The sequence below is a fragment of the Glycine max genome, chromosome 17, assembly GCF_000004515.6.
Source record: "Glycine max cultivar Williams 82 chromosome 17, Glycine_max_v4.0, whole genome shotgun sequence".
Lineage (NCBI taxonomy): Eukaryota > Viridiplantae > Streptophyta > Magnoliopsida > Fabales > Fabaceae > Glycine > Glycine max.
The window spans coordinates 31,143,379-31,215,467 of record NC_038253.2 but is presented as its reverse complement, the minus strand read 5'-3'; the positions used below and the strand labels follow the sequence as shown (position 1 = coordinate 31,215,467).

General features: G+C 34.6%; 2 protein-coding genes across 2 annotated transcripts; one reads left to right on the top strand and one right to left on the bottom strand.

Moving 5' to 3' along the window:
- Positions 1-36,095: 36,095 nt before the first annotated feature.
- Positions 36,096-48,937, bottom strand: LOC100801084 (pentatricopeptide repeat-containing protein At5g10690). The gene is made up of 12 exons (XM_041011415.1): positions 48,734-48,937; positions 45,818-46,000; positions 41,728-41,860; positions 41,175-41,272; positions 40,884-41,045; positions 40,729-40,797; positions 40,292-40,427; positions 39,131-39,363; positions 38,881-38,958; positions 38,417-38,485; positions 37,946-38,122; positions 36,096-36,505 (listed from the first exon to the last, which is right to left on the bottom strand). Exons 1-12 carry the CDS (start codon positions 48,935-48,937, stop codon positions 36,251-36,253), a joined length of 1,797 nt encoding a protein of 598 aa, XP_040867349.1. The 3' UTR covers positions 36,096-36,250.
- A 2,923-nt stretch (positions 48,938-51,860) lies between these two features.
- LOC100800541 (uncharacterized) lies at positions 51,861-52,140 on the top strand. The gene has a single exon (XM_014769703.2). The coding sequence runs from the start codon at positions 51,940-51,942 to the stop codon at positions 52,138-52,140; it is 201 nt and encodes a 66-aa protein (XP_014625189.1). The 5' UTR covers positions 51,861-51,939.
- Positions 52,141-72,089: the final 19,949 nt, after the last annotated feature.

Genomic DNA, 72,089 nt, shown 5'->3' with positions numbered 1-72,089 from the left:
TATAAATAAATAAAATATATAAAAATATCGGTAACCAAATTCAAATGGGTAAAAGGTTCACATTCACTTTTCTAACCTATAATAAAACTTGTTCAAATAATTAATAAATCATTTTGGCTCAAAACAAGGTTGCCAAAATTTACAAAAATATTTTGTTAAATCAGTGAGATAAAATAAAATAGACTAACATCATGCAATTAATATAAAAACTTATGCTCCACTGTCACATCCTATCAGAGCATTGTGTCCCAACGTCCTTTAGCACAAGGTTCCTTATAGCACTTCACCTAGCCATCTGCTCCCCCGAACACAAAGTTTAACATCATCACAGGATCCAAACACAAACAACACACAGGGAGTGAGTTATCACATTCCTAACTAATAGAGAAAAATAAGACAACATATAGGTATAAATATTATATAACAAAATACAATTTACTTGAGCATAACTCATGTTATTTCACTACATGTCTCATTCGTTTTCACAACATTTGCATACTCAATAGTCAAAACACAATATCATCAAATCAATCAATACAGAACAATACACAAGCGTTATGCAACAGATACACTAAGACTCAATCCTATATGCAATGTGGTACCATGTCAATGAAAAACCTCGTCGGACGCCTAGGAGTACATGACAAAACAAACCACACACTAGCAAGTCAAGTCACTCTCACTAGGTAATATCATAGGGAGACCAGCTAGGGTCATAGTGTTTTGCAAGAATGCTCCAACCATATGGGATCAACATAGGCTTAAAGGAGCACTCAAACCGGGTGACCCCCAAGGCCTACACTCCGAAGAGTTCGTCAGGGCCTCTCCCTCCTAATTCAGGTCCAACCCAGAAAATATTTTAGCACACAGACTCTATCTATGAATTGTACAAAACACACGACTCCTCAATCGTTCTCAAATATTTTTAACTCATCGCCCTTTAAGGGTCTTAGCGTTAACTCGTCGCCCTTAAAGGGTCTTAACATTAACTCGTCGTCCTTAAAGTAACTTAGCATTAACTCGTCGCCCTTAAAGGGTCTTATAGTCGTGTGATTGTACAATCCACAGTTTACTACTCAATGCACACAACATCTCAATCAAGTGCATATTCAATTTATCACATACACTCGATTTCAATCACAATGTTATAATCTCAAAATAACATGTTATCACACCTTATGAATTATACACACTTTACCTATGAACTATGCAATACACACAACTACTCAATTATTTTCAAACTCATTTTAACTCGTCGCGCAAAACTCGTCGCCCTTAAAGGGTCTTACAATTGTATGATTGCATAATTCATAGCTCACAACATAATACACATCTCAATATACATGTATTCCATCATTCATCACATGTTCAATTCACCACATACTCACAATTTGAATCATCATTTCATATCCTCAATATAACAATTTATACAAAAGACTATCACAACCTATGGACTAAAACCCCTCAAATAATATTACACAATTATATCAAAATCATAGGTCAAAATATACAAATATCAAGAGCACAATTTATCAAGAAATTCTCATCAGAACATCAATATTTTATTTATAATCATAAAGGAAAAATTGCAATTTAATAAATATCCCAAAATAAAATCCCAATTTAATCCTTCCCTACACATGTTCTCGTTAACCCCCAATTGTGAATAACTCATCCCTTACCTCTAAGCGGACTCACGTGTCTTCCGACAACAATAGCGGCATCTTTAGCGGTTCCCTGAGATTCCTCAAGTTTTTCCTCCGACTGCTTTGATAGAGTTCCCAAATGTCAACGAGACGGAGAATGGATTGAAGCCTCCATATGTACTGTCTTCGTGCAATTCGTTTTTCTTTCTCCTTGAATATTATCTCGCAAATCCAAACGTAGAAGGTGTGCGGAGCTGAATCGCGAACCACATATCAAAATTTCATGAAAATCCAACGGTTAACGAAACCGGTATTGTAGTTTTACTGAAACCATTCTGGGTTTCTGTGGGAAAAGAGAAAACTACGGTGCGAAGGGTATTCCTCTTATCTCTGACATGTTTTTGCAATTCCCAACGGTGAGAATGCTAGGAATTGGGTTGCAAACTTGGTGCTTAAATTTCACGACGATCAAATGGTTAATGAGCTTGAGATCGTTATTTTTCCGAGACAGGTTTTGTGGGTTGCGGGAAAAAGAAAGGGTTTTGAGAGGAGAAAGGGAAAAACGAAAATGAGGGAAAGGAGAGGCACTGTGATGTGCCATCATTTTCTTCTATTTCTTAAACCCTTTATGCACCATTTTAATTACTGATTAGTCTTAATTGTCAAATTAAGTAGGCAATTTTATTAATTTGATGTTTTTAATCTAATTTCAGGAATTAATGAAACATTGGGCTTAATCCGGATTTTGGTTGTGGACTTGAAGAGGGCAAATTAAGCAGCGCTTACTTTAGTTAATTTCTAATTAGGAGATTGCAATTTTATTTTATGTGGTTCAGTGTTTATTTCGTTTTGGGCCAGGACAATGTAATAGGACCCAGTTACTTTGAGTGACTCTTTTTAAATAGCAGCCTTGGGATTCGTGCAAGGCAATTCTGTTAGGCTATTAAGTATTCAGAGCATTTTTTAGGGTTTTACGTTTTTCTTTTCTAATGCTATTGTTCACGTAATGCAATTTTCCATTTTCTGCTTCTAATTACAATTTCGTTCTTGTTTCTTCTTCTGCTTTCATTTACGTTTCTGTTTCATTTACGTTTCTGCTTCATTTACATTTCTGCTTTTAGTTTCATTTACATTTTCTGTTTTATTTGAATCTATGGAAGGCTAAATATTCTGGTGTTGTTTCCTTTTGAGGACGAAGCTCAACTCTCTTCGAGGTTTTGTTTATAATGTGGCTTCCTGGCAATTTTTCCCTTCACCAGTTAACCCACATTCGTTAATATTAATCTGTGCATGCTTCGTGTTTGATTAATTGCCTCTGAGCCTAACTTGCGTTCATGCTTAATGGACGAAGGGTTAACTGGTGTATGTGTTTCCTAATCACGTATTGACAACCCTAAGTTGATTTTCGCCTAGTAAATTGAAATAGGGTTGGATTAAGTGGTTAACTGTTAGGGACGAATTCTCCATAACCCAGGACAAGAGAATGACTTCTGAATCAGAGGAAACAACCCGTTTTTAATATTATTAGTTTCGTATTCCAATTTACTTGTTATGTTCTTTAAATCACAAAACAAACAACCCTCCCCCCGATCGTTACTGTTACTGCAAGTATATTATGAACATTTGGTTTATCATTGCTCGTTGGGAAACGACCTAGGATCACTTCCTAGTTACTGCATTTTCATGTTTATTTGATTCGGGTACGACCTCGATCAAATTTGGCGCCGTTGCCGGGGAGCAGTGTCCAAAGGTTCATAATAACTAGTGTTGTGTTAGTGTTTAATTCTTTCGTGTTTTATGTTTAATTGTTAGTGTTGTGTTAGTGTTTGTGTTAGTGTTGTTTAGTGTGCTGTTATTTTGTTTAGTGTGTTTTCTGTTTTAGTTTTTCTATTAAGCGCTTCCCCTGTTTCAGTTTTGGGTGTTTTGCTGTGAATATTGTTTTGCGACAGATTTATGGACCACTTTTGCTTGCGACAAAACAGAGTAGTAGTAGAAATCCCTTAGCGACCACCCTTGCTGAATTATTTGGGATTTTTTGTTTTAGTAGCTAGAGTTGTTATTTTTGGCTGAATTTTTTTGTGGTAACTTCTTTTAGTCTATATTTTGTGGGAAAAATAGCTAGAGCCTTTAGTTTGGTTAGATTTAAAAGTTCCAAAAAAGTAGCAAATTTTGTTTTTGTCAAAACTTCAAACGACCATAACTTTTGCATAACTTTTGCTCTGGTTATCAGAATCGCAATTATTATATATGTATTTGGGGTCCAAAAAAAGTGATTCTGTCAAAAGTTTTTTATTTTTCAAGTTTTATTCACTTATTTTTTTGCAACCTACCATTTTTAGCTTCCATAGTTAGACTTTGAATTTTGGTTTGAAATTTTTTGTGCTATCTTATAATCATTTTATAAGGTTGCTCACAAAATTTCAAGTCATTTGGATATCATTTGAGGGTAGCTGTAGTTCAAACCTACACCTTTATTTACATGATAAGGCAACTAGTTGTGCATGCTGAATGTAGTGTATGACTTGAGGCAATCCATCTGACTTACAACCCTTTGATCCCGAGATAGATAGGACATTTCATAGATTAGTTAGGCATCATTTTATACCTTTTGATCATCCTGAGCATTCCATTACTGGTGAATCTGTGCATTCTGTTATTGGTGATTTTGAACATCCTGATTTTGAGCATTATAATTTTGAGCATTCTGATTTTGAACATTCCGAGAGCATGGCACAACCTCCACCCCCTGAGAGGACTCTAAGGGAAATGGCTGCACCTGATTTCACCTACGAAAGCTTGTGCATCCAATACCCTGATAAGGATGTCCCATATGTTCTTAAAATTGGACTGATCCATTTGCTTCCAAAGTTTCATGGCCTTGCAGGTGAAGACCCGCACAAACATCTGAAAGAATTTCATATTGTCTGCTCCACCATGAAACCCCCAGATGTCCAAGAGGATCACATATTTCTGAAGGCTTTTCCTCATTCTTTAGAGGGAGTGGCAAAAGACTGGCTGTATTACCTTGCTCCAAGGTCCATCACGAGTTGGGATGACCTTAAGAGAGTATTCTTAGAGAAATTTTTTCCTGCTTCCAGGACCACGACCATTAGGAAGGATATCTTAGGTATTAGACAACTCAGTGGATAGAGCCTATATGAATACTGGTTGAGATTTAAAAAACTATGTGCCAGTTGCCCTCACCATCAGATTTCGGAGCAGCTTCTTCTCCAATATTTTTATGAAGGACTCAATAATATGGAGAGAAGAATGATAGATGCTGCCAGTGGTGAAGCCCTTGGAGACATGACTCCTGCTAAAGCCATAAATTTAATTGAGAAGATGGCTTCCAACTCCCAGCAGTTTAGCGCCATAAATGATGCTATAGTCATTAGAGGAGTGCATGAGGTAGCTACAAACTTATCTGCATCATCTGAAACTAAGAAGCTTGAAGGCAAACTAGATACATTGGTTAACTTGGTAACCCAACTGGCCTTGAATCAGAAATCTGTACCTGTCGCAAGAGTCTGTGGTTTATGCTCCTCTGCTGACCACCATACAAACCTTTGCCCTTCTATGCAGCAACCTGGAGCAATTGAGTAGCCTGAAGCTTATGCTGCAAACATTTACAATAGACCTCCTCAACCTCAGCAGCAAAATAAACCACAACAGACCAATTATGACTTCTCCAGCAATAGATACAATCTTGGATGGAGGAATCACCCTAATCTCATATGGTCTAGCCCTCAACAACAACAACAACAACCTGCTCCTTCCTTCCAAAATGCTGCTGGCCCAAGTAGACCATACATTCCTCCACCAATCCAACAACAACAACAGCCCCAGAAATAGCAAACAGTTGAGGCTCCTTCACAACCTTCCCTCGAAGAACTTGTGAGGCAAATGACTATGCAAAACATGCAGTTTCAACAAGAGACCAGAGCCTCCATTCAGAGCTTAACTAATCAGATGGGACAATTGGCTACACAATTAAATCAACAACAGTCCCAGAATTCAGACAAGCTATCTTCTCAATTTGTCCAAAATCGCAAAAATGTCAGTGCCATTTCATTGTGGTCGGGAAAGCAGTGTCAAGGACCTCAACCCGCAACACCTTTCTCATCTGCAAATGAACCTGCCCAACTTCACTCTACTCCAGAAAAAGGTGATGACAAAAATTTACCTAACAATTTCTGTACAGGTGAATCTTCCACTGGTAATTCTGATTTGCAGAAGCAGCACATCCCTCTTCCATTCCCTCCAAGAGAAGTTCCCAACAAAAAAATGGAAGAGGCAGAGAAAGAGATCTTGGAAACATTTAGAAAAGTAGAAGTAAACATACCTCTGCTGGATGCAATAAAGCAAATTCCAAGATATGCTAAATTCTTGAAGGAGTTGTGCACTAATAAGCGGAAGCTTAAAGGAAGTGAACGAATTAGCATGGGCAGAAATGTCTCCGCATTGATTGGTAAATCTATCCCCCAAATTCCTGAAAAATGTAAAGATCCAGGTACATTCAGCATACCTTGTATTATAGGGAATAGTAAGTTTGACAATGCCATGCTAGATTTAGGAGCTTCTGTTAGTGTTATGCCTCTGACTATTTTTAATTCTCTATCTCTAGGTCCCTTGCAGTCAACTGATGTGGTAATTCATTTAGCTAATAGAAGTGTTGCCTATCCTGTTGGTTTCATAGAAGATGTCTTAGTTAGAGTTGGTGAACCGATTTTCCTTGTTGATTTTTATATTTTGAATATGAAGGATGAATTTTCTCAAGGATCAGTTCCTATCATTCTTGGCAGACCCTTTATGAAAACTACTAGAACTAAGATAGATGTATATGCAGGCACACTATCCATGGAGTTTGGTGATATAACTGTTCATTTTAATATTCTGGATGCTATGAAACACCCATCTGAAGATCTTTCTGTATTTCATGCTGAAATAATTGACCATGTTGTTGATGAATACATGACTGATCTTTATTTTAACATGCATGCCTCTCACTCTTCATGCATTGAGTCTGAAATTGTACTTGATCATATGTCTGAATTTGATGTTGAGAGTGAATTTGAAATTGATATTGATTGCATGTCTGGTGGTGGTGGTGTTTTACCTCGAGATTGATTTTATAGAGTCAGATAGGACTAACCATGTTTAAAAAAGTACACATACCTCTGACTTTCTTTATGAGGTACAGGCTGAGAAACCATCTCCTTCTACCACTATCCAGCCGGCCACACCAAAATTGAAGCCTCTGCCATCAAATTTAAAATATGCTTACTTGGATGATAGCAAAAGTTTTCCAGTGATTATATCTGCCTCCCTTGCTGATGAGCAAGAGAAGTTGTTGTCTGTTCTCAAGAAGCATAAGAAGGCTATAGGCTGGACCCTGGCGGACATTCCTGGTATTAGCCCATCCACATGTATGCGTCGAATAAATTTAGAGGATGGAGCTAAACCAGTAAGACAGCCACAGAGAAGACTCAACCCGGTGATTCTTGATGTAGTAAAGAAGGAGATAACCAAGCTTTTGCAAGCTGGAATCATTTATCCTATCTCCTATAGCCAATGCGTGAGTCCCGTCTGTTAGACAAGTGGCCTCAGATATCTTAAGAAGGGGGGGTTGAATTAAGATATTCCAAACTACTTCCCCAATTAGAAATCTATTTCACTTTTTATTCAAGTTATAAATTCCCTTAATAATGAACTTCTTAAATATTGATTCAAATAAAACAATTTGAATATGAATATAAAGAAATAATAAACAAAGGAGATTAAGGGAAGAGAAAGTGCAAACTCAGATTTATACTGGTTCGGCCACACCCTTGTGCCTACGTCCAGTCCCCAAGCAACCCGCTTGAGAGTTCCACTATCTTGTAAATTCCTTTTACAAGTTCTAAACACACAAGGACAATCCTTCCTTTGTGTTTAGAATTCCTTTACAACAAGAGACCCACGGTCTCTTAATCCCTTAGAGAATGAGAAGAAGAAGAAGAATGAATCTCTCTAGAAAGAGATAGATTTTACAGATTGAGCACTCAAATAATTCCTTAATGAATTGCAATTGAATTGGCCAAGGAATTCTTAAGAGGATAAAAATGATTTTTCTCTTTGAGAGGATAAACACTTTTTTTTCTGAAAAACTCTGAGCAAATTCGTGTTATAAGTTACATATATATAGACCATTTGTGGTCATGAAAAAGCCCTTTGAGAAGTTGTGACTCTTAGAAAGATTTTTCTGAAAATGTTGTCTAGTAATCGGTTACAGGAATTGTGTAATCGATTACAGCTTTTAAAATTTGATTTAAAATGTTTATTAACTGCTGGTAATCGATTACCAAAATTGTGTAATCGATTACACAGTCTAAAATTTAAATTCAAATTTTAGTAGCTGTTGTAAAACGTATTTGGCCACTGGTAATCGATTACATCCTCTGGTATTCGATTACCAGAGAGTAAATCCTTTGAAAAACACTGTTTAATTAAATTACTTGGCCAAACCTTTTGCTAATTCAATTAGGAATTCCCTTCCTAATATACTAGTGATCATCTTGATGTTGTGACTTGTAATCTTGAAGTATTGTCTTGAATCTAATCTTGAAAAGCCCATTTGCATCAATTGCATCATATCATCATGATCATCATCAAAACACCAAAGGCAATTGCATCTACACCGTCCAGGTAGTCTCGAAGAAAACCGGCCTCACAATGATAAAAAATGAGAAGGAGGAGTTGATTCCTACTCGGCTGCATAACAGTTGGAGAGTCTGCATCGACTATAAGAGGCTGAACCAGGTTACCAAAAAGGACCATTTCCCCCTGCCATTCATTGACCAGATGCTTGAACGCCTGACAGGTAAATCTCACTACTGTTTCCTTGATGGTTTTTCTGGTTATATGCAAATTACTATTGGTCCTGAGGATCAGGAAAAGACCACATTCACCTGCCCCTTCGGCACTTTTGCCTATAGGAGGATACCTTTCGGCCTGTGCAATGCCCCTGGTACCTTCCAGCGGTGCATGATTAGTATTTTTAGTGATTTCTTAGAAAATTGCATAGAGGTGTTTATGGATGATTTCACTGTATATGGATCCTCTTTTGATAGTTGTTTGGATAGTTTGGAAAAAGTTTTGAATAGATGCATCGAAACTAATCTTGTTCTAAATTTTGAAAAATTTCATTTTATGGTTGAGCAAGGTATAGTTTTAGGCCACATTATTTCCAATAAGGGTATTGAAGTAGATCCTGCAAAATTTTTTGTTATTTCACAATTGCCTTACCCCTCTAGTGTGCGAGAGGTGCGATCTTTTCTTGGTCATGCAGGATTCTACAGGCGCTTTATAAGATATTTTAGCAAAGTAGCCCTTCCACTGTCCAACTTGTTGCAAAAAGAGGTGGAGTTTGACTTTAATGACAAATGCAAAGAGGCTTTTGATTGCCTCAAAAGAGCGCTGACTACCACCCCCATCATCTAGACACCCGACTGGACAGCCCCTTTTGAGCTTATGTGTGATGCATTAAATTATGCATTGGGGGCTGTCCTTGCTCAGAAAATTGATAAATTGCCCAGGGTGATATATTATGCTTCTAGGACTTTAGATGCTGCGCAAGCGAATTACACTACTACTGAGAAAGAGCTTCTAGCCATAGTTTTTGCTCTTGAAAAATTTCGATCTTATTTGCTTGGTACCCGCATTATTGTTTATACTGACCATACAACTCTAAAGTACTTGTTGAAGAAGGCTGATTCTAAGCCTAGGTTGATCCGATGGATGCTCTGGCTCCAAGAGTTTGACTTGGAGATCCGTGATAGGAGCGGAGCACAAAATTTAGTTGCTAATCATTTGAGTCGGATTGAACGTGTATCTGATGCGGATTCACCCATTTGGGATGATTTTCCGGATGATCATTTGTATATACTGTATAGTATTTCTGACTCTCTTTCTACTCCCTGGTTTGCTAACATTGTCAATTATTTAGTTGCTTCTGTTTTTCCTCCCTTAGCATCTAAGGCCCAAAAAGATAAAATTAAAAGTGATGCTAAGCATTTTATTTGGGATGACCCCTACTTGTGGAAATTGTGCAGTGATCAGGTCATTAGACGATGCATTCTAGATCATGAGACTAACTCAATCCTGCAGTTCTGTCATTCTTCCACACCGGGAGGTCATCTGGGTGTTCAAAGGACAGCTCACAAAGTGCTTGATTGTGGCTTTTATTGGCCCACCATCTTTAAAGATGCGTGGAAGATCTGCAGCACTTGTGAGCAGTGTCAGAGAGCAGGAAATACACTTACATGGCGACAACAAATGCCTCAGCAACCTATGCTATTCTGTGAGGTGTTTGATGTCTGGGGTATAGATAGGCCCTTTTCCTGTCTCTTTTGGTTATGTTTACATTCTCCTTGCAGTTGACTATGTTTCAAAATGGGTGGAAGCCAAGCCCACTAGAACTAATGATGCTAAGGTTGTTGCAGATTTTGTCAGATCTAATCTGTTTTGCAGGTTTGGAGTACCTAAAGCAATTGTTAGTGATCAAGGAACCCATTTTTGCAACAGAACAATGCATGCCTTGCTTAAAAAGTACGGGGTTGTACCCAGGGTATCCACACCATACCACCCCCAAACCAATGGACAGGCAGAAATTTCTAACAGGGAGATCAAGAGAATTTTAGAGAAGATTGTGCAGCCAAGTAGGAAAGATTGGAGTACCAGGCTTGATGATGCTCTTTGGGCACATCGGACTGCCTACAAAGCACCCATAGGAATGTCTCCTTATCGGGTTGTCTTTGGAAAGACATGTCATCTTCCAGTGGAGATTGAGCACAAAGCATACTGGGCAGTGAAGACTTGCAACTTCTCTATGGATCAAGCTGGTGAGGAAAGAAAGTTGCAACTGAGTGAGTTAGATGAAATCCGCCTAGAAGCCTACGAGAATGCCAAGTTCTACAAAGAAAAGACCAAGAAGTTCCATGATAGCATGATAGTTAAGAAGGACTTCATGGTTGGGCAAAAAGTGTTATTGTATAATTCTAGGCTTGGACTCATGAGTGGTAAGTTGAGGTCTAAGTGGATTGGTCCTTTTGTTGTTAGTAATGTTTTTCTTTATGGTACAGTTGAGATCAAAAGCGACTCCATAAACAAGAGCTTCAAGGTCAACGAATATCGACTTAATCCATTCCTCACAAACCCTTCTTTAGTGGACGTAGTGGTGGAAGAGACTTCCTTAATCCACCCTACTCTTCCTCCACCATGACTTAGGGAGTTCTTCTTTTTCCATCTCCTTCTTTGCTTTTATTACACTTGTCCGATTGTATTTGATGGTTTAATTGCTGTTAATCATTTAATTGTGTCACATTGAGGACAATGTGTTGTTTAAGTATGGGGGGAGTGTTCTTTGGTTTTGCTAGCTCTGCTGGTTTTGTTAATTTGTTAATGTTGTTAGTTTTGTTGGGTTTCTAGTTTAATATTTTAGGTCAATTCTGTGTGCATGTACAAATTTGCATGTTTTTTTTTCTTTGAATTAGAGGATATGTTCAAGAAATGGGTAATTGTTTTTTTAAAAAAAATCTTGACATTTTGCGATTTGAAATCCTTGCTTTTCCTCTACATGTCATGATAGTTTTGAAAGCTCAATTTGAAAGTGATGAGTTTACCTTTGTAAGAATTTGAGCCATCCATCATCATAATCATTTGGTGTGTTTTGCCCCATTGATTGCTTGCACAATAGCCTTGGCTTGATTCTTGTTGATGCTTCCTAATTCACATGCATATTTGGAAATGATTTAGGCAATTTTGTTCTTATAAGCTCCTAGCCAAATGGACTTACCTTGAATTAATTCCTTTGATAGCCCTTTTGAGCCTTGTTTCCCTTTCCTTGTTTTGAAGCTCACTACAAGCTTTAAGTGAAAAACCATGATATCACCATATCCTTCAGAAATTTTGGAGCTTTGGAATTGTTTTGGGAATAAGTGTGGGGGGTTTTTTGTTTCATTGGATAACATGTTTTGTTGGCATGATGTATTTTGGGCCATACTTGATGTATATTGTATATTGGTTAAATGTTGGACATGCTGAATAAGATGCTGTTTCTCAAAGGCTACAGAGCAAAAAAAAAAAAATTGAAAAAGAAAAAGAAAAACAATAAAGTTGAGTGAATAAGATCTTAAATGGCAAAAGAATGATGAGACTCTTAGTTCTACTCTTTATGTTTAAATTTTATCTTTAGTTCTTTTTTTTTCTTAATATGCACTTATTCCCCATTGCTCCTCTATTCCTTTGGGATTTAGCCTCTTATTCCATATATTTTCCATACCTTGTCCTTGGCCTCTGATGTGCCATCATTTTCTTCTATTTTCTAAACCCTTTTTGCACCATTTTAATTATTGATTGGTCTTAATTGGCAATTAATTAGGCAGTTTTATTATTTGGGCTCATTTAGCTAATTTGATGTTTTTAATCTAATTTCAGGAATTAATGAAACATTGGGCTTAATCCGGATTGTGGTTGTGGACTTGAAGAGGGCAAATAAAGCAGCGCTTACCTTAGTTAATTTCTAATTAGGAAATTTCGCAATTTTATTTTATGTTGTTCAGTGTTTATTTCGTTTTGGGCCAGAGTATTGTAATAGGGCCCAGTGACTTTGAGTGACTCTTTTTAAATAGCTGCCTTGGGATTCGTGCAGAGCATTCTATTCTGCTAGGCTATTTTCATTATTCAGAGCTTTGGTTTTAGGTTTTCACGTTTTTCTGTTCCCTTGTTACAGTTTTCGTTCTTAATGCAAATTTCCGTTTTCTGCTTCTAATTACGAGTTCATTCTTGCTTCTTCTTCTACGTTCATTTACGTTTATGTTCATTTACGTTTCTTTTCATTTACGTTCTTGTTCATTTACGTTCTTGTTCATTTACGTTTCTGCTTCATGTTTCATTTGCGTTTTCTGTTTGAATCCATGGAAGGCTAGATTTTCTGGTGTTGTTTCCTTTTGAGGACGAAGCCCAACTCTCTTTGAGGTTTCGTTTGTAATGTGGGTTCCTGGCAGTTTTCCCTTCACCAGTTATCCCAATTTCGTGAATATTAATCAGTGCACGCTTCGTGTTCGATTAATTGCCTCTGAGCCTAACTTGTGTTCATGCTTAATGGACGAAGGGCTAACTGGTGTATGTGGTGCCTAATCACGTATTGAAAACCCTAAGTTGATTTTCGCTTAGTAAATTGAAATAGGGTTGGATTAAGTGGTTGACTGTTAGGGACGAATTCTCCATAACCCAGGATAAGAGAGTGGCTTCTGAATCAGAGGAAACAACCCGTTTTTAATATTAGTAATTTCGTATTCCATTTTATTTGTTCTGCTCTTTAATTACCAAATAACCAAACCCCCCCCCCCATCGTTACTGTTACTGCAAGTATATTATGAACATTTGGCTTGTCACTGCTCGTTGGGAAACGACCTAGGATCACTTCCTAGTTACTGCATTTTCATGTTTATTTGATTCGGGTACGGCCTCGATCAGCCTCATTACAACCTTAAAAGACCTTTTGATCCTCATGTGCTTGTGTTTATGGGTTGATTGTCAATTTTAGAATCTTGCCAAGTTTATGTGGTGTTTGTTTTCATGGGTGCTTTGAGGGTAAATAGTAGCCTAGACACTTGAGAGATAGAGTGTATATCTTGTGAGGCTTTATCACTTTTCATTCTTGAGCTGATTAACTATTTTGCCATGATTGGGTTGCTTGGATGATTTTCTTGAATGTCTTGACTTTTCGGATCTCCTTATGTTAGATGTTAGATGTTACTCATTCCTTGATGTTCATTGTGGAATATGTGAATGTTTCTGTTTGTCTCTCTTTGATATCCTTGGATTTTGTTCTTTGTTTCATTTTGCCCAGGAGTGCAAAAGGCTAAGTATGGGGGGTTTTGATGTGCCATCATTTTCTTCTATTTCTTAAACCCTTTTTGCACCATTTTAAATACTGATTAGTCTTAATTGTCAAATTAATTATGCAGTTTTATTATTTGGGCTCATTCAGCTAATTTGATGTTTTTAATCTAATTTCAGGAATTAATGAAACATTGGGCTTAATCCGGATTTTGGTTGTGGACTTGAAGAGGGCAAATTAAGCAGCGCTTACTTTAGTTAATTTCTAATTAGGAGATTGCAATTTTATTTTATGTGGTTCAGTGTTTATTTCATTTTGGGCCAGAATAATGTAATAGGGCCCAGTTACATTGAGTGACTCTTTTTAAATAGCAGCCTTGGGATTCGTGCAAGGCAATTCTGTTAGGCTATTCAGTATTCAGAGCATTGTTTAGGGTTTTACGTTTTTCTGTTCTAATGCTACTCTTCACGTAATGCAATTTTCCATTTTCTGCTTCTAATTACAATTTTGTTCTTGTTTCTTCTTCTGCTTTCATTTACGTTTCTGTTTCATTTACGTTTCTGCTTCATTTATGTTTCTGCTTTTAGTTTCATTTACGTTTTCTGTTTTATTTGAATCTATGGAAGGCTAAATATTCTGGTGTTGTTTCCTTTTGAGGACGAAGCTCAACTCTCTTCGAGGTTTTGTTTATAATGTGGCTTCCTGGCAATTTTTCCCTACACCAGTTAACCCACATTCGTTAATATTAATCTGTGCATGCTTCGTGTTTGATTAATTGCCTCTGAGCCTAACTTGCGTTCATGCTTAATGGACGAAGGGTTAACTGGTGTATGTGTTGCCTAATCACGTATTGACAACCCTAAGTTGATTTTCGCTTAGTAAATTGAAATAGGGTTGGATTAAGTGGTTAACTGTTAGGGACGAATTCTCCATAACCCAGGACAAGAGAATGGCTTCTGAATCAGAGGAAACACCCCGTTTTTAATATTATTAGTTGTGTATTCCAATTTACTTGTTCTGTTCTTTAAATCACAAAACAAACAAACCCCCCCCCCCCCCTCGATCGTTACTGTTACTGCAAGTATATTATGAACATTTGGTTTATCATTTCTCGTTGGGAAACGACCTAGGATCACTTCCTAGTTACTACATTTTCATGTTTATTTGATTCGGGTACGGCCTCGATCACACTGTCAGTGTGAAAACTGACCTAATGCTATTTATAGCTAGGTTTAGTCTATTTATTTATTTATTATTTTATAAAAACAAACACTATTTTATTTTCTATCAAACAAATAAATAAAATACCCTTTTTATTTTCTCTCAAATAATTATTTTAATTAATAATTATATCTCCTTATTTATTTATTTATAAAATCTCATCATTTTTCTAAAACTCTATTTATTTATAAATAACAATTCCTTTTTTAAAATTAGCTTACGAAAAATGGGATGTTACAATTTCACCCCCCTTAAAAGAAGTTTCGTCCCTGAAACTTTGCCGAAAGATCGAGAAGAAAGAGATTACACATCAGATTCTTAATACCAAGCAGTGTGCCTAGTTGAAACCCTTTTCTGTGACTTCGATCATAAGACTCATCTGCACTTAGCAACTAAATTCGGCGATCCTCGTTTACTCAATGATAGTATTTCATAAGTAAGTCTTCTCACAAGAGTGACATCTCAACAACAATAGAATGTGAAGGACATACTATTTGGAGTAGGATAATATCATGGGAGACACTGATGACAATTTGAAACAAACAAACATACACAAGATAACACGACTGACCACATGGTCAACTCTTTTTTGAACATTGGACAGTTCAAGGAAAAAAAATGATTTTTGAGACTCTCACGTTCTATCAATCCTAGTTCACAAATGGCTATCGAGAATACATGATTTACCTACCCCCGGGTCTAAGCTTCTTCCTTCAACACGATCTTTCTCACTTTGGTATACTTAGCTCATAACTCTCACTTAGGTTCAAGAAATTGCAACGGTTCCACTCTAAGGTTTGCTACCTGATACTTACTGAGTGCTAATTGAATAAGCAAAATAGACCACTTCTCACTTCTGTAAACTTGTTCAACTTAGGGTAATCTTGACACATTTATACTCATGCCACTCTATAACTTCGCACTTGAAGTTGAGGTTTCGACTGTAGTTTACGATGTCTAACTCTATAACTAGGACACTGGTCATATCAAGGGTTTCCTACTCAAGCTCCAACTACTAAGCTAGTTCTAACGGTTGAAACTAAACTTACAACAAGATTGTTAAGAATTCTACCCATCTCTTCTACCTCGGATTTAACTCTGAAGGTTCTCACAATGTATCAAACTAACAGTAATGCCTCTAAAGTGTGGAAGCGAAAACCGTGGCTACAAACTTTAGGTCATACATACGATAAATCCTTTCATGAATATTGAGTTATCGAGGAAACTTAGGCCGCTATACAAGCACTCCTCTAAACTTAAAAATTATTTCAAATATTTTACTACTCCAATAAGGACCTACACGGCTAAGATAGCACTCAACAATTTACAGTGGTCGACTTCTCTATGAACTTATGGCTTACTCCTTACAAGGATCTCACCCAAAAACTTAAACTTACTTGAGTAATCTCCAACAAGAATTAAGGTTAATTCAAGGAATCCTAAAATAACTTTTTGTTTCGACTACTAGTTAAGGGAATTTTATCTTAATCTTAGGTTTCCTTTCATCTCAAAACAACTTCTGCCCAAGAAAGATTTGTAGTTATCTTTCACCTAGACGAAGCATACTCTAAGCGTCATCTTCATCTAACTAAAATGCATAACAAAACTCTTAGCTCGAAACATGATTCCCAAGGGTCTATAACAACCTTATGATACACATCATAATTCAACTTAACTGGAAACATACTAAACACTAATCATCGAAACCACAACAAGTGCTAACTCAGGGTGGGAGTTCTTGTCACGCATTCCACGAACACACATGGACATCAATCATATTATGACATGACCAGGTACACATAAAGGTCACAATAGGTACTAAGGTATTTCTTGAAGCATCCACAAACTTTTTCCATATTAAGGTAAAAAGAACTAATATTTATCTCGCTAATCATACAACTATCATCAATAATCTTTTAGGTCACCTACCTTACGCAAGAACACTCACTCTTGAATCCTTCTATGCTTAACAGTTAATGTCTTACTAACTATCTTACACTCTTCTTAAGGTTCCACATTAAACCTCTTAACAATTCTTCACAACTTTTCTAACTACTATATATTCTTAAACAACTCTTTACCTGACATTTCTCGTGAGCTACGGTTACAGGTTTCTAGAGGTACTACACCTACAAGATTCTCAATCTCGCACTTAGGTGGTAACTAAGCATATCCTCAAGGAACACAGGTACACGTCTTACTAAGTTTGACTTTCATCTACAAGTAACAAGGATCATGCCTACTCTAGTATTTCCTCTTAAAACATCTTAACGTGACTGTCAAGGGCGAAGTCTCTCTTTATTCGTAGTAGAAGTAACAACAAGTTAGATTATCAAGCAGTTTAACTAGACATGATTGGAAGATGAGAAACCCATAACAAAATGAACACTTAAATGATTAGGAGACGGTAACTTTTAAATCAAGAGAGATCACTCATTTAGAATCAACAAAAGACATTCCAAATGAATTCTAGAAACAAAAACATAATCATAGTGTACGCACATATGGAGACATCAACTATCGCTTGATTGTGATAGAAACATCAATAATCCAATTGTTTGATGTAGGCTCATAACACAAATAATGAATTATACTCAAGCTTGCAAGTGAAATCGAATTACTTGACTTACGCACGCAACACAAAGAATAGTTTGCACTAGAATCAGAAGGTACGGTCAAAAGAGTAACAACATTTAAGGCAAAACACCATACTACAAGCATAGAGTATCAGCATTGCTAAGAACAAGAAATCACGAACAACCATACTATCTATGCAATTAAGGCAAAACACCATACTACTAGCATACCTAGAATTATAAGGTTCTTATAATAAGTATACAACGTACATATAAGAAATAAGAATTAAATAGTTAATAAGGATGTATTGAGGAATCACAAACTTCGACTACTACATTCACGACTACACACAAAATAAAGGGAGTTAAGTAGTCATGCGTTTACACATCAAGAAAGACACACTCATCCAAGACATATATATGGTTCAAAAGGTTTTCACAACACTAATCCACACATCAAGATAGAAATAAGTTTATTAACAACATACACGCAGGAAGATAAAGGCTCATTAAGGCATTACCCATAAGTATCAAGGCTTCTTGCATCACCTAACGACTTGCCATAATGTCGAACCGCACTTCACAAATTATAGAGATGGTCAGTCTCATAACTCATGACACAACAGTGGATTTATGGTATAGCAAACATTAAGGATGCAAGACACATGCAAGGATTATTACTAAGTCTTATTTGATCATACATAAGAAAATACAAAATAATAATTTAAGCATGCTAAACAAAAGTACTAATAAGTAACCACACAAAGTGCACACCAGAATATGATAAGCACATAACACATTGGCCGAAAGGTTCGACCTTCTCTGATACCACTAAATGTGACACCCTCTATCTCGATATATATATATATATATATAAATAAAATATATAAAAATATCGGTAACCAAATTCAAACGGGTAAAAGGTTCATATTCACTTTTCTAATCCATTATAAAACTTGTTCAAATAATTAATAAATCATTTCGGCTCAAAACAAGGCTGTCAAAATTTACAAAAATATATTGTTAAATCAGTGAGATAAAATAAAATAGACTAACATCATGCAATTAATATAAAAAGTTATGCTCCACTGTCACACCCTATCAGAGCATTGTGTCCCAACGTCCTTCAGCACAAGGTTCCTTAAAGCACATCACCTAGCCATCTGCTCCCCCGAACATAAAGTTCAAGATCATCACAGGATCCAAACACAAACAACACACAAGGAGTGAGTTATCACATTCCTAACTAATAGAGAAAAATAAGACAACATATAGGTATAAATATTATATAACAAAATACAATTTACTTGAGCATAACTCACGTTATTTCACTACACTTCTCATTCGTTTTCACAACATTCGCATACTCAATAGTCAAAACACAATATCATCAAATCAATCAATATAGAACAATACACAAGCGTTATGCAACAGATACACTAAGACTCAATCCTATATGCAATGTGATACCATGTCAGTGAAAAACCTCGTCAGACGCCTAGGAATACATGACAAGACGAACTACACACTAGCAAGTCAAGTCACTCTCACTAGGTAATATCATAGGGAGACCAGTCAGGGTCACAGTGTTTTGCGAGAATGCTCCAACCATATGGGATCAAAATAGGCTTAAAGGAGAACTCAAACCGGGTGATCCCCAAGGCCTACACTCTGAAGAGTCCGTCAGGGCCTCTCCCTCTTGATTCAGGTCCAACCCAGAAAATATTTTAGTACACAGACTCTATCTATGAACTGTACAAAATACACGACTCCTCAATCATTCTCAAATATTTTTAACTCATTGCCCTTTAAGGGTCTTAGCGTTAACTCGTCGCCCTTAAAGGGTCTTAACATTAACTCGCCGTCCTTAAAGGAACTTAGCATTAACTCGTCGCCCTTAAAGGGTCTTATAGTCGTGTGATTGTACAATCCACAGTTTATTACTCAATGCACACAACATCTCAATCATGTGCATATTTAATTTATCACATACACTCGATTTCAATCACAATGTTATAATCTCAAAATAACATGTTATTACACCTTATGAATTATACACACTTTACCTATGAACTATGCAATACACACAACTACTCAATTATTTTCAAAATCATTTTAACTCGTCTCGCTTTAGATTAAACTCGTCGGGTTCCCACAATGGATCCCATCACAATACTCATCGCGCAAAACTCGTCGCCCTTAAAGGGTCTTACAGTTGTATGATTGCATAATTCATAGCTCACAACACAATACACATCTCAATATACAAGTATTCCATCATTCATCACATGTTCAATTCACCACATACTCACAATTTGAATCATCATTTCATATCCTCAATATAACAATTTATACAAAAGACTATCACAACCTGTGGACTAAAACCCCTCAAATAATATTATACAATTATATCAAAATCATAGGTCAAAATATACAAATATCAAGAGCACAATTTATCAAGAAATTCTCATCAGAACATCAATATTTTATTTATAATCATAAAGGAAAAATTGCAATTTAATAAATATCCCAAAATAAAATCCCAATTTAATCCTTCCCTACACATGTTTTCGTTAACCCCCAATTGTGAATAACTCATCCCTTACCTCTAGGCGGACTCACGTGTCTTCCGACAGCAAAAGAAAGGGTTTTAAGAGGAGAAGGAGAAAAATGAAAATGAGGGAAAGAAGAGACACCGTCAGTGTGAAAACTGACCTAACACTATTTATAGCTAGGTTTAGTCTATTTATTTATTTATTATTTTATAAAAACAAACCCTATTTTATTCTCTATCAAACAAATAAATAAACTACCCTTTTTATTTTCTCTCAAATCATTATTTTAATTAATAATTATATCTCCTTATTTATTTATTTATAAAATCTCATCATTTTTCTAAAACTCTATTTATTTATAAATAACAATTCTTTTTTTTTAAAATTAACTTACGAAAAATAGGATGTTACAATTGCACCATTATCGATGATGATTGGTTTCAAGATACATCGTACCACAAGGTCGAAATCTGGTGTTGCCACGTTGGCAAACTGTGGCATCTCATTCAACGTTGCAAACAACAATTCCATTCCATGAAGTACAGAAAAGGAGCATCACGGCGCTTCAGCATAACTTTCTTCTTCAGCAAAAATGGCAAAAAAAACTATATGCGTAAAGAGGTTTCATGTGTTCATCAAGTTTTCCATTTGTCCACCACACCAAAAATAAAAAACTGTTTGTTCCTCAAGTGCATATTCTGATATTCGTTCCCCATTTTCTGTAACACTTATTTTTCAGCCAAAATGATTCAAATATAATTTTATGATTAAAATGTTAAATATCATTTGGCTCTTAACACCCTATTGAATGTTGACGAATATTCACCAAATGTTTTTCATTATGCTAGCATGGTTCATTCTGAAATAAGGCTTACACCGTACAAATTTAGAATTTAAGTCCATTTACAAAAAAGGGGAAAATGGTAATGAAAAGTATTAAATTGAATACGGGGTTTCGCGGGCCGATTCGAATCAATTTTGGCAAAATTTAAGATTCAATCCAATCAAATTTGATCTGTTTGATTTGGTTCGGTTTTCACAATTTTTTTTTTGAAACCCAACTCATTCATGAACGGTTTGTTCGGTTCAGACTAACAGATTACCCATTTAAATTTGATCTTTTTTTTAAAACTACTATTTTATGTCATGATTCATCCAACTATTCAATATAATTGACACTATTATCAAATGTTTGAAAGTAATAAAATTGATTCATCTCATCAACATAATACAAATTAAAACAAAATATTCTTCAATGAGATTTAATATAATAGTCTGAATTACAACTATTTTCTACAAACAGATTTGACACCGTCAGATTTGTTACAACTAGATTTGTTGAAATAAATAAACAACATATGATCCATTAATATTACAAACATGACAGTAAAAATAAATATGAAAAAAAGGTGAAACAAGAATGTACCTGAAAGTAATATTTTAAGAAGTTTCAACACTAGTAGTCTAAACACTTGCAGTTCCAACACTTGGAGTCCCAATACTAGTAATATTTAAAGTCAAATCAAATAACTCTAAAAAATTTTATCGGTTCAGTTCGATTTTGATTGGATATATAAATCTAAACCCGTGACCCAACCCGTACATGAACGGTTTGGATCGATTTGATTCAGTTTTAACCCAAATACGTAAATAACTCAACCCAAAGGGTCAATTGGGGTCAATTTGAGTTCGCGGTTGACCCGTACCCATGAACACCCCTAAAATTGAAGTATAAACATGGATGGTATCCACCCACCATACATACCATATCTATCCAAAGTAAATATGTTCTCTGGAATCAAAATTCATAATCATTATAAGTGAAAAAAAATTGCAATTGTTATTTATAAATCTTGTTCAAGAGAGTCATGGAAGATCACGAGCTTAAGCAACGTGATTTTTCAAATGATAACAGTGGAGCAGAGATACATCGTGTTTGCCACCACCCCCTGCAACCCCACCTTCATTTCCAACCTCTTTGTCAACATTAATTAAGGCTTGAGTTTATACATGAATGCTTTGTAATTGTTGTTGGTATGTTTTTTTCTTGCACATGCGTTTAAATTTAAAAGTAACATTGTATTTGATTTGCTGGAATCCATATACATATTATTGCAATGATTTTATCTGATGTATTACTCACATCATGGTTGCTTTAATGTGGCAGCTTTCAAAGTTTATTAGTAATTTTTAACACAATAAAATAACTAAAATGAATCACACATGTAAGGTTTGAAGAATTTCTTTCTTAATTTGAGTTTTAGCTTCTCATAAAGACATACATGTAAGGGAGTTGCTAGTTGCACCCAACATTATTGTTGGTGCACCCAGCAACTTTCAAAAATACCCAAAGTACCCCTGCTGCTCCTTCTTGCTTTCTTTCTTTTCCATGAATAGTGTTGCCATGAATAGTGCTTTGCTCCACGGTTTTAAACGGAACAATGTGTTTCCTTGCGCATTGTCTCTTTCTTTTCTCCCTTCGGTCGGTGCTTCCCTGCTTGTTCATTTTCTTGCGATTGGTTTTGTTCGGTGCCGTGAAGGTGAAGGTATTGGTGATCGGTGTTACGGTGGTCGTCGGCATAGCATACGAGGTACGCAATGTTAGGTGCGTTCTGGTGTACGACAGATCATGCGGATCAAGTTGATCCAGAAGAAGTTTACAAATCAACTTGATCCGCATGTAGATTTCGTTGTTGCGGATCAAGTTGATCAGCATGTGACTCTATTTATTGAAATTTTAAAGTTTAATTTTGATTTTAAATTATTACTTTGTTTGTATTGTCATTTTTTATTTGGATTGTTTATATGTGTAGAATGAAATAGGGTTTTGCCTTTTTACTAATGATGAGTTATTATGTATAGTTTTGTATGTTTTGTGTAGTTCGGTTATGTGTTGTATGTCTGTGTTGAAATTTTTTATTTATTGTTAAGATGGACGAAGATCAGTGGATGTATGAAGGTATAATACCTGAAGAAATGGATATGGATTATGAAAATGAAGAAGAATATGGTGTGAATGAACCACTTGTTGATTGTTTGGATGAGTTCAATACTTCTTAGGTAATAATGTTCATGACTGTGAGTGATTTAATAAAATGATGAATATGTTGTAGGAAGCTGAAATTATGTGGATTGGTTTGTAGGTGTTTGACAGCCGAGAGGATGTTTTGCGGTGGGCTCGATCCGTTGCTTATGAAAATGGATTTGTGGCGGTGATTGTAAGGTCTAACACAAACACAGGTAGTAGAGGAAGGACTTCGTTTATGTTAATTGGGTGTGAAAGGAGTGACGAGTATAAGTGTAGGAAGAAAGTATTCGTTAGAAGAGACACTGGGACTAGTAAATGTGGGTGTCCCTTCAAGCTTCGTGGCAAGCCAGTGGTTGGAGGACAAGGCTGGATGGTGAAGTTGATTTGTGGGATTCATAATCATGAATTGGCCTAGTCATTAGTTGGACATCCATATGTCAGGCGATTGAGTAAAGCTGAAAAGACACTTATTGCTGATATGTTGAAGTCAATGATCAAACCAAGAAACATTCTGCTGACTCTGAAGGAGCACAATGCCAATAGTTGTACGACCATCAAACAAATATACAATGCAAGATGTGCATACCATTCTTCCATAAGAGGAAGTGATACTGAAATGCAACACCTAATGAAGCTTCTTGAACGGGATCAGTATATTCATTGACACAAATTAAAGGATGAAGACGTGGTTCGTGATATCTTTTGGTGTCACCTTGATGCAGTGAAGTTAGTCAACGCATGTAATTTGGTGTTTTTGATAGACAATACCTACAAAACAAACAGGTACAGACTCCCACTGCTCGATTTTGTTGGGGTGACACCAACTGGGATAACATTCTCTACCGGTTTTGCATATCTAGAGGGTGAACGTCTTAATAATGTGGTTTGGGCTTTAGAATGCTTCTGAGGTATATTTTTAAGACGTGATGTCCTCCCTGGAGTTATTGTCATTGACAGAGACCTAGCATTGATGAATGCAGTGAAAACTATATTTCCTGAGTGTACAAATTTGTTGTGAATCGTTAATTGGTCAAAGAAATGCTTGGGAATATGTCATGAATGCCTGGGGAACTCTTGTTGATTGTCCTTCGAAGTAGCAATTTGAAGAGTACCTGAAGAGGTTTGAAATAGTTTGTTCACCTTGGCCAATGTTTGTTGATTATGTGAAGGATATATGGATAATCTCACACAAGGAAAAATTTGTAATCGCGTGGACGAACAAGGTGATGCACTTAGGGAACACAACAACAAACAAGTATGAAATTGTTCACTTATTTCGATTAACGTTGATAAATTGATGGATTTTTATTGTTGTATATGTTTATTGTTATTTGTGTATTTGAAATATAGGGTTGAATCTGCTCATTGAGCTTTAAAAATAGTGTTACAAAATAGGCTTGGAGATTTATGCAGTGTCTGGGATGCCATGAACAACATGATGACGCTATAGCACACGAAAATTAGAGCATAATTTGAAACAAGTACACATGTCGTTGGACATGTATTCAAAAAAACCTTATACAAGAGTCTTCTTGGAATGGTTTCAAGGTATGCTTTAAATCAGATTGTTGCTGAATTTAAGTGTGTTCACTATGCTGGCAACAATCCTTCCAATTGTGGTTGTGTGATGAGAATGATGCATGGTCTTCCTTGTGCTTGTGAGTTATCCAAATATGTTATTGGTTGCATCCCGTTGGATTCAATCCATATGTTCCGGAGAAGACTCAGTTTTTCAGATCAAGGGATATCTGAGCCTGAGGTGAGCATCAAGGAAGAAATCGAAACAATATCCAAAAAGATTTGATGAACTTGATGTTTGTGGTAAGTTTACTCTAAAGACAAAGCTTCGGGGAATTGCGTACCCTGATCAAAATTCGATGTGTCCTCCTCCAGCAAAGGTTAACACAAAAGATGCACCAAAGAAACCGATGAAAAAAAACTCAAGGTCAACAAAGTGTGATCCATCTTACTGGGAGTATGTAGATGCTTTTCATTCTCAACAAAATAGCAATTCGTTAGTGAGACGTAGTTCATCATCTTCTGACCAACCAAATCCAAGAAGGATGATGCCTATGTTGGATCAATTTCAACCATTTATCCACGACTTCATTGATAGTATTGTTGATGTCGGAGCTGACTGAAATTGTGGATATCGGGTAATTGTCAGTTTATTAGGTATGGGTGAAGACTTTTGGTCGTTGGTCCGCACCCATCTGCTTATAGAACTTGCCAAATTCACAGAAGACTAAATCAAGCTCTTTGGTGGCACAGACAGATTTGAGGATTTAAGGATGTCACTACATGTTGATGGGTTAACCACAGTATTTAATTTGTGTTTTTGATTTTTAAGACTTAACTTTAAAATAAACTTTGACGTTTATATTTGTTTCAATCAGGTCACTATGGATAAATGGATGGATATAACCGACATGGGATATGTGATTGCATCAAGGTATAATGTAATCCTTGTATCCTTGTCTCACCAACAAAGCATGACGTTCTTTCCTCTTAGATGTCAACCACCAGGAGATCCTTCGGTGCATCGCATAATTTGTATTGGTTATGTCTATGGTAATCATTTTGTTCAGGTACTTTGTAGATATAATTTTATTTTATATTTATGCAATCAGTTGTGAATGATTGAGTTAATACTTATTTATTTTTGTATGTACGAAAGATTTATTTAAAAGATCGTTGTCCTTTACTGCCGATAGCATTGTTATGGTCTACCAATTGTCATACTTAGGCGAAGTAGTGACCAACTCCATATATTAGTAGAATGCAACATTATAGAAGCTTGACGTCGTACAAAAGAGACTATTTTGACTTAAATGATGATTGAAAATGTACCTTTGTTTATTTGTTATGTTAACATAAAAAATTGTTGCTTATTCGAAAAAAAATCATTGTTGCAACTAAAATAAAGTATGCATGTATGATAAGTCGTTGTCTGAGTTGACAATACATTGGAAAATGCAAGCGTGTTAACATAAAGCGTGACAGGACACTGTAAGACTTGACTACATATTGGGAAACGCAAGTGTGTTAACATAAAGCGTGTTACCATGTCACGTCATTGGTGTGGTTGACAACACAGATAGAACCCATGTGCACGCGTATGTATTTATTCTAAAAAATTGAAGCAATAGTACTAAAACTCATCTATATATATCACACAGCCGAAATGGTAAAAAATCAAACATTCATTCCTAACTCAACTCTTTGAACAAAGTATGGCATTCTTGGGAGAAACAAGCAATCAGACAATTATGAACTCCACATTAGCTTTTATTTTTCCAAATGGTTCCATTGTTCACAACGACAATGGTGTTTATTTTCAATCCTCCACTCTAGTACCTTTTCGAGTACCTAACGTTTGTGATTTCCAAACGTTAAAAACCAGAATACACAATACCCTTCAGCTAACCAACGAACAATATTTGGATGAAATTTACTACAGGCAGCCATTCATAGATACAGGTAACCATCTTCGCTTTCAATGTATGCAACTGAAAAATGATGATGATGTTAACACAATGTTGTTGTGTAATAATCAATTTTCATGTGTTGGTCCGATTGAGTTATTATGCACCATTGGTAGAACACCAGATGGTATACTAAACTTACTTGAAGCCACTATGACCCCTACTCATGATGCCCTACTTTATTACAATGGGAGGTGGAACATGCCATGCCAAAATGACTTTGTTAGTTACTCGTTCACAGAAAAAAATCCCAAAAAGTTTGACATTCCTTCCGGATGTACCATGGATGAACTGAAGGATTTGATCATACAACTTGCGCCTCAAGGGATTCCCCCTTATGGTATTCATCAAATACAAACGGTAAGGCGATTGATTTTTCGACAACCAAGTCACTATGTGTATTCAGATAACATTATCAAATTCGAAATTATTGAACTTAAAACCAACGATGACGTGCTGAAGGTGTTAGTGCAATCAAACTACTGGAAAAAAAATCAGGCCAACAAAAATTTTAGTTGTTTTTAGTAAGCATGTAATAGAAAAGAAAGATAATGTGTCCTTGTCGCAAAATTAGCATGCCTTAATTGTAGTATTTGATGCCAGTTTGTTTCCATTCTGTTGAAGTGAATGTATTGTTTAAGTTAATGTAATATTATTTTATGTTTGGAATCATTTTACGTTTAAATTTGTACAAATTTTATGTTATTCGTATTCAAAAATAAAATTGCCTTCTAAAATGAAAAAAAAAGAAGATAAAAGCTTCTCGCGGATCAACTTGATCCGCAACAAATTTACGGATCAAGTTGATCCATAACAAACTTACGGATCAACTTCCTCCATAACAAACTTGCGGATCATATTACAACACACGTGGATCAAACAACATGAGTTGGGTGCACAAAAATCGCTTTAAATATTCATGGGGTATTTTCATCTTTTCGCTATGGGTGCTGGGTGCACCAGCAATAATGCTGGATGCACCTAGCAACACTTTACATGTAATGACTCAGGTGTCATTACATATAACACTAAATTTTAACGCTGAAAGATATATTTTGTCATTTTAAAAATTACTCGAGTTAGTTTAATTAATAAATATAAGTATCTTTTTTAATACAAGCATCATACACCATGATCTCATAATTAATTGATTAATTATAACACTTAATTTAAATTTAGTTTCTCTTGCAATGCAATTTAATCATTTGTAAAATAATTAAAAAACATGCATTATAATACTCTCCGACAAGAAAAATTTTGTCCTAAAAAATTCACACATTAGGGAATAAAGTTGGATATTTACCATGCATCTTGTCCTTATTCTCAAGCTCCCACATCCTATCTCCTATAGTGTCACTCTAGATTACCTTGACCAAACTCATAGCCTTGCCTCTAGTTGTTTGATCTTTTGATCATTTATCCTCCTTGCAAGTGGAGTCTCATAGGTCAAATCTTCACACATTTGGACTGTGTCTAGTCCTAGGACATTTGTTCAATATTATTTTAATAATGTATATATTTTTTCTAGTTTTTAATTTTCTGGTATAAATATCTACAATTGTTTTTTAATCAGGGAGACATTTTTTTTCCTAAAACTTGTTAGGAACTTTGTATATATTTCTAGTAGTTGATTGATCCTTGAATTATCAAATTTAAACCATATTACCAAGTGCAACGTCAATGATAGGTTTAACATCTCTCGGCGGTGGTGGTGTTCATTTTGAAGTGGTTTTGGTTTGCCTCTTGTTATGATTCTTGATAATATTCACAAAAGAAAATGATTTTTCAACTGATGCAATTAAAAAGTTATATTATATTAAAAGTTATATTATATATATATATATATATATATATATATATATAAGATCTAATATACACTATAAAAAAAACTTGATAAATCAGTGTAGTATTCATCCTGTGTTGAACCTCCATCCGTCCCTGATGGCAATAAGGGATCATGAAAGCATCTAACATTAAACTGAGATAGATAATGGAAGGGAGGTGAAAGTGATGTCAGCACCCACTTTTTTTACTATTCTACCATGAACCAAAACTAGTACATGCTAAAAAGTGTCTATTTTATCAAAACAAATATTAATAACACACTCTTTTACACATCATTTTGAACACTTTTATTTGTTAAAATTAATTGGAAATTATAAAAAATTGTGGGTCTCTGATAGACTATTTTGGTTTAGAGGACAAAAAACCTCCCAAGAAGAGGAGAAGAGGAAACTCAAGGGTATTTTTCATTGATTCTGTCTTATTACACTGAACTTCTATTTATAATGCAAAATTATAACTAATTTTTTCCTTTTATACTCGTCATCCTAACGGAAAATACAAAATCAAAGGAAATGGCAGACAAGCTAAGGAAAATGCTGATTCTGTTGTTGGAAGGGAAGATTATGATGCCTACTCAGCAATATCCACTCTGTCTCAGTGGATGAAATCCTCCAAATACGTAGGTATGGTGCTAATCCTCCTAGGCTTGTTTCTCACTGTTTGCACCCCTTGCCTGTTACCCTCTGTTTGCTCCCCTTGATTGCTAACATTCCCTGCCACTTGTGGAAACACCTTGTCCTCAAGGTGGTAGTCAGCATGTAGCTGGTCTTAATCCTCCCAGGAGGTGTCGTCCGATGACAACCCTTCCTATTGGACCAAGACCTCCCATTTTGGTGGAGATGAGTCTGGCAAGCACCGGGAATCTACAATGACAAGAGGAGTAATAATAGGTTGATTATTGATGGCGGTGGTTGGCAGAGGTTGTTGGTCGTCACCTTGAGCACCATGACATGGCTTAAGCAAGGAACAGTGGAAGATGGGATGAACACAGGCTCCTTCAGGTAGGCGAAGCTTGTAAGCAACTGGGCCAATCCTCTCCACAATTACAAATGAGCCATAGAATTTCTTTTCCAATTTGGAGTGAGCTCCTTTAATCCCTGTGACTGTGGATTGTCGGGAAGGTCGCAACCTGACCATAACCCCAACCTTGAACTCAACATCCCTGCACTTCGAATCAGCAACAAGCTTCATTGTCTCCTGAGCTTTCAGAAGTTTCTTTCGAAATTTAGTGAAAGTCTCAGTTCTATGACAGAGAAGGTCATCCACGGCATAAATTTTGGATGTTCCGGCGAGGTACTCTGGAAAGTTAAAAGGTTTTCTCCCAAAAGTGATTTCAAAAGGAGTGGAGCCAGCCTTCGTGTTCCAAGAGGTATTATGCAACCATTCTACCCAAGGAAGGAATTTGCCCTACGTCGTCGGTTTCTTGTGAACGAATGCGCGGAGGCACTGTTCAATGACGCGGTTCAATACCTCAATTTGGCCATCACTCTGAGGGTGATAAGAAAAGCTGATCCTTAGGCGAGTCCCACTCAAGCGGAACAACTCTTGCCAAAAATGACTCAGGAAAAGTGGATCCCTGTCGGACACCAAACTCCGATGCATTCCGTGTATCTTTTTTACGATCTCAATGAATAGTGTCGCAACAGCAAGGGCAGAGTGACAAAGCTTTCCACATCGTTCCGAAGCCCCTGCCATGTGAAATTCTCCATTAACCACGCCATTGTTTTAGCAGCACCCATGTGCCCTCCTGAAGGAGTGGAATGAAATTCCGCTAGCAGAGTGGGGATGAAATGAAACCCCCGAGGCAACCATATACGCCCCCCTTTTCATGATCAATTCTTGAGTAATGGTGTAGTTTGAGTAATCATCTGGGTGAGCTTGAATGTCACACCGGAGTTGGATGAATTGGGGTTCACAGAAGAGATGTTTCTTAAGCTCATCTAAAAATGTGCAAGGGACTGACAAGACTAGCAATGTAGCCGGAAGGGACTGGGGCGCACGTGAGAGCGCGTCGGTGACTGTGTTGGAGCTGTCGGAATGATACTTGATGCAGTAGTCATACCCCATTAGATGGGCCAAATACATTTGTTGCTCTGGTGTTTGAATCACCTGAGTGAGCAATTCCTTCAAGCTGTGATGATCGGTCAGAATAGTGAAGCGGTGCCCTCAATAGATATTGTCTCCATTTCTTCACGGCAACGGTGATAACAAATAATTCTCGGACATAAGTGGAAGCTCAAAGGAGCCTGGGGGAGAATGGTTTACTGAAGAAGGCAATAGGGTGCCCCTTCTGTGACAAGACTGCACCCATCCCACTGCCAGATGCATCTGTTTCGATGGTGAAAGGAACTTCAAAGTCTGGGAGAGACAACACAGGGGCTGTCATAAGGGCGTCCTTTAACCTGCAAAAAGCATTCTATGTGTTCGTGGTCCACTTAAACGAATCCATAGTGGTGGCCTTGATGAGAGGTGCAACAATTGAAGCATATCCACGGGCAAATCGACGGTAGAAACCCGCCAAGCCCAAGAAGTTACGAATGGCCCTGATAGACTGAGGCACGGGCCAGTCTTGAATGGCCTGTACCTTCAAAGATACCGGCACGACTCCCATGACTAATACCACATGACCCAGATACTCCACCTGAGTCTGTTTGAAGGAGCATTTCGCTCGTTTGAGAATGAACTGGCCCTCTACAAGGACTTGAAACACAGTTGCCAAGTGGGATAAGTTCCCTTCAAGAGTACGACTGTATATGAGGATGTCATCGAAGAAGACGATGACAAAGCGGCGGAGGTATGGCCGGAAAATCGAATTCATTGTCGCCTGAAATGATAAGGGGGCATTATAAAGCCCAAAAGGCATCACCCAAAATTCAAAATGATCGTGATGAGTGCGGAAAGTGGTCTTGCAAATATCAGCTTCATTCATGCGTATATGATGGTACCCCTAAAAAAGGTCTAGCTTCGAAAACCAACTGGTGCCCCCTAATTTGTCTAGTAGTTCGTCTATGGTGGGTATCGGAAAATGGTCTTTGATTGTGATGGCATTCAAAGCACGATAATCTACATAGAGACGCCACAAACCATCATTTTTCCACACCAAGAGAACATGGGATGAAAACGGACTCGTGCTGAGTTTGATATTCCCCTTCTGTAGCATAGAAGCAACATGCGTCTCAATTTCCTACTTCTGATAGTGTGGGTAGCGATATGAGCGTACATTAATAGGTTTAGAGTGGGGTTGTAAGTGAATATGGTGTCATGTGGTCTGTGGACGGTGGCAAGGCTTGGGGTTCGTGAAAGAGGATGCTGAATTGGTCTAAGAGGTTTTGAACTTGTGAGGGAAGAAGAGGGTTGGTAATTGCGTTTGAAAAAGACTCAAAGGGAGTAATTATGATGTGGAAAAAGGCACTCGCTCCCTATTTTCGGACAATACGGCAGAGTTGGGGTGGGGTGACAAGAATAAAAGTAGGATCAGGGTCCCCGTGAAACTCGACTAAGTGGCCTTTGTGGAAAAATTTCATGGTTAAGGCACTGTAATCAGTCATGATGGGCCCAAGGGTCTTGAGCCACTGGACACCCAAAACCACATTGGCACCACACAGGGGCAAGACATGAAGGTCCACCACAAATTGGATGCGCTTGATAGTAATGGTGACTGCTTCACAGAGTTGGTCACAATGAAGATGTTGACCATTCCCGACCATGACGCAAAGCGAAGGAGTGGTGCGAGTAGTGAGGCCCAATTTCTACACCAATGGTTCCTGAATAAAGTTGTGGGTGCTGCCCCCATCAAGCAGGTTAACCAATTGGTGAGTGGCGATGTGGCCCAACAGACACAAGGTCTCAAGCGCCAAATGACCCGAGAGAGAGTGGAGTGTGATCTGGGCTTGAGTCGGGTTAGTGGCATCAAGTGGGTCGGGTGGTAGCTCCAACTGGGTCGGGTCTTCTAGGTTTGCGTCTTCCTCATCTGCTATTAAGAGGAACATTCGAGAGACACATTTGTGCCCTCGATGGAATTGTTTGTCACAATTGAAACACAGACCGCGTTCCCTACGCAAAGCCAATTCCTCCGGGGAGAGGCACTTCAGAGGCATTGGTGGTGGGGTTTTCGGTGGGGCTGGAAGCAATGGGGTCACGACTGCCGGCAAGGGCGGCAGAGGTGGCGCGGTGAGAGGGGGTGGACGTGCGCGGCTCAAGGAACGTGCCTCAAGGAGCTTCTCCTCCTGAAGCCGAGCCAGGCCTGCCGCCTGCACCAAAGTAAGAGGCTAGTGTGCCTGGACTTCCCAGCGAATCTCCAGAGTCAACCTCGATATAAAGCAACTCAAAAGGAACAATGCAGGCAAGCCGACAATACGATTCGCAAGATCTTCGAATTCCGAAAGGTACGTAGTGACTATTGAACGCTGGGTAAGCTTGCAAAGGGCACCAGTGGGATCCTTGTATTGTGACAGGGCAAATCGTGTCTGCAATGCTTGAAAGAATACTGGCCAGGATGAGAACTAACTGTTAGACAAGAGGCCTCAGATATCTTAAGAAGGGGGGTTGAATTAAGATATTCCAAACTACTTCCCCAAGTAATAATCTATTTCACTTTTTATTCAAGTTATAACTTCCCTTAACAATGAACTTCTTAAATATTGATTCAAATAAAACAATTTGAATATGAATATAAAGCAATAATAAATAAAGGAGTTTAAGGGAAGAGAAAATGCAAACTCAGATTTATACTGGTTCGGCCACACCCTTGTGCCTACGTCCAGTCCCCAAGCAACCCGCTTGAGAGTTCCATTATCTTGTAAATTCCTTTTACAAGTTCTAAACACACAAGGACAACCCTTCCTTTGTGTTTAGAATTCTTTCACAACAAGAGACCCTCGGTCTCTTAATCCCTTAAAGAATTAGAAGATGAAGAAGAATGAATCTCTCTTGAAAGAGATAGATTTTACAATCTGAGCACTCAAATGATTCCTTAATGAATTGCAATTGAATTGGCCAAGGAATTCTTAAGAGGATAAATGATTTTGCTCTTTTAGAGAATAAACACTTGTTGTTCTGAAAAACTCTTCTCAAATTCGTGTTGTAAATCACATATATATAGACCATTGGTGGTCATGAAAAACCTTTTGAGAAGTTGTGACTCTTAGACTTATTTTTCTGAAAGTCTTGTCTGGTAATCGATTACAGGATTTGTGTAATCGATTACAGCTTTTAAAATTTGAATTTAAAACGTTTATTAACTGCTGGTAATCGATTACCAAAATTGTGTAATCGATTACACAGTCTAAAATTTGAATTCAAATTTTTTAGTAGCTGTTGTAAAGCATATTTGGCCACTGGTAATCGATTACATCCTCTGGTAATCAATTACCAGAGAGTAAATCCTTTGAAAAACACTTTTTAATTTAAATTACTTGGCCAAACCTTTTGCTAATTCAATTAGGAATTCCCTTCCTAATATACTATTGATCATCTTGATGTTGTGACTTGTATTCTTGAAGTATTGTCTTGAAGTTAAACTTGAAAAGCCCATTTGCATCAATTGCATCATATCATCATGATCATCATCAAAACACCAAAGGCATTTGCATCTACACTAACCATTATTGGACATCCATTGGAACCAGGCCAATGCACGCCCCTCCATGTAGAAGGAGGCGATGATCAACCTCTCGTGCTCTGGCGTGGCACGGTAGTCGAAAAATTGGTTGATCATAAAGATTCAACCAAGTGGTTCGGTCCCATCAAACCGGGGAACATCAAGTTTCAGACGATGAGGGGTGGAGGTGGGCATAGGTGGAGTGGAATTGGACGCGAACAAAGATGGAGAGGAGGTCTCAGGCTGGGCTAATTTCTGGATTAATTCGTCGAGTTTCAGGGTCATTGTGTGTACTGTTTCTATCAAGGAAAGGTGATGGAAAGTAAGCTTGGCTATGACTTCTTCCAGCCTATCAGAAGATGCTTTGGACTTGGTGGATTCGGCCATTCGAAATAACGAGAGCACCAAAATTGATAGACTATTCTGGTATAGAGGACCAGAAACCTCCCAAGAAGAGAAGAAGAGGAAACTCAAGGGTAATTTTCATTGATTCTGCCTTATTACACTGAACTTCTATTTATAATGCAAAATTATAACTAATTTTGTCCTTTTGTGCTAGCATCATCCTAACGGAAAATACAGAATCCAAGGAAATGACAGACAAGCTAAGGAAAATGTTGATTCTGTTGCTGGAAGGGAAGATTTTGATGCCTACTCAGCAATATCCACTCTGTCTCAGTGAATGAAATCCTCCAAATACGCAGGTATGGTGCTAATCCTCCTGGGCTTGTTTCTCATTGTTTGCAACCCTTGCCTATTACCCTCTATTTGCACCCCTTGATTGCTAACAGTCTCACATATTGTTTAATGATTCTTTCATAATTTTGTAGTTTTCAATAAATTTTAAGCAATGGTAGAGTGTGCAATAAGAAGGGTGTAGTAGAGAGAATGTTGTTAGCACTCATCTTACCAATTTCTCTTATTTATTATGCAACATTTTCTAATTTTTAATATTTATTATGCAGCTTAGAAATATAAAATGTTAATATAAAAACAATGATTAAAATTATATTTAGTCTCTTAAAAAAATCATAGGTCCTAAATTTCCTAGGCACTGTCCTAATTAATGGTGAAGGGTGACCGGTGCTAATATGGTTTGTCGTTGTTTAGTCATTGTGTATGCTGGCTGGACAAATGAATTTCTGCTCAGATTCACAGGACTAGACTGGTTGGGATTTAAGGGGGATTTGGTGGGAAGCAAAGAAACTTATATTTACATACTGAAGTGAGAAAGTCGACCTTAGAATGCTGAGTAAACAAATAAGCTTTGCATGAAGTGGGTCGTGAAAGTTTAATTTTGTGATCCCAAGGCAGCGAAACGGATGCAGCATGAATACAAGTGCTGGAGATCACATTGACAACGTGGACAACCGAGGATAACTAAACTCATAATATTCTCTCACGTCACAATTATAAAACTCAAAATGAAAGTTATATTTAATTATTTTTATAAGACCCAATCCATTATACTGTGTATTAATTAATTTTAAATTAAAATATCTTTAATTGTTATTATAAGGGAAAACAATTAGAAAAAACAGACAGACGAGTATTAATAATAATGATAATTTTTTTAAAAATATTATTATTAACTAAATTAATCTTTTTCTTTGATGAATTAAGCAATTAAATATTACAAATAAGACGGGATATCTCTTAGAACATTTGTGCTGGAGATCATTTAGTGTAATAACATTCTTATTCCTCTGAAAAAACATGCTTATGATTAATCAAATGAATCATACGAATTTTAGAATATCATGCGAATTTGGAATTAATACCTATTTAATGAAAAGGGACAAAACTAAAACCCATGAAGATGGTAACTAACTGATATTATTTATTTATTAAGATTAATTTTAGAATATCATGCGAATTTGGAATTATAGTCTCATACAAGGATTATGGACTAATTTGTTTAAAATTATAATTTTTTTAAAAAATAATCGCTTTTCAAAAAATCATTTTTTAATAAGTAGATAGAATTTATTTCTTAAAATAAGTAGAAAATTATTTTTTTTAAGTAGAAAAAAATTAGACAAACACACTAAAAAAGAAAAAGTTGTTTATTTTATTAAAATAAACACTTTTTTCAACTTTAGTTGCAAGTTTAAACAAAAACAGAGACTTGGTATTCGTTGCAATTGGTACACAGATAGGAAGAAGCCATTCTAACACAGGAATTTGGTTTGCCTTGAATGGAGCACCCTATTGGCCATTCAAAGAATGCATATAAGCTGATGTTACTGCATACATGAATCCGCTTTACTCACTTCAAAAACCCATTTAACATAAATCATATGCCATGCAGAGCCAAACATGACTATACATTTGTTCACATGTGCATGTACTAAGAAAAAAAATTAAAAAAAAAAAACGAATTTGACATTTTGGTCAAGCTAGACGTGATATATTTACCTTTTGTAGGCTGAAAGGTGTGTCCCTTTTACTTGAGATACAGGTGTGATAAACCTACTCAATTGGTCTGATGTAAAAACTCCAACTGCTCTAGAGCTGTATTGAGTAGTAGCATATGAATTTCTGTAATTTACGACAATAACCATTGGGTATCGTTTCTCTAAAATTAAATCAACTACATAACCAACAGATGTTGAAGTCGTAACAATGGGAGGAGGGCTTCTCATCATTGTTGTAAGTGGAGCATCCAACTGCATGGTAAATTCATTCAACAATCAAATATACAGACACAAACTGAAATCCCTTGTAATGAACAATTGTACTGAACAAGTATGATTCAATTAGTATTGATCATGTCGATGTATTGTGTCCATGTTAGTCATGTGTATATGTACAAAAGAAGCACACACAAACGAAAATGAGGCAAATTTGTTTAGTCAAGACTCAATTTGGGCAACAGCATAAATCAAAATAGCTGAAATGGATGAAAATTAAATCATCATTATAAACACTTTAGATAATAATTATGACCATATATAATTATAATCATAAAAACACGATAAAAAAATTTGTATAATCATAAAGAGGTTATAAAAGTACCAATATAAACTTTAAATTATTACAAAAACTAAAGTAGAAACCAGGAAAACACTGATTTCAATCACTTTTGAACCCTTTTGGGATTGCTTTGGTCTTTTGTATGAGAAAATTATAATAGTTAAAATGACAGATCTAGCCTAAAAATAGAAGAATCATAGTTAAATTTGAACTCAATTATAACTCAAGCCAGTTACTGAAAGTCGAAACCCAACTCCATATAACCAGCTTTTTTTTCTGGGTTTATGATAACAACCAACCCTAATATGGTCAAACCATTGCAGGTTGAGTTGGATAGGGTTTTAAAAGACAAGGTTTCTATTAGGATATAAGGGAAAGGGGGATTTAGAATATTAGTTAGTTGGGGGTTAGTGAGTTACTAAGAGAATGTATGGGAGAAGGAGGCTGCTATGCACCACTATCCAAGATTGATGACTATGTATTCAGCATGATTTGGCCGCTATTCAGCCACAATTAGTGCAATACAAAATTGCGACTCAGATTCTTGAATTAGAGCAGCCGTCAGCTGTGACGCTCAACAAAGCACCATAGCATTGCTATTTGTTGCCTCGATAACAATGTGTACAATATAAAACAGAGGACACACACCCTCCGCACATTAAACATGTGCATAATACACTTAATTCTCAACTAGTTAAAATTCCCACACAAGAGTCTATCTATTCTATATAACTTAAGAAGAGGAGCTATAGCATTGTGCCACATAAGTTTCCTCTTAAAATTACAAGCATACAACCTAATCCTGCCAATTATCATTAACCGAAAGACTTCGGTAATATTGTTTAAGTACCCCAAATCACAAGAAAAAATAAAAATAAAAACTAACATGTTCTTTCATATATACAGATAGTACTTCAGTTATACGTTATAATTCAAGGGGTATATTCAATGGGCAAGACAAAAAGGTAGGCAGCTTTCCCACCATCTTATTTGCTTCTCTCCGTGTCATTGACTTGAGGAATAAGTTCATCAATTAAAGATTGTAGGATTCTGCATGCATGTCTTTATAGTATAACACTATTTAATGAAATGTTAATCTTACAAAACAGATATTCCAAGCTAACCAAAAATACCTGGTTGCAGTCTTCACGATGGAACAGCCCTGTACAACTTTCCCATTCATCTACAATAGGAACAACTGCTTCATGAAAAAAACGCATAACTACTTTCCTCAGTTTTATGGTACCTTGTAGTGGCCGTGTTGCTTCAAATTGTATCATATAATTCTCAACCGGTTCAGAAGGTGAAACCTAAACCAAGAGAGACCACAATGAGACAAAATACAAGTTCTCCGAGCATAAACTACCAAAAATAAAATGCCGTGTAAATCAAACAGTCAAGCCAAAGACACGACAAACATGTGAAAATTATGAACATACATGCAGATATAAAAGCATGAAAATCTTCAAAATTTTTAGCTTTTAGAAAAACTTGTTGCTTTAACCACACACCTTTATATGCATGTACAAACGAGTAAAGCATATTTTAATATTAGCCCAATGCTACCTTGTGCAAAGGATGTCAATGAAACATTTGGTAAATACCTGGGGAAGTAAGTGAGGACTGAATAAGGACTTTGAGAATCCCAACATCGCCTCAATACAATAAGCAACCTATATTAAAAAAGCATGGTCATAAGATTAAGAACCTGAATCACTGAAAACATATTAAAATTTTAGAAAATTACTTATAAATGAATATCATACTGTTCAGAAGAAATCACTTCCTGACAACATTTGACAACTATATTACATATGATCCATAGTAATATTATATTTATAAAAGAAACATTACGATATACCAAAAAATTTCAACAAGCTACAGCTTTGCAAAAGGGAACTTTCTTTGCATTCTTAAAAGGATACTAGATAGGATGAAGAACCTGTTGGTCCAAAAATATACTATGATTGGAAAAACACTAGATTTACAAATCAAGGTTAAGACTTTTAACATCTAATGACGGGATCTATTCAAAACAACGATATTTGTAGACCACTGCATTACATACCATGCCCCCACGACTTGTCCAGGATATGCCCTTCCATCTTGAAACAATCTCAGTAAGAGTTTTAATGGCAACATTAACCTGGCAAAGATACACAGATGCAGATAACATAAAAAAGTTGAGAATTATTAACTTCCCAATGCAAAACGACGATATTTGTAGACCTTTCCCTTTATATATTAAAAAAATAATAAGGGGAAAAAAAAACTTTTCCACCTCAATGTCAACTGCCAATTGTAAGGAGGAAAAATACCTGGCCAGCATTCAGTGCTGCTTCCATGAGAAGGTGATCAGCTTCTTCTTGAGCAACTAATAATATGGTTCCTGCTGAATCTGGCCAAATCCGTTTATGCAATTTTTTAACTAGATCATAATCTCCAAGAAAAGCAAAGGCACGCATCATGGAAAGATAGAGGTGAGGCTTTGGCCTCAACTCTGGATTCAGACCAGCCTGCTTCAATATTTCTCCAAAAATACACAGAGCACCTAAATGCCCAAAGAAGATTTGATTAGAAGAATAACATGCAATTCATGACTTATTTAATGAGACAAAAAGATGGGGCAGAAGAACAAAGAGTACCATTTTGTTTGAATGGAGGAAAGAAATAAGAGAGAAAAATAGTGGAGAATAATCTATACTTGTATACTAATAATAAAGGAAATACACCCATTTGGTGTACACATTTCATTAGACAGTTTTACCCTTAAATCACTTCTTAAACTTCCATGTTCTTCTTCTAAACAAGAGTAACTGCCCAGTACTTTTATATTGTCAGATGTTTTTCTTCTGTCACTTTTTTTTACTAACTTTATTTAACTTCTGATTTTTTTTATTTTTCATTTTTATTATTATTTAAAATATTTAGAGAGGCATGGAGTGCCTTCTTCCCCTAGTATGCATTGTTTGGATGGACAGAAATGCAAAATTTCTCTATGTTTTGTTTGGATGGGTGAAAGAGTGAATAGAAAGAAGAGAATACAAATATACAGTTTTGCCATATGCCATGATGTAGGGAAGAATAATAAGAAATGGATGATAAAAATATAGAGTTCTAGGGGGCACACAAAAGGACAGAAATGAGAAAAATATCTCCATTGTGTAGTTGCCCAAGAGTTTAACTTATCCTAGTGAATAGATATGACCCCAGTATACATGACTGTAAGTTAAATTTTTTTCTCACAATTTAACCTAGAAGAACAACAGCAGTAGGATAATATTTGACACTTCAATTCAAGAGACAAGGAGAATCCATTAATTCCGTAGGCATAATTTCAGTTGTTAGGCACCCCTTAGGATTAGGAATATCTTACTCTACATGTCAAAAGAAAAGGAATTACCATGAACATTTAACTTTTTACTCGTGCCTGAAACAATCACTAAGCCACTAAAGAAACTCAACTAATGAAAGCATACCCTTAACTGAGCCACATTTTAGAAAAACATCAACTATTTCAGTGTAAGCAGTTCTATCAATGTATAATTCACGACAAGATTTCATTTCCAGCACTATTTTCAGAACTGAAGCAAGATCCTTCATCCGCCCAAAACCCTGCATTAAAGAGGGAGAGAAACTGAGAGATGCTGGAGAGCCATCCCACACCCAAACCAGCAATAGGATTTATAATAGGCCAAAACTAAAACAAATATTCAAAGCATATCAGTTACATGAATATTTATAAGTGAACAACTGAACATTAATATCCATTGAAATAAAACAACTGGAAGTAACTGAAAACAACTACGGACACTACCCATCAAAAAACTTCTTCAAAATAAAGCAAAATTTGAACTGATCAATTTACGTTGTATATTATAACAAATTGCAAGTGAACAAATAAGAGAAATCTCACCTTAAGCATTGTTGTATATGTAACAATATCTGGAAATAGATCATCATTGACGAACTTCTGTGCTTCGCCCTATAAATATCAAAGATTGAAAATTCAAAACATTTTCATATTTCACTACCAAAGGAAGATTGAACTTAAATTTCAAATAATCCCACCTTCATTTCCCCAAAAAATTGCATTGCAGCATCCAACTTTCCACTCTCGACACATGCTAAAATTAGTGTGTTATATGTGAGCCTATCAGGCATTATGCCTTGACGTAAAATTTCATTGAGCATGTTTATTGCAGTGTGTGGACAACCTGAGTTTATGTAGCCCTAAATTTAGGAAAAAGGAAGCATTCAAGATTAAATTCCATTGCGACTAATATTTGCAATCCCTAATACTGCAACATGCTATTCATAATGAAGCTTTCTTTCTTTCAAGATTATGGATCAGAGCAAAACCTTCATTAGTATGTTGTATACTGAGACTGGAAAGTTGTCACCTTCACGAAGCACAAAACCATAACAGGCAAGGAGACCATTTGCACGACGCAAGTCTCCTGCACTATAGCATTGAAAGTAAAACATCACCAGTCAACATGAAGTTTTCAAAATATCTTGATAGACTTAAACCAAAAACAATTAGCACTTAAAAATTGAAAATCAACAACATTTCAATCAAGCATGCCATCTTATTCTTTAGCTATTACATACAGTTGCACGCAGATGTATGAGCATGCAATACTGTAGTGCAAACTGAAAACACCAAAAGCAAAATTTTCATGCACAAAAAGATCACAAGAAAATAAGAAGCATGTACTTTCAAAGGCTAGAAATTCTCAAAAGAAAAACTTTATAATGTGGCAGACAGCAGAGATCAATAAGACAATAACAAATATTCCAATAACACCCAATGGGAAAAATACCAATGGCCAGTTGTCCATATGCTAAATTTATCTACAGTTCCTGAAAATCAGTCAGATTACATGCCAAACTACCAGACTGTCTGACTAACCTGTTTTGATCAAGGCATTTAGCAGACCAAAGATCAATGGAGCTGACAAGTTTGGACTTCCCATGACAGTACCATTTTCCACAGTTTCAAGCAATTCAAAAGCCTCGTCAACTCTTCGTGCCTCGCCTAATCCCTTTATGTGCATTTAAAATAAAATTCCAATCAAGTGATTGCAGCATTGAATGGTTAGATTAAAAAACAGACACTATCAGTGAGAGTGTGAGACTATAAGGTTACATTTGGCGGGGTTTAGAGGAAAAGGAAAGAGACAGCTAACTTTTTCATCTTTCAAAATGAATGTCATAAAATGATTATAAAACTATGAGATAAACAGAAGAATCCTTTCATTTCAAATATCCTCAAATGAGAGAATATGTAGTTGAGGGGATGTCATGTGTCCATGAACATTGTGAATGTATTACATACACCACATTAAATGCTTGTTCAGACTTCAGAGATCCAAATGAACCAAACCAGATTGCAAACCTAATCGAATTGTACTTCAAAAGATCCAAACCTTTTAATAACCTCATCACTCTCACTCAGACTCAAACTCACATTTGATTTTTTTCTCATTTTCTTTTGTTCAATGTGTTCAATGTTTTTTCTGGATCCTGGAGAGAATTTCTGAACTAGATTTTGTGTGATGATAAAGATTTGTTATGTTTTGGTTTTGACTTGTTATGATCCTTTATTTGCTATAAAAATTTCAAGGATGAACTTTATTTTATCATCTGATACGTATTGTATCAATTGGTGCTGCAAAAGAAGGAAAAATAACAGAAAGGCACAGATAGAGAAAATGAGAGCTCTAGACTCCCAATTCCATTCCAAAATATTCCATACCCCATACAACCACTGCCCTTTCTCTTATAACAGAATCCACTCACTGTTTCTCACTCCTCTAACTAACTCAATTCCCACTAACATAGCACTACAGCACTAATTCTGAATGGACTCTATGACCCTCTTGGACCTACATGTGTAAACCTTAAAAGATTTCTCACTATTGGGCAGATTCCTATCATCATCTCTGAATTTTTCAACTGTTGTGGAGTGACTCATCTCTGGCTTTAGCTGGATTTGAGTCATTCAAGTACACGTTACTTAAAAATATAGTACCACATATGCATAAAGGACTAGCCAGAATCTAGCTCTCACTAAACATATAGTTTACTGTTAAGTCAGCTGGTTTACAATACTAAAACCAGTTGAAAACTGGTTCATAGAAGTAGAATGAAGTCATGAACTAAAACCAGTAATAAAGAACCAAATCTGTTCAGTTCTTCAAAGGTATAACTAGATTGGTTCGGTTTGACAGAACATTATTTCAAGTTCAGCTTAGTTTTTATGCTGAACCTGAATGAAGGACTATTAATAACAGGCACATTACTTGACTTCTGTATTTTTGATAAACAAATATACATTATTTCTTTGAATTCTTTCTATCAGTCCATTTTTCAAGGAAAATTTATTTCTATTTACTTGTCCACTTAAAAGTTCAAGACATTATTAAGTACTATGAATCTTCTCAATTACGTCCATACTTATGTTAATCTTAAATACTTTTACACTTATCATAAATAAAGAGAAATAATAATGAAGTCAAATCAGGAAGTTAAAAATTCTAATATAAACAAGAAGAGTAAGCCGTGTATGTAACATTTATTCTTTTATCCAATCACAAACCCACATGTATGACAAATTTGTTGACTTTTATCAGAGTAAATATTGTATGCAATGACAATGTAAGATGTTTTTATTGACATCCAATTACAGATTGTCGTATATGATAAGTTTTTTTAAAGCAAAAAAGAGGCCATGCTAAGACATCAGAGTGGTTGAAATGATCCCAACTAGGTTGCACCACCTCTAGCACCTATCCTTTGCTGCATAGCCTGAATCCATGATAAGTTTGTTGACTTCAACAACAATCACCTTAAAATTCTTACTCACGCCTACCATGATTTTTTATTGGTTGAAAATGTAAAAGTACACTAAGGGTCCGTTTGATTTATTAAAAACTACGGTACTGGATAGGACAAATATTTTTGTTTCAAATTTGATTTGAAAAATATTAGGGTACAACACAAATCAAGCATATGAGGACAAGACAGAATCTTTATTTTCGTTACTCAAAAAATTATGGGACAACTTTTTGTCCCGGGTACAAAGTATTAAAAAGACACATATATCCCTATTTTTGTCTCTTTAATAACCGAAAAAATAGTAACTAACCAACGTAATCATTTTAAAAAGGAAACACTGAATTTTTTCTATTCTCATCTCTCTCTTTCTTTTTATTTCGGTAAACACATTAAATTTTATATAAGTTGTATTAGGATAATTAATATTAGGTCCGTTTGATTTGTTAAAAATATGGAACTGGACAGGACAAGAAGAACAATAACAATACAGGACAAAGATATAGGTTACAAGAAAATTTATTATCTGGTGTTTACTAAAATAATATAAAATTTACTAAAATACCTAATATTAATTATCCTAATACAATTTATATCAAATTTAATGTGTTTATCGAAATAAAAAGAGAAAGATTAAAATAAAAAAAATCCAGTGTTACCGAAATAAAAAGAGAGAGAGATTAGAATATAAAAAAAATCCGATGTTTCCTTTTTAAAAGGATTATGTTGGTTAGTTACTATTTTTTCAATTATTAAAGAGATAGAAATAGGAACATATGTGTTTTTTAATATTTTGTATCTGGGACAAAAAATTGTAGATTTTGTCATGTCCTCATCCGCTTGATTTGTGTTGTCTTCTAATCTTTTTCAAATCAATCGTGGAACAAAAATATTTGTCTTGTCCACTTACTTGGGACAAAAAGTTATCCCATAATTTTTTGAGTAACAAAAATTGTAGATTTTATGTTGTCCTCATCTGTTTGATTTGAGTTGTCATCTAATCTTTTTCAAATCAAGCGTGGAACAAAAAAGTTTGTCTTGTCCAATACCATAATTTTTAACGAATCAAACAGATCCTAGTATTTTAGTAGATTTAATATTATTTTACTTGTGTTGTCCACTATTTGTCAAACGGGATACAAGATAAAAAAATTTCATGTAACTTGTATCTTTGTCTTGCGTTGCTCTTCGGGTCCTGTCTAGTGCTATATTTGTAACAATACATGATTACATGGAAATTAAACTCTTTAGAATAACTATCTTAAAATCATAATAACGATAATTTTTTATTAGTTGATAGGATAAAATCTTTAACACTGATAGTGCATTGATATTAAATATCAATTGAGCATAAGCAACAATTACAATCCTAAATAGACAACTTCTATGTCGGAGTTCTTATCAAGTGTCCAAGTATATACAACAGACAACTTCTTTAACTAAAAATGAAAGATTTTACTTGAAATCAACATTTAAGTTACCTTTATTTCATCCAAACACACCTTTAGTTATAGGGTACTTAAGCCATGAGGCTCCCATACTTAATGGACTAATCTTTTTTTATTGGACTCTCTTCATGTGCTTAAGTCCTTACAGTTGATGTTTTTGTTGAGAGCCAAGCTAGAAAAAGACTACCTATAGGTTGGATTAAATGCAATAATGATAGGTGAGTGAAGCCATCAAAGGGAAAAGAGCTACCATCCATGTCAAGTAAATAAACTCATTGACGTGGTACTTAAGCCATGAGGCTCTCCCACTTAGAGCATCTACAATGCATAATTGCTTATATGAGTTGCTTATCATAATTTTATGGACCTTACAATTCCATAAAGATTTAAGCATTTTTAACAAAAATTCACTCCAATGCTAAGATTGCTAAAGTGAGTGCTTAAATTAATTTTATGAATCTTACCATGCTTCAAAATATGTTATATTATTTATGGTAAAACTTAAGAAACGTTGCTTAAAGTTAAGCAACTCATATAAGTACCCACGTTGGAGATACTCTTAATAGACTAATCTTTTACTCTACTAGTGTGCTTAAATCTTAACAAACTACTTAATTAAAAATAACAGCATTCTAACAAAAAAAACAAAGCAATGCAAAATTTGAAAATAAAAAAGGAAATGCGGAAAGTATGAACATTAATAGTATAATATAATGCCTTCAAAAGCGTGGCATAGGTGACAGTATCCACACCACAACCATCGCGTTTTTTCATCCCATCAAATATTCTAATCGCCGAATCGATGTCACCGCATCGAACACAAGCCTCCACCACCGCGTTCATCACAATCGTGTTCAGCTTCCCGAAATGCTTATTCGCAACCTCAACCTCATCCAAAATCTGCACCAAAACCAACCACATTTCACATAAGAGACAGTAATACTGAAATGCAACAATTTTTTTGGACGTGATCAGTATATTCATTGACATAGATTGAATGATGAAGATGTTGTATGTGACATATTTTGGAGTCATCCTGATGCAGTGAAATTAATCAATGCATGTAATTTAGTATTTTTTTTTATAGATAGTACCTACAAAACAAACAGGTATAGGCTACCGTTATTTGATATTATTGGTGTGACAGCAATAAGGATGACATTCTTTGTTGTTTTTGCCTATTTGGAAGGAGAACGTTTAAATAATGTTGTTAGAGCTCTACAATGGTTTCGAGGTCTTTTCTTTAAGCGTGATGCACTCCCTATAGTTATTGTTACCAACGGAGATCTAGCATTGATGAATGCAGTGAAAACTGTATTCCCTGAGGCTATCAATTTGTTATGTCAGTTTCACATTGATAAGAATGTGAAGGCAAAGTGTAAAATCCTGGTTGGTAAAAAAAAATGCATGTGACTATGTCATGGAAGCCTGGGGGAGTTTGGTGGATTGTCCTTATGAGCAAGAGTTCGATAAGTGCCTTAAGAAGTTTGAAATTGCGTGCTCATTATGGCCAATGTTTGTTGACTACGTGAACCAAACATGGTTGATTCCCCACAAAGAAAGATTTGTTAAAACCTGGACGAATAAGGTGATGCACTTAGGAAACATAACAACTATCAGGTATGAAAATAGTTGTAGCTTCCCATTTCCTACGTGCGGATGTTGTGTGCCTTCCCCACTAGAAGCCTTCATCAACATCACAACTTAATTTTCTCCCTAAATTTCTTCTTATAACCCTGTCTAATGTCCAATCCAAACTTCTGGTTTTAACCATAATCTGCACATTAAAAGCATCATTAACAATTAATGACATTGTTCAAATAATAGTACACTTTCATACATATATATTTATTGATTTTTTATTTAACTTTTTTAATACTTTTATATATTCATAAATCAATACGCAATTTTTTTTAAAAAAAAAATAAACTGCACAACACTAATTTTTATATACTTAAATATATTATAAAAATCTTACGACAAATTTTAAAATTTCCAATAAATGAGTTTTTTTTACACTACCCAATACTATTTATATAAAAATTTATTACTATTACTGGCAAAGTACTTATATGACTACATCAATAAAAAAAATTATCATTTACATATATACATTTTCTTGTTACACTAATTTGTACAATATATACTTATAAAAATTTTGAATCAGTCATATTTAAATATTTTACAAATAAATATTTCAAATTTCAAATATAATTTATTTTCTTAAACAAAAAACATACAATCATTATTTATTGAATTAATTTGTTATTAAAAACCAACTTAGAAAAATAAATTAAATAAATACATATTTAAAAAACACAACAATTTTATTTATTAAATAAATATTATTTAAACTAAGTTATTAAATTAATTTTAAATTCATAAGTTATTATATTATTACTTTATTAATTAATAAATTAAAATTAAAAACAAGCATCCAGATTAAACTGTATGTTTTATACGAATCTCCAACCCCACCCCCCCAACCATGCTTGTGCAATAAATTCGACGGAGAGGAGATGCAAAAACACTTATTGCGACGATGAACAACAACACAACGACTACGGTGGCCGTCCCTGGTGGCCCAATCGGCAATGACGGAGGCGCGAGGAAGAAGAGGCGCAAAGAAGAAAACAAAAACACTTTTAAAAATTAAATGAAGGATATTTTTGCTATTTCACATAATTTATTGGGTATATCAGCAATTGTGTTGATGCTCAAAGAAAAATCCATGGTGGGCCCATTCCTTATATAAGTTTATATAAGGCATTTTTTCATATATTTGATTATATTTTTGAAAAGACTTATATTACTAGGAATAGTCTATGTACTAATAAAACAATTGTACACTCTCATAACTCATTCGATCAAAAATCAAGTTTACGATATATTAAGAATTTTTCTTTAAAACTTAAAATTAAATTAATTATTTGTAATCATAATATAAATTTTATAATTTTAAAAATTTAGTAATACACACGTGTATAACACATATTAGCATACTAGTAATACTAATAATGGTCAAATGACCTATTTAGTCCCTTATTTTTTTTGTTATTTATCTTTTAAAAAGTTAATATTAATCATTTATATCTTTAAATTAGTTCAAATTAATTCTTTGGTCCTTTAAAATTTGATGCAGTCAATAATTTAAAAATATTAGCCACTATAAAAATCCCCACACAATCTGTTTTTCAATTCTTTCCTTTTCCTTCCTCTTCTCCTCTCCCTTACAAACCCAGAAACTCAAACTCTACCCCTAAATTTTTATTTCCCCTAAACCCTAACTCTCTTGAATTCCGCTATGCCCTCTGCATCCTCTCCAATTGCCTCACCCTAACGTCACTGCCATTGTCAACTCATCAAGAGTCGCCTTGTTGCCCACAGCCACTCTTCTCCAGTTACCTCATTTTGATTTTGATAGGAGATTCTAATTATGACTTTCCCTCCTCACCACCCACAATGACAGAGAAAGGGATGAGAATCCCTTTGTTTCAATCCTCCTCTCCACCCAGGATTCCGATTCTAACATTGGCAAAGCCCTTGTGGCCATCATCGCACGATAGGAACAACTCCATCTCCTTCGCTTGAGTCCCATCCAAGTACTTCTGAATCTCACCGAGGTGAAAGAACCACTTCACCTTCACCTTCACCTTCTTGGACTTGTCGTGGGTCTCCCAAATCTTGATGAGCCTCCTGATGTGGGGCTTGTCGTTGCTCCGTTCTAGAGGCAAACAATTTCTTTCTTTTTCTCTCTAATGCATCTCTTCTTGCCCCACGTGAATTCGAACTTGAATTCAAATTTGAGATGGTCTTCAATGGCATTGATTCTGCCATGGGTTGGAACGAGGAAGAGGGAAATTGTCGTGGGGAGAAGGGTGAGGAGGTCATGGAGTTGAAAGAGTAATTGTAGGGAGGGTGAAGAAGAGGGGGAAGGGGTAGATCTGAGAAACATATTTTGTGGAACATTTAGCCGCCAATATTTTTTAAATTATTAACTACGTCAGTTTCTAATGGATGAAAGGATCATTTGAACAATTTAAAAAATAAAAGACTTATATGAATTTTTAAAAGATAAAAGATCAAAATAAAAAAATAGGTTAAATTAATTTTTTTGCCTTTCAATTTATTATTTAAATTCAATTTGGTTTTCTATTTTTTTAGATTTTAATTGGTCCTTTAATTTTTTAAAAACATTTCAATTTGGTCATCTTATTTCTCTTTGTTCAATTTGATCTTCTAAGTTTTAAAATTGGTTATCTTTTTGGAAAATATATATTTGTGGTGGTTTAAAATCATTTAGTAATAATTTTCAACCACCACAAAATGTGATTTATTACAATTTAGATTTAAGGACCAAATTGAATCAATTTAAAAAATTAAAAAATCAAATTAGATCCATAAAAAAACTAAACGATTAAATTAACTTTAAAAATAAATTAAAAGACTAAATAGCTAATTTAACAAAAAAATAAGATAAAAAACTAAATAAAGTATTTGTCCTACTAATTATAGAAACTTGTTCCTTTCTCAAATAAGTACTAATAGTTTGTTTAAAAATATTTTTGTCTTTTCAAAATAACCTAACACTATTTTTAATTCTTATAAATAAAAAATTAAAATATTTTGTATTGTATTTTTCTTCTACTTCTTTCAATTTAAAAACTATAAAAAATTATTTTCTCTCATATTTCTTTCTACTCTACTTATTTCTTTCTTTCTCGTGAGTTTGGTGTGGTAGCGGGAGGGACGAAAGGCGAGGAAGGGCACTGATTTGTGTTGATTTTAAAAAAGTGCTTGATTTGAATGCCACTAACATGAAAGAAATATTCAAAAAATTTTCATGGTTCGTACTGTTGCAAGCTTCATCGCATAGATGAGCAGATTTAGATTTGGGGAGAAATAAATATTGTTTATCTGTCTTAAAAAAAAACTCATAATTTTTAGCACACCTGCACAAGTTTCTTTTGGAATAGTGAACTAATATTGTAATTTACTCATTAGATTTATTTTATTTTTCTTTCCATAACTTAATCATTTTAATTTAAATATTTTTCTTTTATTTTCTTTTATTTCTCTTAAAACCATCTCTCTTTTCATTTTGTTTCTCTTTTTTTTTCTTCTCACCTATTTTCTTTTTTTTTTTTCCTCCTCAGAGCCAAACACACCCTTTCATCTCTCTTTATCCCGACAAAGCATGTAAGTGTTTCTTCTTCTTTTTTCCAGCATGAAAGTGTTTCTTTCTTATTCCTAGTAGATTTGCATTTCGACTACTAAACACTCGTTTTCTTTCTTAATTGTTATTCTCGGATACTTGTGTACTTTAATTGGTAAGCAGATAAATAGCTGTGGTGAAAATAAAACTCAATAATAGTCCTATCTATACAATAATTAATTCATTTGACATTGCAAGTCTCCGTCGACGAATAATATCCACTCATTTTAACTCTCATACGCACGTTGCACCCTAAAATTCAAACACTAATTTTTAGTTCCTGTGGTTGTGGTAGCTCACGGAGTATTCAATAGTCATGGACCTTGTTTATTTACTTTTATATATCACGCACTGCCACAGTTAATAAATTAAAATCATTAGATGAAGATCAAATCACTTATATTATGCCTCAATAAAAAAAGATTTGAAATACTGGGTTTAGTGTAATTTTGTTTACTCGATCACTTAATTAGAAATTCTAAAAAGTATAACTTTACGATAACTATAAAATAGCTTAATTCTTTCTTATTCCTAGGGTGTAAAATTTTAAAATACCTACCAACTATAAATGATGACTGTGATAGTCGTGTTGGTAGTTTACCGACTTGTTTATATATATATATATATATATATATATATATATATATATATATATCAGAAGTATAGAAGTGTAATACATAGCACACCAATGTTATAAACAAAAGGGGTAGGGAATATATTTACCACTAATAGAATTATCTAACATAATTATTATGTGTAATTTTTATTATAAATCATGTTTTTGATGCATCATCATTTGGAATAGTCTAGAGAATAAACACAGATTAATAGAGTCATCATTCACTAGTTTAACTTCGTCAACTAATCTAAATAAATAAAGAAATTAAAAACATAATTTATAAAAAAATAATATATAATTATCCCATTGTAATTTCTTTGACAAGTTAGAGGGCAGATAACATGACTATTATATCATTAATTAAAATTGTTACTAGACCGATAACTAAAATTGTTAACTGAGAATAAAAAATATAAAGACCCAAAACACTAAAAGTTTTATTTAGAGAACAAGAACTAATATTTTTAAAATATGGATCAAAAGCAAAATTAACCTAGTTTATAATCACACTATTCATACATGCATTATGTATCGTTTTTTAATGCATGCATTTAAGATTTGATCTGCCTAATCTTGATGCAACAATCCTAATTCATTAATTAACGTGAACACTTTAAAAAAAAAAAAAAGTAAACGCGCCTGCCTCCAATACGAACCAATTAACGTCACACTCGAGTTTAGGCAGAAAAGAATTTTCTCTTTACGCGCTGCATCCTTGAACACAAGTTTTTGATTAACTGATTAATTTCTCATAACTTCTTTTTTCTTTTAGAACAATCTCAACATTACTCGCTCCTTCTCAGATTCTCTTTATTTCTTCAAATGCTAACTAGCTCTTTGCCTCATTTTATATAAATAGCTCCATGCATATTCTAAATTCTAAAACCACAATCAATTTTATCTTTCAACCTCAAAACTTAATCAAACCAAAAACGTTAGCAAATTGTGTTTGGTATCCGTGTCAGACTTCACGCTTCATAAGTATTGACACAAAGTGTGATTGTAATGTGTCTGGTGTTTGTGTGCAACGAGGAAGAAAGGGTGTTGGGGAGACAGACAGCACCAGGGGCATGCCCTTATTGTGGAGGGATGGTACAAGCCATTAATGTAGAGAGCCAGTGGAGGTTCTGTTTTCTGCCATTATGCTTTAAGACCAAACGCAAATACTATTGTACCATGTGCACAAGAAGACTAGAGGTGATCTAACAAGTGATTCATCTACAAAAACAATCACTAAGGAGCAACCCCATTTTATTTTTCCTTTGCTGATTTTGTTTTACCCTTTTCTTTGTTTATATTGAATTGATAAACACCATGTAATTTTGGGGACTCTACCTCCTTTTTCTAATACATGTCATGGCTTATACTTGTATGTTTCACATTAGCAAATTTAATTGAAAAATCTTGCATTTGCAGACAAGGAAATATTCACGTTTGTAGAATTTAGTTATTGTGATTCTTGTGAAATGAATTTAATGGCTTTACGTACGTTGTAAATGTGGTGATAATTTGTTGTGACAGCATTTACAATATTGGAATTACCAATATAATAAACAATGCTGATGGAGCATATAAAATACGAGGTGTAGTGAAAAAGAAAGGTTTTTTTTTTAATACAAATTTGAGTCGATAAAAAATTTCTACTAAAAAATAAGTAACAGGGTGTCGAATTCATATTAATTTTTTATGTTTCAATTTTAAAGGATCCTTATAAAATATCAATATAACCAATCACCAAAAACACATTAGGTTAGATTATTAAGAAGAGTTTTAGGAATATCCGGATCTATAATGATTGATCAAACAAACTTGGCAGAACCTGAATCTGTATGTGGTTTCTGATCTATGTACTCTTCTTAGGATCTGTTACGGAACAGATAATCAGCTAATAACGTAACTGGTGACTTCATAGTTCTTCCTCAACCAGAATCTATTTATTCCTTAATATTCCTTAATAGGTATATTGGGGACCATAACCTTCTTATAGCGTATTAACCTAATAGGATTTCCATTATTTCCTAATGGGCCAACACTGACATCTGCTAATTTAAGTCCATATTCTTTGATTTAGTTGTCAAAAGGGCTCACTTAATTTGATCATATAAAATAAAACCCCCTAATGATAAATAACTAGTATAATTGTCTTATAATATTATCCCACATTAATTATTGAAATAGAAAATTCTAACAATCTCCCACTTAGGCTACATATTGTAACAATTATATAAAAAATCCTTAAGCGTGCATCTGAATGCTATTTACCTTTAGACTTCCACCTTAACAACCTGGTCTATCTCATGTATCAATAATAGAATCATTATGTCTTTCGTTACTACAACAAATGTAACTAGACCCCAATGACCACCACATAAATACACTCAATTACATAGGTCAATATGGATAAGCAACATGGAAATTACATGCAATGTGATTTCAGTCATGCCTATTTTCAATTGGTTCAAACTTTATTCTTTATAGAGATCAATCCAAACACAGTATAAATATTGTAAACAAAACAAGCTTATAATGAAATGATAAACTTCAGGTTTATTTTTGGAGAAAATCCAAACAACAAAGTGTTTGTTGTCATACCCTAATTTTGTCTGGGGACTATCGTTCGTTGATCTTTTGATCCTTGCTAGTCGACTTACGGTGTTGAACGCTAGTTACAGTATGAAACAGATGATCATTCAGTGTTTTGATCAAGAATGCAAAAAATACCAAAAAAAGGGGGACAAAAGGGTCTTTTCCTTGGTTTTCCTGGACCCTAGATCGCCTAGGCTAGCCTCTGACTCGCCTGGGCCACCAAATAGCTTCATGGTGAAGAAACCAACTCGCCTGGGTGAGCTCCAGTTCGCCTGGGCTAGCTTATTGTTTCAGACTAAGTTTCAGCTCGCCTGGGGGAGCTGCAATTTCCCCAAAGTGACCCTTTGCCTTTAAATAGGCGTCCTACGAGTGTTTTAAAGGGTTTCATGTTAGACAAATGACCTCAGTTATCTTAAGAAGGGGGGGGTTGAATTAAGATAACAAGAACTATTCCCCAATTAAAATTTTACTCTCTCTTTTTAGATTAACAATGCACCCTTAACATGAATTACTCAAAAGACAATTCAAATAAACTTCTTTCAAGCCAAAGATAAATAGAAATAAATAAAAGAAGTTTAAGGGAAGAGAGAAATGCAAACTTGATTTATACTGGTTCGGCCACTTCCCGTGCCTACGTCCAGTCCTCAAGCAACCCACTTGAGATTTTCCACTCGCTTTGTAAAACTCCTTTTACAAAGTCTGAACCACACAGGGACAACCCTTCCCTTGTGTTCAGGAATCCTTTACAACAAAGACCCTCGGTCTCTTAATCCCTTTTAGAAGTAAGAAGAAGAGAAGAAGAAATCTCTCTTGAAAGAGATAGATTGTACAATGAAGATCAATCACAATTCCTTATTGAATATACAAGTGTTTGACCAAGGAATTTTGAGAGGATAAGACATTTCAATTAGAAAACTCTCTTAATCTTTTGAGAGGATAAAATTTTTTGGGCAATGAAAAACTCTCTCTCAATTCGAGTTTCCAAGTCACATATAAATAGACCTTTGATGGCCATTCATAAACCATTTGAATAGATGTGACTCTTAGAAGTTATTTTCTGAAAATCTCCTCTGGTAATCGATTACAGGTTTTGTGTAATCGATTACAGGTTTAAAATTTGAATTAAAACGTTTATTAACTGCTGGTAATCGATTACCAATATTGTGTAATCGATTACATAGTCTAAAATTTGAATTCAAATTTTTAATAGCTGTTGTAAACATTTTTGGCCACTGGTAATCGATTACATCCTCTGGTAATCGATTACCAGAGAGTAAATCCTTGAAAAACACTTTTTAACTTAAATTACTTGGCCAAACCTTTTGCTATATCAATTAGGAATTCCCTTCCTAAAATACTAGTGATCATCTTGATGTTGTGCTTGTATTCTTGAATCATTGTCTTGAATTTAAACTTGAAAAGCATTGCACATTTGCATCATTTGCATCAAATCATCATGATCATCATCAAAATACCAAAGTCATTTACTTATACATTCCAAGGGTCAGAAGTGTAGAGAACTGAGAGAAGAGAGAAAAAAGAAGAAGAAAGAAGAGGAAACGAAGTCGAGGCGCTACCGAATCGCGACCGCAATCATTCCCTACATCGTTTTCTTGTTCTGTGTTCTTCGTGCGACCGTTGGTTAGTTTTTATTTTTGAGGATTAAATGTGGCCTATGTACCCTTAGGGGTCCCCCTTGTTATTATGTGCACATTCATCTTCTCCATCTATCATCGGCGATCTCGTTTTTCTTTGTATAGTTTAATCTTAACCGATCACTAGTGTTGTAAAGTTGTCTTTAAAGAGATTGAAAGTTAATGAAAAAAACCAAGATAAAACCAACTCATAACTAATTTCTTTTTATCAAATATCACCTGAGATCGTTTCAAGGTCCAAAGCCTTAACGATTCTCCCCGCTATTCAAAATTTAAAAGATCGTTTCAAGGTCCAACGCCTTAACGATTCTCTCCGCTTTTCAAAATTTAAAACATTGTTTCAAGGTCCAACGCCTTAAATGACTTTTTGTTCGTGTTGGACCTTGTGGCCTCAATAATCTTAAGAGGGATAGGCTTAGAATGCAGAAGAAGCAACAACAATCAATTTAATAATGTTTTATAAACATGTAAGGAAAAATTGATTGCAATAACATAAATGAGATAAGGGAAGAGAGAATGCAAACACAATTTTATACTGGTTCGGCCACTTCCCGTGCCTACATCCAGTACTCAAGCAACCCACTTGAGATTTCCACTATCTTTTTAAAATCCATTACAAAGTCTGAACCACACAGGGACAACCAATCCCTTGTGTTCAGGAATCCTTTACAACAAGAGACTCACAGTCTCTTAACCAATCTCATTGAATAAGAAGAATGGAAGAAGAATTCTCTCTTCAAGAGAAGAATATTACAATAAAGATAATGTAGGAATCCTTATAGATTTTGCAAGTGTTTGGCCAAGGATTTCTTTTGAGAGAGCATTTGACAATGAAGTTCTTTTGGAATCTCTCTCATTGTCTTTTGAGAGGATAAGACATTTTTGCCAAGCAAAACTCTGCATCAAATTCGTGCCCAAGTCACCTATTTATAGGCCTTTGATGGCCATTCACAAATCTAATGAAAAGATGTGACTGTTGGCGATATTCCTTGAAAATCCTCTCTGGTAATCGATTACAGAATTAGTGTAATCGATTACACAGTTGTTTTGCTTGAACAGTTGTGACCCTTCATTTAAAATTTGAATTCCCAACATTCAGAGTCTCTGGTAATCGATTACATATGATGTGTAATCGATTACACACTTTCAAACCATTGGTAATCGATTACATGTATTGGTAATCGATTACATGTGCCTTGAATGACTTGAAACCTTTCATTGTGAGACAAGGCTTGATCTTGAAGAAATCTTGAATCAAGACTTTGTTTGTTTCTTGAAGCAAAATGAGCCTTGTTTGATTCTTCTTTTGACATCATCAAAATCATGTATACATACATTCACAGTTCGCAATTAAAATGAATCCTTCAAAAACATAAAAAATTAACTTAACATACAAACATTCAGACTTAAAGAATTACGTAGGTCTAAATTCCTCATTGCACCTGAAGATACGTAGGAGCAAAGGCAACACCCTTATTGACCCCAAAAAAATAAAAAAATATAAAAAGGGAAAAGTAAATAATTTTGAAGTCACGTTACGCACACTCAATTAAAGGCTGTTGTCCCTTGTGATGGACGCGTGAGGTGCTAATACCTTCCCCATGCGTAAACAACTTCCGAATCCTTCTTTTCAAAATTTGCAGACCTCTTTTTGGTTTTTCTAACGTTTTCCTCGAATAAATGTTGGTGGCGACTCCGCTCGTTTTCTCCCTTGGAGATGAATGCTTTGGCTTATCTATTTTGCCTTCACCGTCCCGTCGTGAGGTAGGTTGCGACATTTGTAAGACGTAAGATATAAAACATAAGTAAGACTTCCACTAAACTAAGGTACTATCAGGAATTACATTCATATGAGTAGTGTGCTCGTGAAAAACTTTAAGTGACATACCTTTAACCTTTAGTAAGTGGATCAGCTAGCATGAAATGAGTTCCTATATGTTCTATACAAATTTGTATTTTATGAATTCTTTATTTAACAAACAAATACTTTATGTCAACAAACTTTTACTTGGTTGAATCCTTAATAATACCACTAAGATATTGTACCAATAAACACCCGATGACTACTTAATGTTGGCGACAATAGGCAAGCCAGTTACAATAATTTAGCAATCATAAATTCTAGTACGATATCTCATAGCAAAATATTAATTCCATCAACACGCTTAAATGTGGATCCTTATGTGGAGTGATTGCTATTAAGACATTCTGAAAAAATCGAAGTCAGAATACCCAATGATCTCCAAACTTCTAGAATTTTGATATGAAAACATGTAGTTTCTTGTTTTTTTCAATTAACGCATAATGTGCTTTACTACTTTCTAGTGTTGTATACCAAGATTACACATATATCACCTTAGGATCCCCACAAAAAATTATTTCAGGACAATAAAAAAAACTTAAGCATACAAGATAAATTGTAATATAACTGTTTTGCAATAATAAACCGTATGATGATAGTAGGATGTCATCAACATATAATACAAAAATAATAAATTTACTCCCACTGAACTTTTAGCACACACAATCATCAACCAAATTTACCTCAACACCATAATAGATAATCTTGATGAATTTTGTAATATCATAGATGAAAGACTTATTTAAAAGCATAAATGGATTTCTTTAGTTTGCATACCATAGACTTTAGATCATCTTAAACAAGGTTTTCTGGTTGCACCGTATAAATTGTTTCATCAATGTTTCCATTTAGAAATGTAATCTATACATCCATCTATGCAAAACAATTATCAAAATGATCTACAGTGTCTTTCTAAGAAATCAGAGAGAAAGTATCTTTGTGTCAATGTCTTCCTTCTTGTAAAACTTTTGACTACAAGATAATCTTTATATATCTCAAAATTACCCATTAAATCCCTTTCAATTATAAATATTTATCTACAACTTATGAGTTTCACACTTTCAAGCAATTTGACGATATCCCAAATGTCACGTTCAACCATTGGTTTTATTACACCATTTATGACATCAATACACTTGAGAGTTAGAGCACAACATGACTTGACTAAGGTTAATTAGACCTTCTCAGTCAACCTAATGTCATATTCATGTTCTTAAAGAAATATGACATAATCATATCAAATTACATTTTTCATTTCTTTAGTGGATCTTCTTAATGACACTTCTTGAGGTTATTGAGTTTGAACTTTAGGTGGTGCTTGAGAGGGAATCTTAGTGTTGTCTTGTCTTTTAATAATGTTAGGAGTAACATCATTATTTAATTATCATATCCGTTTCTTGAACAATGGTAAGTACAAAAGCTTACCTATTTTCAATAACATATTAATCTTTAAAGACAACACTCCTTATGTTTCCTTCCCCTCCAAACTCAATTTCCTCAAGGAGTTTTGCATGTGTCAAACAAGAACTTAAAGTGAGATTGTAAAACTTATACATGTGAGAGCTTTAAATGTAACAAAAAAATCATAACTAATTATCTTTAAGTCCAACTTACCTTAAGGCAACCTATAAAACATTGCTTCGACTGAACATCCCTAAATGTGTATATGCCTAATGTTGGAATTTCCCTGACTCATATCTATAGGGTAGTGACTACTTTAATTGGTACCCTAAAAGGATATAAATTTCATTTTTTAATGTCTTTCCCCAAAGCGACTTTGGTAGAGAAGAATTAAACTTCTTACCATATTTGTACAAGTCTAGTTTCATCATTCTGCAACTTTTTGTTCATGCTAGGTTTGCCTAACACTACATGTTGTAAAACAATTTCACAATTATTGAAGAAAAACACATGGGGGACTCCAAACGTTGCACCTTATGTCATATATGCCATAGTATTCTCCACAGTCATATTTGACAACCTTAATTTTCTTTCTTTTTTTAGTTGAAGTTCAACTTCATCTGTGAAAGACTAAATGTCTAGAGGCCAAAACTTCTCATAATTTAAATAAAGACGAATCATCTATGAACATAATAAAATAAATTTGTTCATTCCATGAATCCATAAGGAATAGAACACAAATATATGCATGTATTAGTTTTAAGACATCCTTATTTCTTTCAACACCTGAATTCCATTTTGTTTGTTTATTTTTCCTTTATATACTCAATATAGACTATAAGTTCCAATCAATATAAAAGATTCAGAATTTCCTATAACGCAAGCATCCAAATTCTCTATTAAGGGATATGACTTAAGCGCTTATGTTATAAAGTAACGAAATTCTCATTTAATTTTAAGTTTTGTACTACCCAAAAAATGTTTGCAATAGGAACACTCAAATATCCATAAAAGAACTCATAACTTGCAACATTTGAATCACACGAGAGACTAACTTTATTATTTCTAATTGAACAAAAATAAATGATTTTTTTCCAAATTAGAAATAAAATTTGGTTTAATAAATAGCTCAATATATGTCTCAACCAAATTCAAATGAAATTGAGTCTTTTAAAGTAACATAAAAGTTCTCATAGCTTCAACTATAACTTTATGTCATAGAAGAATATTTCATTATCACTTGACGGATGACTCCATAGGTAGCATCGTATAAACATGCTTTTGTGAGTAGTAGAACCAAAATCTATCCACTAATGTCCTTTGGTACAAAACTAAATTAACTTTAAAACAAACAAAAATGAGAAGTTTGCCATTTTCACACACTAAATAGTGTAAATGAGACCTTTTTTTATATGACTCATCCTACAAAAGCAAAAAGGAAATTCCTTATCTTGTTCTCTTGTTTCTTCTCTAGAAAAAAAAAATTATGCAATATCTTCAACTCTCAACTGACTCCCCTCAAACTCTAAATTTTATACATGCAACTTTGGGATTTAAATAATATGAGTAATTTAAACCATAGTAGTAACAACAACAACAATTAAAGAAGAGAGCAATAAACATACAGTGCACAAATAATCTTTATGGTAAATTTCAAGACCCAAACAAGATACCTAGCGCATCATTAATTGTCAATCTTTGGATTAAAAAAGACTAACTGCAAGTGATACTCTCAATGCATTGATCAAATATTGATGATAAGTCCAGTCAAACAAAGATTGTCTTTGGACACTCCATTGCTCAAATGGAAAACTTATATGATGATTATTCCGGTCAAATAATGATTGTCTTTGAACATTTCATTATTCACATGGAAAATCAAACTATTTATAATCGTCACATGTTTACTATCGCAAGTATATAATTATTTTGCCATTGTGTCTTCCTTTGGGCCGAGCAATTTTTGCATGAATAATTCCATGCAACATCCATGTAAATTCAATCAAAGCAACTTACGCAACAGATGTTACTTTGGAAACATATTGTTTCAATCAATTTAACCAAAAAATACAAGACAATTTAATATAATAAATGAAAGGTCTTAAAATTACACAACTTTCACATATAATTTAGTTATATAAAAAGTATATAATAGAACATACAAATATTTTGCAGAACAGACTCATCACAAGATACTTAACACAACATTAATTCCTAGAGAAATTAATTTGTAATTGATAATCTCAATGCAATGATCAAATATTGACAATAAATTCTTTCAAATAATAGTCTTTCTTTGGACGGACTATTATTCACGTGAAAATATCTTTATAATTATCACAGATTTATTATCACAGGTACAAAATATTATTTGGTCAAATTGCGTCTTCCTTTGGACTGAACACAATTCGCATAAATAATTTCATACAAAATCTATGCTATTTTAATTAAATCAATTTTCACAATAGGGATTACTTTTGCAATATATCGTGTCAATCAATTTAATTAAAAAAAATACTAGACATACAAATAAATGGGTAGGATCTATTACTGCTAAATTTATACTCAATCATGATAGCAAAAAGATATAAAACATTAATTACGACAAGTAAATATCATATCCTTAAATTATATTTAATGCTAGCATTGATTTATACTTAAAATGCCCCATGTAAATATTGCATCCGTAAACAACGTTATCACAAATTTATGAAAGGAATTAAAAAAAACATGTATAAATTCCTAAAAGAAATCTTTAAAAGATTTTATATAAATAAAAAAATAATAAGATTATTCATAAAAAAATTTCTTTAGTACTGATTTATGTTTCTGATGTTTGTGCAATGCACCTTAGAGATCGAAGAAACTTTACTTCACCTTCAACTTTAATTTGCTCCCACATTAGAAAACCAGATTTATATAAATAAAATATTTAATTATGTTTTTCCTTTGATTTATTAGCATTACAAGAAATGTGAAACACAAATTTTATCCAAAAGGAAGTGAAACAAACCAATACACGATTAGATGATGTTAAAAGCCAATCTTCAAAAACCATTATCAGGAAAACAACAAAGCAATATTATTATTATTATTATTATTTTGATGAAATAGAAAAACAACCTAATTCCTTCAAACCAGTCTATTGCAAAAAAAAAAAAAAAAAAAACTTTAGTTTCCAATAATCTAACATTAATGGTGGCTCTGATACCACTTGTTGAAATTTTAGAGGATCCTTATAAAATACCAATATAACCACCAGGAACACATTACGTTTTATTATCAAGAAGAGTTTTAGGAATACTTGGATCCATAATGATTAATCAAACAAATATAGCAGAATCTGAATTCATAGGTGGTTTCTGATCTATGTACTCTTCTTAGGATCTGTTACGGAACACATAACTGGCAAACAACGTAACTGGTGACTTCATGGTTCTTCGTCAACCGAAACCTCTTTATTCCTTAATAGGACCTTCGCAACTCTTCAGATGGCTATATGCGATGGCCCGATATATTGAGGACCATAGCCTTCTTATAGCGTATTAACCTAATAGGATTCCCATTATCCTCTAATGGGCCAACACTAATATCTGCTCATTTAAGTCCATATCCTCTGATTTAGTTGTCTAACGAGCTCACTTAATTTGATCACATAAAATAAAACCCAATAATGATAAATAACTAATATAATTGTCTTATAATATTATCCCACATTAATTATTGGAATAGAAAATTCCAACATTTTGATGTTTAAATAATAAAATCATGAATTAATTTGAGGAGTGAGAGGCATTTAAAAAGTCAACCACAAGTTGAAGATGCAAATAGCACAACAGAGCCACAATGGGCTACCCCCAAAGAACAACATGATTAAAAATCAATAGATATTCTATGCAATGCATTAATGAAAGAAACTGGGCAGTGGGGAAGTGCTTCTACTACCCTTCTCAATTTTGTACTAAAAATCACGTTGAATTGCAAAAGCCTATTGTGTTGGCATTACTTTTATAGCCTCAAATAGTATTGTATATAACTATTAGCATGTTTGGAAACTGTCTTAAGATAGAAAAATCATGTTCGAGACTTGGAAACTATAATTATTAGCTAATGGAAATCACATTCAAAATGTAAAAAAAATGCATTCAAAACGTGAAACCAAACACATGATGTGTTGTGTTTAGGGATACACCTTTAGAGCAAAAACTTGTAAGAAAAATTAATAATGCAAAAGTAATTATAAGTTGCTTCTTGGACTCACCTTGAGTTGTATCCAACACAGTGACCAAACACACCCTTAGGAGTGGTTGCAAGAAGGGATCTACATACACAATTATTGCAGATGATGGAAGCTAAAAAATTTTTTAGAAAAAATTGAAAAAGAGGGGGACTAGATACTAGTATATGAAGGTTTTGTCTCATTTTACAATGGCCTAATGATAAACCAACTAAAGTCTATTCTTTAGGCCCATCATCAAAAATATATTTATTATTGATTTTAATAAAATAAAAAAGGCCACACATATTAACAAAAATATCAAATATGCTTAAAACAATATAACATATAGTTCTTTCTTTTAAAGTATAATTTTTTTTCTTAAAATTTGCTTTAGGTCCTTCACCATCGTTGTACTGGAAATGTGAAGAAATGTAGAATTTTGTGTTTTTAGAAGGGTAGATGGAGCTTTGTATGTTGCAAGAGACAAAATTGTTTGAGTTTCATCATCAAATTGATTTCCAACTTGTATGAAGGAACATGATACAATTGTGTAGCAGGACCACCACATGGGGGTATTCAAGGGTGTGACAACAATTTGGAGAGAGAGGGTTTTACATATTGATTATTCTTTTATTGGAGAAATTTTTATTGTTCTTGTAGGGTTTTCTTAAAAAATTATTCTTATTGGAGGAAGCATGTGGTGTATTGTCAGAGATTTTAATGGTTTTGTCTCAAGTGATGAGAGGAAAGAGATGAATGCAAAGAATGATAAGAAAAAGGGAGGAATTTTGGTAGTTTATTCAAGATAGGGAGCCTGTAGATGTTCTGTTATTGGAAAAAAGGTACAATTGGTTCAAATATGATGGTTCAAGATGAGCTAAATAGACATAATTTTGTTGTCTAAAGAAATTGTTTTCATTGTGGCAAATTTCAGCACAATGGATGGATAAAATAGAGATATTTCTTATCATTGTCCTTTGTTCTTGCAAAGAAATGAACAAAATTGGGAGAAACAACTAGGTTTAATAACTGGCAGATTCAACATATATATAAAAAAGATTACACAATTTGCATCTACGGGTTGAAAAGAATTTCAGGTGGCAGGGTTGAAGACTTATGCATTTAAATAGAAGTTAAATATGAGACTTAGAAGATGGAATAAAAACGTCGTAGACATTTTAGATTTGAGTATTGATAAAACTATTAGTGATTTGAATATCTAATATGAGATGGTAACATTTGGTGAAAGGGTGAATTATGATGACAAAAGACATTTATGAAGAACTATAGAGATAATATATATTTTATATCTTACCATTTCGACAAATCACTTAACCTTATTTATCTTTGGTGCAAGAGCGTTCGACCAATATATATAAACACTCTTTATCAAAAGTCTAGAATCATGTGACTATATAAAATGAAAAATTAAGTAGCCTAGAATTACTACTTGTTTATAGTCTTGACCAATTTCTAAAACACATTTAAGTTTTTCGTCTTACAAAAAAAAAAAACTTAATAACAATCAACTATGTGTCATGTTGAGATTAGTGAGAATTATGACGGTCCCAAGCCACCTAATTATTTATCTAACAAAAATGAGATGGAGATATAAAGTATTTTTTTTAACAAAAGTCTAAAGATAAGGTGAAGGCAAAATCAAATCTTGACCTTTAAGGTTAATGCTTCTTTGAGGGTGTTGCCTTATAGTTAGAGACTTCTTTTATATCAATCACCTTCTTAGATTCAGTTGTGTCATAGAGGTGTTATTTATTATTATTATTATTATTATTATTATTATTATTGAGGATGTATTGTAAGCCATTTATTTTTTACATGTATTCTTTCACATAATATTTAGTCTTCTATCTAAGCTTGATTAGGATTTTTGGTTGTTTTATATTATGAAGCCTTTGCTTATTTCTTACATCACTGCAAATTACTTCAGGGTAAGCAATATAGGAAGGTTTGAAACTATCATTTGGCACATTGTCATTTGAGCTTTGTGGTTATTTGGGAAAAATAGTCTTTAAAGGAGGTTGAAATGGTTGTATTCTCTAAAATTAGTATATGAACCTAATACTTGGTATTAGGAAAGGTATTTAGTCTAATCAGTTATCAATTTGATTGTGCCTTGGAGCTTCCTTGTGTATGATTCTCCAGCCCCATTGATATTAGTTTCTAGTCTTTCAAAGTAGAAATCTCTCATTTAAGCCTTACGGCATGCATGCACTATCCCTCTTAGTCAATTGCCAACACATTGTTTGAAAGGAGATGTAATGGCAATTGCGATCCTAGAAAAAGAATATAAGGTTGGCCTTGAAAGTTGCAAAAATAATCTACATGGTAAACTGTTGTTGTCAAAGGGTGAAACCCCTCCCATAATTTCATATTTACAAGTAAAACTCAACAATCTTTGGAAACCCTTGGGTTCTTGGCATATTGTTCCTATTGGCAAAGGTTATTTTGATTTTCCTTTTGTCTCCGTTGAGTATCTTCATAGGGTTCTTGTGGTAGGTTTATGGAATCTTGATCTTGGTACTCTTCGGTTGTTTAACTGTGCCCATGATTTTAATCCAAACCTTGTTAAATAGACGAACACTCAATGTTGGATTAGAATCTTGGGGTTGCCTCTGGAGTATTGGAGACTTGCTATCGTGTTTTCATTGAGAGAGGAATTGGTATTCCTCTTTGCACTAATGATGCATCAAACAATAGATCGTTTTGACACTATGCATGTTTTTTGGTAGATATCGATCTTAATAATCAACTTCAAGATTAGATTCTGGTAGAGAGACCAAGGTTCGTGTTTTTTTGTAGACATTGAGTATGAACAATTGCATTCTTTTTGCCCATCTTGTAAGATAATTGGCTATTCTTTATCAGAATGCAAAAAGAAAGGATGATGGTTTTTGTAATAGTGATAGTTTTAGTTTTTGGAATTATATTCACTGCAACTCTGTTAGACAAGTAACCTCAATAACTTAAGAGGGGGTGAATTAAATTTAATTTTTTTTCCTAAATCAAATTTTAATTCTCTCTCGAAATAGAATATGCACACTTAATATGAATTAAGTAAAGAACAATTCAATCGAAACTTCTTTAAAATAAGTAAAGCAAAAATAGAATGCAATAAATTAAAGAAGTTTAGGGAAGAGAGAAAAACAAACTCAAATTTTATATTGATTCGGTCACGCCTTGTGCCTACGTCCAGTCCTCAAGCAACTCACTTGAGATTTCCACTATCTTGTAAAATCCTTTTACAATGTTCAAACCACACAGGAATACCCTTCCCTTGTGTTCAGAGATATTTACAACTCAAGAGACCCACTGTCTCTTGAACAACAATTGTTTGCTTAGAGTAAGAACATTATTTCTCTCTTGTAGAGAAGAATGTTACAAGATGAAGATCTTATAAGAATCTTTATTGATTTTGCAAGTGTTTGACTAAGACTTTCTTTTGAGAGGATAGGACAATTATTGTTCTAAAAAACTCTTAAGAATTTCGAACACAAGTCACATATTTATAGGCCTTTGGTGGCCTTTCAAAAAACTTGTAAATAGTTGTGACTTTTCAGTTATTTTCAAAATTTTCTCATTGGTAATCGATTACAGATATGTGGTAATAGACTACACAGTTAATTTTGAGGAGTTATGACTCTTCATATTTGAATTTCAAGGTTTCGTAACCGGTAATCGATTACATGTTTAAAGTTTAAATTCAAAACTTTTCTAAAAGTTGTTTAAAACAGTTTTGTCTTTGGTAATCAATTACAATCTCTTTGTAATCGATTACACAGTTCAGAATTCAAATTCAAAAGTTTGTAAAACTATTTAAAACTTATCTTTACTTCTGGTAATCGATTACAGCCTCTGGTAATCAATTTCCAGAGAAAAAAAACATATTTTTCAAAAACAAAATTCTTCTAAAAAACTTTGCAAGGTATTTTTGAAGAATTAACCTAAGGCCAAACCTGTGCAATCTCCTTTAGGGAATTCTTTTAACATACTATGGACTAATTGTTCATCGTTTCTCTTGAATTCTTGATCTTGACTTTGATCAATCTTGAATAGCTTTGATCTTTGGCATCATCAAAAGCTTCATACAACCTATGCTTCTACAAACTTTACCTCGTGTAAGTTTTAATCATTACCCTTTACTTCTTAATTTACAATGAGGTATGAAAGTCTTTGCTTCTCATTTCAAATTCCACAAAATGTGGTTGGAAAATTCTGATTGTAAGAGATTTGTTGAGTGATGCAATCCAAGCCATGGAGGCATGGTTCGGATCGTTCCGGATGCAAATTCAAGAATCACCATTGTTGACCTTCAAACAACTCAAGAATAGAAAAACATAAAATATGGATAAGATGAAGAAGATGAACACAATGATGCCACGATCCACGAAGAATCGATAAGCTGAAGGAGAATTCGCCACAAAGGAATAGCTTCCTTGATAAGAATCAATTTGGTTTTCAGTCAAAAACTAAAGAAGAGGCTAAGCTCTCTCTAAACACAAGCTTAATTTCAATTATGTCAAAGGTTTCTACAATTAAGAGTTTCTGAGTATTTATAGAACTAGGCTTAAGAAGATAACTAAGCCTCTTATAAGGCCTATTTACATCAAGTTCAAGCCCATTACACAAATAAACAAAAATGAGGAATTTTCGTAAATTCACGTTGAAGGTGTGTGCTAAGCCAGACAACTCGCGCTAAGTCCAATTTCTCCTTGGGTTGAAATTAGGCTAAGCTAGACAGCTCATGCTAAGCCGAACAGAGCGCGCTAAGCCCATACATATTGTTCAACAATTTTCAACGTGCTCCAATTCAGCTCCTTGTGATTTTCTCCTTCCTTTCTTTTGATGAGTAGTCCATCCTTGATCCTCTTGGCCATCTCTTCTTGTAAAAGCTTGGCTCTAGACCTTGTCATTGGCCCTTTCAACTCATGAAGTGTTTCTAGATGCTTATGCTTTTTGGATAGCCCTCTATCATCCCCTCTTTCTTGAAAAGAATCTATCCTCGGATGTGCATCCAAAACACCTACATGACAAGAAGAAAGATCAACAACATTGAAAGTAGAACTCACCATATACTCACTTGGCAAGTCAATCTTGTAGGCATTGTCATTAATCCTCTCAAGGACCTTGAAATGTCCATCACCCTTAGGTTGGAGTTTAGATTTCCTTTGTGAAGGAAACCTATCATTCCTTAGGTGTACCCAAACCCAATATCCGGGTTCAAATACCATGAACTTTCTTCCTTTGTTTGCTTGACATGCATATTGCTCCATCTTCTTCTCAATTTGATTTCTCACCCTTTCATGAAGATCCTTAACAAAAGTGGCTCTAGAAAGCCCATCCTTACTCAAAATAGAAGAATCATTAGGAAAGAGAACTAAATGAAGAAGAGATAAATGATTAAAACCATAAACAACATCAAAAGGAGAAAAAGAAGTGGTATAATTGGCTACCCTATTATAAGAAAATTCAACATGAGATAACCACTCTTCCCAAGTTTTCAAATTACATTTGATGAAACACCTTAGGAGTTGTGAGAGTGTTCGATTCACTACCTCGATTTGCCCATCGGTTTGAGGATGACAAGTGGTGGAGAAAAGAAGCTTGGTTGCAAGTTTTCTCCATAATGTTTTCCAAAAATGACTCAAAAACTTGTAATCCCTCTCCGATACAATGCTCTTAGGCAATCCATGAAGATGCACTACCTCTTTGAAGAAAAGATCCGCCACATGGCAAGCATCGTCCACCTTGTGACATGGAATGAATTGTGCCATCTTGGAAAACCTATCAAAAACCACAAAAATTGAATCCTTGCCCCTCTTGGACCTTGGAAGACCAAGCACAAAATCCATGGAAATTTCAGTCCAAGGGGAGGTAGGAATTGGCAATGGAGAATACAAACCATGATGCATGATTTTGGACTTTGCCTTATGACACACAATGCAATTAGAACAAAACTTGATAACATCATGTTTCATTTTAGGCCAAAAGAAATTTTCATGCAAAATTTTCAAAGTCTTTTCAACTCCAAAATGTCCCATTAACCCCCCTTTATGAGCTTTACAAATCATGAGTTCACGTAAGGAACTTTGAGGCAAATACAATCTATTATTTTTAAACAAGTATCCTTCATGTCTAAAGAAACCTTGATGAGACCCCTTTTCAAACAACTCAAACAATTTAAAGAAGTTATGGTCTTGAGAATACAAATCTTTTATGTGATCAAATCTAAACATCTTTGTTTCAAGCATGGAGATTATAACATATCTCCTTGAAAGTGCATCGGCCACGACATTAGCCTTGCCTTGCTTGTGTTTAATCACATAAGGAAATTGTTCCAAGAACTCTACCCATTTGGAATGCCTCTTATTAAGCTTTCCTTGGCTTTTCAAATGTTAGAGTGACTCATGATCACTATGAACCACAAACTCCTTAGGAAGGAGGTAGTGTTGCCAAGTTTGCAAAGTTCTAATAAGTGCATAGAGTTCCTTATCGTAGGTGGAATAGTTCAGGATGACACCCTTAAGTTTTTCACTAAAATAAGCAATTGGGTGACCTTCTTGTAATAATATAACATGATGAGAATCCTGAAACTGACCAAATACAGGCTAAAGGCCCGAGTGAAGAAGAGCAAAGGCCCAAGTGGAGAAGGATAAAACCCCCGAGTGGAGAAGGATGAAGGCCCAAGTGGAAAAGGATGAAGGCCCAAAGGCAGAGACACTATCAAGACTATTCATTGTTGCTGATGGCCCAGATTAATTTGAAGGCCTAAGTTAAATATGTTTTTTAGTTATAATTTTTATTTATTGTAATTTTGGCCCAAACTGTTTAGAAGGCCCATGTCTATTTTTATCTTTTTGTTCAGATACACTATAAGTATTGGTTTTTGTTTTGAATAAAAAAACTTTTGGCATTTGATAAAATTTGGTGAGAGTTTCTCTCTGGGTTCCTTGTTGAACCAATCTTAGACTTATCAAGGTAATCCTTGTGGCGTCTACCCTGACTTATCTTCCTTCACTGGAAGTGGCGTCATCCAAAAACTCTACAGCCTGTATCAAGCGATCCACCCCATAAGGTTCACATCACAACACCTATGCCAACATTGGATGCATCAGATTCAAGTTCAAAATATTTTGAAAATTTTGGTAAAGTAAGAATAGGTGCATTTGTCAACTTTTCCTCCAATATATTGAAGGCTTTCTCTTGCTCATTTTCCCACTTAAATTCCATATTTTTCTTAACAATGTCATTCAATGGAGATGCTATGGTGCTAAAATCTTTGACAAATCTCCTATAGAAACTAGCTAACCCATGGAAACTCCTTACATCATTCACATTTTTGGGTATGGGCCAATCTCTAATAGATTTAATTTTCTCATCACCCACTTGGACTCCCTTAGCACTCACAACAAATCCTAGAAATACTACTTGATTTGTGCAAAATGTTCATTTATCTCTAATAGCAAACAACTTTTCATGTCTAAGCACTTCCAAGACACTCCTAACATGGTATAAGTGGTCATCCATTTTTAAGCTATAAGTCAAGATATCATCAAAGTAAACAACCATAAATTTGCCAATAAAGTGCCTCAAAACATGATTCATGAGTCGCATGAAAGTGCTTGGTGCATTAATTAAGCCAAAAGGCATTACCAAACACTCATAAAGTCCAAACTTATTTTTGAAAGCTGTTTTCCATTCATCATCTCTCATTCTAATTTGATGGTAACCACTTTTTAAATCTATTTTGGAGAAAACACAAGAACCATGAAGTTCATCCAACATATCATCAAGTCTAGGGATAAGATGTCTATACCTCAAAGTGATGTTGTTGATGGGTCTACAATCCGTGCACATCCTCCACATGCCATCTTTCTTGGGGACTAGAATGACCAACATTGCACATGGGCTCAAGCTTTCTTTCACCCATCCTCTTTGCATCAACCCTTCAACTTGCTTTTGTATCTTTTTTGTCTCTTCCAGATTACTCCTATAGGCAGCCTTATTAGGAAGTGAAGCTCTCGAAATAAGATCTATTTGATGCTTAATTCCTTTTAAAGGAGGTAAGCCATGGGGAATGTCTTGTGGGAAGACATCCTCAAGTATCAAAACCTTGAGGCAACTCAAGGGCACTAGAAGACAAACACATGTAATTTAGAATGAGTAAATACATTGGTTGTCTAGCTAGCATCATTTGTTTTACCTCCTTAGGTTTGATGAACAAACTCTCTTTTATCACTAATTGTTTTTCACTCTTTTTTCTCTTTTCTTTTGTTCTTTCTTGTCACTCTTTTTGCCTTTTTTTCTTTTTGGCTTTTCTCTCTCAAAGAACTTTTTCCATCTTTGATTTTCTTTTCTCTTTCTCTTTTCAATCTCATTTTTATTTGATCCTCACACACCTCACTTGGAGAAAAAGGTGAGAGAACTACCTTTTTACCTTTATGCAAGAAAGAATATCGATTGGTGACCCCATTGTGGACAACATCTCTATTATATTGCCAAGGTCTCCCAAGCAACACATGTCCGACTTTCATGGGAACCATATCACACAGTACTTCATCAACATATTTTCCAATGGAGAATGTAAGTAACACTTGCTTATCCACAACCAACTCACCATTGTCACTCAACCATTGCAACTTATAAGGCTTAGGGTGAGGGATGGTTTTTAAACCAAACTTCTCCACTAATCTAGTGCTTGCAACATTGGTACAACTTCCACCATCAATGATTAGAGAACAAACCTTTCCATTCTCCAAACATCTAGAATGACATTTTTTTCCCTTTATGTATCATCTCTATCTTTGCATAAGCTTTCCATGAGTCTCCTTACCATCAAAAGATCTCCCTCTTCAGGTGGAAGAAAACCATCATCCTCCGCTTCACTAGAAGAACTATGAGAACTCTTAAATGACTCACTATCCTCCTCTCCATTCTCTAACACAATCATGGTCCTTTTGTTAGGACATTGGGATGCAATATGACCCTTTTCCCAAACATTTAATGCATTAAATGGAACTAGTTTTATTGGGAGGGGGTTGAGTCAGAGAAGTAGGATTACCTCTTGAAGACTTCCTTTCAAGATGTTGTGAAGAAGAACCCTCCTTCTTGGATCTTTATCCTTCCAAGAAGAATAAGTGTATGAAGTCTTCTTGTAGGTTTGTTTCCTCTTCAATTGTTGCTCCACTTTCACAACCCTATGTATAAGTTCATCCATGTAGTTGTAGCTTTGAAGTTCCACAACATCTTAAATGTCCCTATTCAAGCCATTAAAAAATCTAACCATTGTAGCCTCATTAGTCTCTTCAATGTTTGCTCTTATCAAAGAAATCTCCATCTCCTTGTAATAATCATCAACACTTTTACTTCCTTAATAGAGCCTTCGTAATTTATTATGCATTTCCCTTACATAGTG

What these genes read in the sequence shown, in the direction of transcription:
- LOC100801084 (XM_041011415.1), bottom strand. Translation starts at nt 48,937, where the DNA reads ATGGCAGAATCAATGCCATTGAAGACCATCTCAAATTTGAATTCAAGT. An exon ending in GTGAAGGTGAAGGTGAAGTG is followed by an intron (nt 46,001 to 48,733) that starts GTTCTTTCACCT and finishes GTTTTGGTGCAG; the next exon opens with ATTTTGGATGAGGTTGAGGT. An exon ending in ATCGTGAAGACTGCAACCAG is followed by an intron (nt 36,506 to 37,945) that starts GTATTTTTGGTT and finishes TTTACCATGCAG; the next exon opens with TTGGATGCTCCACTTACAAC.
- LOC100800541 (XM_014769703.2), top strand. Translation starts at nt 51,940, where the DNA reads ATGTGTCTGGTGTTTGTGTGCAACGAGGAAGAAAGGGTGTTGGGGAGA.